The 72,089-nt window shown below is 32.9% G+C and overlaps 1 protein-coding gene across 1 annotated transcript; it reads left to right on the top strand.

Moving 5' to 3' along the window:
• The first annotated feature begins 12,413 nt into the window (after nucleotides 1–12,413).
• Nucleotides 12,414–50,688, top strand: LOC113396310 (somatostatin receptor type 2-like). Its single transcript, XM_026634208.2, has 3 exons — nucleotides 12,414–12,546; nucleotides 48,591–48,642; nucleotides 48,857–50,688. The coding sequence occupies exon 3, from the start codon at nucleotides 48,915–48,917 to the stop codon at nucleotides 50,166–50,168; it is 1,254 nt and encodes a 417-aa protein (XP_026489993.1). The 5' UTR covers nucleotides 12,414–12,546; nucleotides 48,591–48,642; nucleotides 48,857–48,914; the 3' UTR covers nucleotides 50,169–50,688.
• Nucleotides 50,689–72,089: the final 21,401 nt, after the last annotated feature.

A 72,089-nucleotide genomic window follows, 5' to 3' on the forward strand; every position in this document is an offset into this window, starting at 1 on the left:
ATCATATCACTAAACGCAATCTATGGAATACTATTCATACGCGAAGGCGCGCCCTTCCATTTTTATTAACGGCGTGCATTAGTACGAGTGATGCTCATGCTTACAAATACGTCTTATTATACGTGAGATGAATGATGTAACGTTGAAGACAGAAAAAACAAATTAGATTATATTTGTTAATGCTCGCCGATAATTCAATACGAGAGGCGCGCCTTCGTCGGTGAACAAATCTAAATTGAAATGTAATAAAGTAACGTTGCCCGACAATAGTCGACGCATAAAGATGAAAATATCCAGGCTCTATTAGTCTGATGGACCATTAAGAAATATGGCAAAAAGCCTTTCCATTCCGCTATCAGCAATCCATCCACATACAATGGTTAGGGTGGACAATATGACAAATGAGGATAGGTGGCTCCGTAATGTCCGTGAGGACTTGTAGGTCATTAGCGCCGCGCCGTCACGCAGCGGACTGTTCCACCGAACTCATCGACTAGAGTATGTTTTGATGGAAAATATTATGGAAATTATATTTATCAGATCGTAAATTTTACTTTAATAAATTTAAATACCTGCGAAACGATTCGGGTCTCATTTATTTTCCAAATTATTAAAGGTATCTTATAAAAAAACTTTGGAATTAAGATTAATTAATTTGAAAGCTACCAGCGGTTCGGAATGTAACCAGATTCTGCCGAGAAGCAAGAGAAATAACCGGCAAGACAGATAGACACGCTTTTTAATCAAACATGTTCATGTAATAATAACATATAATTCAATTAATTCCTGAACTAAAATCAACGCATACTAACGTCAAGCTCTTTTATCAACTGTACAGGATTAAATTGAATAATAGCGCCGCACTCACCACTTGATAAAAAATATTAATGATGCAATCCAACTGGTATTATATTATTTATTATTATGACACATAACGGAAACGATAAGATCATACGAGCGATCATTCCGCTTATATATAATAATATCCGCTAAAGTTACAGCAAATGCAGATATAAAATATAATTATACGAGTTTTAAATGTGAAATTTTTGAACATTAAAAACTTTTTAAAATGAAATGATTTTGGTTTTTCTTTGAATTATTTATGCGGTCGGCCGAATGTGCCACCTGCTGGTAAATGGTAAGTTTCATACAGTGATGGTCATGGTCAATTTCTTACAGCGTTGTAAGAAATGTTTATATTACAACTCAAGCCAACCCGTAAAAAAACGATATGTTATAAAAAAATAACCATTTTTATGCATATAAGTATATAACACACGATATTTAAATCAAACAAATACAATATTTAGTTTTTTATTATTATATGTAAGATTCGATTGTATAAACATATTGTTTTAAGTTTTAAGTTAGACAATCATGTTGTCATCTATAATCGTAATAAGAGAACCTATTCATATATCGACATCGCTGTGTAATAATAACCTCCGCACAAAGATGCACATAAATTGCTTTTTAGATACAAATCTCATTCAATTGTCTATTGTGCAAGGTCTGTATAGAAACCATCTAGTCATCACAAGCACAGGATCACATCTCAATGATTGGTGGCGCGTTGGCGATGTAAGGAATGATTAAAATTTCTTACGGTGGTAACCAGTTACCATCAGGTGACCATTGTGCCCGAACCAATGCTATAAAATTAAAGAAACTCACTAAAATTGAAACCGCGTGACGGGCTTATTCAATCTAGTCCCTCTCATCAATCGAATAGACGACTTTCCCATAATTGTGGGACATTGACAGACTGTTACGTTTTCCCATGACAGGAATATGAATGAAACATTTCTTCATGAAAAGCAAACACGTCTCAAAGTAATCCCATATATCCAGACGGTCTATTGTTTGCGATAAATATTAACAAACTTAATCAATTCCGTTTATTGAGCGATCTGTGTCATCTCTCTCATCTTTATTAACGTTGCCCGCTGTCTTAGTCATAATACCGAAGTGATGTTTTAAATTAATGTTTCACATGAAACAGCTTTAGTCGATCGACTGCTTAGTGAGACATTTGTAAGACCAGAATAGATTTTTAATCAAATTGACAAAACAAACTTAGATTCAAAACGAGTTTGCAACATTTTTAAATTTAATTTCTATGCTTTAAAATAAGTTAGTCATCGCGTGAGTACTCTTTGAAAGATTAGATCATTGCTTTTTCTCGCGTATTCGCGTAGTCATGTACTTGCTTTTGAGAAGCACAGTGGACGCACAGTTCTACTCCTTCTCAACGACAGAGTTGAACAATTTAATAGGTCGATATAAAAATAATCATTTTGCTTTCATTAAATTTATTAGAAAATGAGAATATAAATATAAAATTAAATTATATTAGTATCGCTAGTTAAACTGGTTATATACTCGGTATAATCTAAAGTCGTAGAAGTGCAGTAATAAAGCGGTATGGTTAAAACATGATACCCGTAGATCCTGTTTACAGAACGAGCATGCGACTCTTTTAGTTTTCGGAACAGATTAGTTCCTTTGTTTCGCTACACAGCGCATTGTCTTCTCGCAAAGTTCCGACTTCGCCGCCCGGAAAAAAGATATTAAATTTTATAAGTCTTCCAAGCAGATGTGAAACTTTACCAGATAACTACTTCCTTATTATTTTCTAATGCAAGTATATTTACTTGACCTATTGGTCATCAACAAGCAACGCTTGACATTTTAATGTTTAAATGAAATTAGAGATATTTTATACTTTGCTTCAGAAGAGTATCGATATGATATAAACGTGGTCTCGTTCGATCGCTCAGCCAAGTTTACGAGAGCGGTCAGAGCCCAGCTTTTCGTGATCTCGGAGCATTACGCTTGTGATTTTATGTTATAGTATATGTTATGTTGGATGCAACTTAGCTCAGGATTAAAATGGACGTTGGCTCTCAGCCAAGTCTAATAGCGAAGTTAAACCGATAAATGCCTCTCTATTTGGCAATGTTCAAGTCGAAAGCCTATTATAGAAGACTTCAGAATAGGTTCGCCTGAGATAGTTCTTATGTAAATTTATTTTAAGAAATATGCAAATTCAGTTTTGCTTTAATAAAATGTTTTTCTAACATTTCTTTTACTATATTTTATCGAGCAGATCCTTAATGCTCTTTAAGACTGGCAATGGGAACTGGCTTCAAGTTCAGTGTGGTGGTGGACATATCAGCGTCGGCTCCCTATCGGAAAAATATGGAGGTCCAGTTGAAAATCAGCAAAATAAAAATTTACAAATATTTTGTGATATTCTTGTTCTATTTTCGTGTTCTTAGCATTCTTAATGACTTACTAGGGGGTCTAGAGCTTTGTTATCTAAACTAAAATTTATAAAACGGACATCAAACCGTATATAATTTTGCTTATAGACAAAAACGGAAGAAGAAGTACCATAGTAGTTCCAGCTTCAGAAAAGTTACGTCATTTATGTTATTAAGTTATATTATCTTAAAATAAAAGCTATGGGGCAAGAGCATGACCAAAATATCTTTTATATATCTGGAAGGGATTAGTGTAAGCCCGTCCGGGTAGGTTCCCTTATTATACATTCTACCGCTAAACAGCTATAGTTAGTATTATTAGTATTTGTTAGGTGAGTGAGCCGTTGTAACTACAGGCACAAGGGGCATAACATCTTAGTTCCTAAGGTTGGTAGTGTATTGGGGATATAATATGTGGCTAATATTTCTTACATTAACAATTAAAGTGGCCCATTTCCTAGTCCTTACACGCATGGACCTATGCAAGAAACTAAGCATACATATGGAGATCTGGTCCCAAATATATGGGACGGGGTAAGGAATACATACGGTAGCGGTGTATGAAGGTCTACCCACAAGCCATTAATAATCTGATTTGGTTAATTAAAAATAATTAACAGATTGGTAATTCATTTACGAGCATTAAGCTTTGTTAGCAATGAAAGTAGAAGCTGACATTTTATTAGGAGTTCTCTAGGGAACTATTCTTGGAATGCGTGTCTTTAAGATGACTTCGTGTTTTATTTATAGTAAATATACCTAAGCCTACCGAGAGATTGTACACATTGGGAATGAGATGAACTGTTTCAAATAACGAAAATATGTTTATTATTATTGAAGCTAAAGCACTTGTATTATGGAAATGTAACGACGGTACCACAAACACCCAGACTCAGACCATAGAAAACTAATGGAATTTTTCTACATCGACCCGGCCGGGAATCCAACCCGGGACCTCGAAGTGGCGTTACCCATGAAAACCGGTGTACACACTACTCAACCACGGCGGTCGTCAACGTTTTCGAACTAAATTCGAATTTACTAGATATAAAATTAAAACTATCTGCTTTATAAATATTAAATGAAAGTTTGTGTATTTTCTATTTCATTTTATGTGGAAAGTTGCTGTCCCTTTGAAAAATCTATTATGTGGCTGTTCTGTTTTATAGCAAGTTGCCCGAACTGCGAAATGAGATTCTCTTGATAAAACTTTATTAATCATAAAGTATACATCAAATAGTTTGAAAACATTATATATTCCGAAACACATCTTTACATTACTTCTATCCTTAGATTTCGTCTGATAGGAATCATTTAAAGTGGATTTACAAAGTAATATTTTCAACACAAATATCGTTTTGAAATTATTTTTTTGGATTACTTTAGGAACAAAGAAATACCGTCTCTAGCGAGAAAAACCTTATCACAAAAAACATTTCCCGTCTTGTCACTTAAAATATTACGTTTGAAATTATTTATAATTATTACTGCCCAACCTTTGCCAAATAGACATCAGAATGTATATTTGATAAAACCCCTGACTACATTTGAATCTGCTCTCTCGCTTGCTGCAAATAAATCGTTTATTTACATATCTTGGAATTTCTCAAGACCTATGCAGATTGTCTCACGATATTTCATTTCTCAGTAGAGTATTGGTAAACACAAAGTAGTTTTTTAAAGTTATAGATATTTTACTGAATGTTGATTGAATGCTGGAAGATACTCTTAGCACTTAAATTTTTTGCGTTCTTTTTTAAACTTCAGGCATCATAATGAATATATAACGCAAATATTGGCAGACTACAATGGCGTGTACAAATCGATATGTTCTGTACTTTGATGAGAGTTTGGTGAAGATCTAAAATATAGCGTTTGTGTACAAGTCAAAAACTTGTAAATTAATGACGCTTACAATTTGCCACTTTGTATTTGCCGTCTGTGTAATTGGATCTCGCAAACTATCTATATTATTCTTATTATTTTAGCCAATTGTAGTCCACTGCTGAGCATATGCCTTACCTTAAGTGTGATTACACACTAGACATCAGTAACGCTCGCCTTTTAGCCTTAGAGATAGTTATTGTCGACATAGGTACTGACAATACCGGTAGCTTCGATTCCATGCGTAGAAGCAGACATTTGACATTAACATTTTAAAGCAAATGTTTAGTTTGAAATTAGTTAAAAATGTTCATTTTTTAGGGACTAGAAACGAAGCACCCAATAATTAGAACTGAATCTCAACTTTCATTATTCAATTACTGTTTTATTATACCTCACTTTGACATAAGAGTAGAAGCCGATAAAACACTAATAAACTGATCGAATTTCGATGTAATTTTGGGCTTACAGAAGAAGCTGAATAATTGTACTATTCAAGACACATCGAAGCAAGTATTGCAATAAAATTATTTTATATATAAATACTTAGTTCAGGAATTGGGCGGTAGGGTGGTGGGCACTTCTGTGAATAACTTTTTCTGAGTTTAGGTTAATGCGTTTGACTTGATTGGCCTATACAGTGTCGCCGGGCAAAGGCGAAGCCTTCATAAAATCCCACTTTGATAAAAATCAAAATACAATATGATGCTGGAGTTAGGTGTATAAAATAAATTTTAATATTAAAGATCTATTCGGAAACTGCTAGTTAGCTACAACTAGTTCTTATTGTATAATAAGAACTAGTTGTAGCCCGCGGCTTCGCTCGTACAGGCTCGTTTCATTTTATGGTGTTAGGTGTAAAAAGGTAGCACGTATCTTATTTTTATAATGTTTTCTTGGGATTTATTTGTCCTCCATTCCAAATTTCGCCAATTTCAGTGGTTTGGCCGTAAAAGTGAAAAAGACAGAGGAATAGACAGACACAGCTACTTTTGATTTTATAGTATTAGTATAGATAGCGATGCAAAATCCAAAACTCGCTGCCTCATGTAATTGTAATTATGGGTGTATAACAAACTTCTAACAGATTTATAACATAATGAGTACGAGGTCTTTGAACCTTTTAAAACAAACATTTACATAAGATGGCAATATCAAAGAAAACTCTGTTTAATTTTAGTTTACAATACTTTATTTACCAAACGTTTAACAAATGCCAAGTAACTGAGTATAAAAATTATATAAACTATTGCGCAATAAAGTATGGTGACAGTTATAGACGGTAAATGTTTCACTCCCAGGCTGAGGTGTCTTCTGTCGGGGCGAAGGTCGTATAATATTTTTAAGACTTCGTTAATCTAGAAAATGGGTTGTTGCATATTTTTGAATAGATAATTTTTATCCATATTTTTAAGCCATTTCTCGGGGACGACAGTAAATGCACGTTGAGGAGCACTTTTTTGGCGTACGATTTTTAATTCATAATTCTATTATCATATTTTCCTGGATTTCTGTTCCAGAAAATTGTTTTTCGTTACTGAAAAAGTACTAATTCCAATTGCGGTATTACTTAAAACCTAAAATGTAGGTTAACCAACAATAAATTATTACGTAATTATCCTTTATTTATGAAAATATATTTAAACCTAAAATAACCTTTTTTTAATATTTAGGATATATTGCTTAGTATAATATACTTCTGTCTTTATTTTAAATATTATATTACTATAGGATTCGTTACGTGAACACCATTTTTGGGTCTTTAAATTCAGATATGTATACATTTTTATAGTGGTTGAGCATTTTTTTTTCTTATAGAATCACACCGTATACGTAAGCACAGCAGTCATGTATATGCACTCCAGTGGGAAAATAATTCTTGTATCAAAAAGTAATAAGCCAGCATTGGAGCAACTAAGTGGAATTAGCAGCTTAATTCAAAACTGATCTTTTTAAAAACAGCGGAAAACGTTGCCCAGCAATGGAATCTTTTCAAGCAAACTTTACACCCAGAAAGGCATATCGTCCTATATTTTCCTTCTGTCTAAGCATTTATTTGAATGATCTTTCTCATAGGATGGGATCATTGATAGATCTCAAGAGTATCGTAACGCTGATGTTTAAACTAAAAATCACACATAAATTCTAGTTATTTTTAACATGAGTAATTTACACCTGTTCTCAAAACGCAAAACCAAACAACACAAAAAAAATAAATAGCAGTAACAAAAAAATGGGTCAAGCTGAAAATTTTATCTTAACGGCTTTACTGTAGGATACAAAGGGCATTCACATAAAATACGCCTAAAAATGTACACTCGACGAGATACTAAACATACGAAATTCAACAGTCAATGCTGTTATCAAACAGAAATATGCTCTTTGGATTTTACGTTTGTGTCGATTTGCTTCACCTGTAGGTTTACGAGGTGATCTGTTCGGTCGTAAAGCACTAAAAATATTTGTGATAAAACTCACACCCGGCGTATTTATAGTTGCAGAGATAAGAGAAAAATAACGGCTGAAACTTTTGTTTTCGGTCGGTTATCAATGTTGCCATTCTGCGAAAAATGTTTCGGTTTTGGGAGCTTAAAATTTATATAAAATCATTAGATTTATTTGATAAAGATGTACGTTTTAAATTATTTTTTAAGAACTCTCATATTAAAGGGATTTCTATTGGATTACCTACATATAATGTTATCTTTTTTTAATTTCTGTAGGTATGCAGAGTGACTATTAAATACACCACTTGATAGTAAGTGGTCACCACCACCGTAGACGTTCACCGTAAAAAATATTAGACATCCCTCAAATTCCCAAAGCAATGCTAACTAAGATGTTAATGAGTGAGCAGTGATTAGTTAGAGCACTAACTGTAGTAAATACAGTCACAAGTTGTCACTTATAACACTGACTCATCCTCCAAACCAAAACACAACTATATTAAATATTGCTATTTGGCGGTAAAATATGTAAGGAAAGGTGTGTTGCGTTGCGCGGTACGTTTTTCTGTACCATTTTTGTGTCTCCAACAACACGTTAAATTGTCAAAAGTCTGCAGATCACGAGATATACATTTTATTGCTATTTTTAACGATTTATTGCCAGCAGTAGACCAGAGATTGTAGCACTACACTCTCGTAGCTCGGACAACATACAAAGTCCTTGGTTCTGCCCGTTATCTCTTTCCGGCCGTATTGCCGTTCCATCGGAGTATGACAGCAATTATATACAGAGATAGCATCTGTATTTGTATACACACTCTTTCCCTACTATATATAATATCTTCGAGGCAGTAAGGTAAATGAGATTATGCCGCGGTCGGATAATAAAATTAGGTCAGGAAAATTGTACGTAGCTAGTACCTATAGATGATGTTATACAAGACACGTTTCTGTACGAGGGGCTAATTTTTTAACTTATTTAGAGTAAATATATTTGGTAGTAAATACAATTATTATTAATTAATTATGTACAGACGCTGGGTCGAGGGAAAGGTGACGGGACCGACTATAGTTGTACATGTGCTGACATATTGACCCCTTTCTATATTAGGGAAACAATGTTAAAGGCGGTGGACGATGCCGAAGCAAAAAACGACGCCAAAATGCGTCTATAAATTTTAAACATTGATGACATTTGGAATTGAAACATTTGGAATTTGGAATAAAAGTCTATCTAGAGAAGTGAATAGTAAAAATTGATCTTAAAAACATCACTCTCAATAATAGCCATGAGTGATTTGTGTCTCACGGGACAGGGAATGAGTTAAGGTTAACCACATTGAAAACTCTATAATATTTTCCCATAAAGAATCAAACATGCGATTCAACGTTGAAATGATACTTATGTAAATAAAATTTATATATATCCATGCAGTTCAGCATTTAATGTTATTAGACAGCAGGTGGCGTTTATAGCAGCAAAACACGGCTAAGCATTGTTTAAAAACATTCGATCAGCTTGACGTTCGATTACGCTAAGGAGAACTGATAAATTTGTTTATCTTAGAACAGCGTCTGAACATGACCGATGGGAATTCTTTACCCAATGGTAACGAATTATTGTTTATATTATTGTTTCATATATACATAAATACATACGTTTTCAGGTATATGGGTTATTTGGTAGGGTTATCGACTTCTAGATTAATTCTAGATTTTATTATTTGATGATTGACAATCAAACTTAAGCTCCTTTTTTAATTTTATGCAGTTTACTTGTTCATGACATCTTAAATGTCTTACTTTGTTGGACTAGTAGGTAGTTTACAAGCCCGCAGGTCTCAAGGCCTGGTCTTAACCTCGGGCTAGATCAATAAGAGATTGGGTTTTTGTGATCAAAAAATATTCAATACAGCTCGGAGTCTGGACGTCATAGACAATGGCGCTGTAAGAAATATTAACCATTCCTTACGTCGCCAATGCGCCTCCAAACTTGGGAACTAAGATGTTATGTCCCTTATGTCTTTAGTTACACTGGCTCACTCATCATTCAAACCGGAACACAACAATACTGAGTACTGTTGTTTGTCTGTGAATATCTGATGAGTGGGTGGTTCCTACCCAGACGGGTTTGCATAAAGCCCTACCACCAAGAAAATCATAAAAATATAATTGTAATCTTAATCGTTGCTATAAATAAAACTAAACAAACGAATTAAATTTAATTAAATTTTAAAATATTCAAACTACCAGGTCAAAACTTTGCATGTAATAAAGAACAGGCGTTGTAATTACGCTATTTATTTTAATTAAAAGCGTATGGCGCCTCGGATACAAACTAAAACGCGTTAATTACTCCGAAACAGTGAAACACTAGTCAGGTACCGCGTAACGTCACACGTAGACTTATTTATGACAGCAATCCTTGTTACAATAATTAGCTTTAACTTTGTCGATGTGCTCTTGAGTCAAATAGAATGAATGGTGCAACAACTCAGTGTTGATTAAATGATTGCTACCGTCAGAAACGTTTTAGTTTAAACGTTACGCTCACGTTGCACTCAAATTTGACATTGTCATTATGTCCTTAACATGTTTTTAAATTAATTTACGAAATCTTTTCATGGTTTTAATATTATGTTGTTAATAAGTGACCTAAAGAGGGAAACAAGTGTAATCTTAGATTAAAGGACGAGAAATTTGAATCAAAGGGCTCAATAGATTGTTTTTCTTTCAACAATCACTAACGAAACCAGATTAATTAAGACACTTTGATGTCCTCCCATTGATTACCGGGTTCAGTTACGACTGCCAACTAACCAACTATGCAGGAAATATAGTGCACAAATATGTGCTCAAACACAGGAGCACTCTCAATTACGTCAATCTCAATTACCGCGGGTAATGCAATTCGACAATACTGAAAAGCAATCACATGCAAGACTAGCACCTTTAAGTGTTTTCGAGGCACGGGAGAACTAACACTACCTACATTGCTTTGGTTACTAAGGAGAAGTTTTCAATATAAAAACTTAGTAGATTGATCCAAACAGGGAGCTAAGAACCTCGAAGTCTTTAGCCGTATCTATAGATGGACGAGGCAATTCGTTCGACACCCTATCCAAATATAGTTTTTAAGCGTAACGTTTTGAAAGGAAACGCATCTGGAAGAAAATACTTACACCACATACGGAATTGTATTATTAAGCTTAGAGCATGAAACCTTGCTAAGTAAAGCACTCGATCATTAAGTTGGTACAAACTTATTAAGTAGATCACTGTGATATGCTTGCGACGATTTTTGTCCAATAAAATATTAAACGCCACTGAGGGATTCGATTATTCACGTTCTACATTTATACTAATCAAATAAGCTCGAAGCTGTTACTACGTATAGTAAACAAGCGGCTTTGCTCGTGACATTATTCTCTGAATTGGTTATTATTTAACGCAAATAACTTTTATTCCGTGAAATCTATATGAAATAGATTTCATTAGCAGATTATATTAAGGATTAGTGTATTCAAATAGTTCACCTAAAACAAATACATAAACTCAGATGTATACGAGTATACACACAATAATATGCAGATACACAGCGTACGCGAAAGACTTAAACAAAATATAGAAAGTGTAATCATTTCTGGGAAATGAGTCTGTACATAGTATAAAACAATGCCACTGTCTGTACGCTTATACATTTAAAACTACGGAACAGATTTTAACGCGGTGTTCATCAACAAACATGACTCAAAAGAAAGGTTTATAGCAGAGAAAAGTCGAGAATTGAAATTAATCCAGAAAATAATTAAGAATTTTTCTTTTAATGGTTGTTCTTCAATCTAAAAGTTATATATGTACTCGTGTGAAGCTGGGTTACGAAGCTAGTCAATGTTAACATAAACATAAACCTTCCGGGATAAATTACCTAAATAAAATAAGAATAAGATGAAATCCTACGAGCAGGCGAGATACTATGGAAACGGATAGACGAGAAAAGCGATTTTGTTTAATACAAATTAAATTAATCATAAAAGCAAATTCTTATAAACTCTATTATTAGAACAAAAATACGTTTATTTTACTTTCCTTATATTTGAGGAAACGCTTTCTATTTTGATTAATTGTAGGATTTCAAATATTACATAAATTGTATACAATGGCTTTATCATTACTGAAAGAAAGTCAATATTATATCTGTGACGATCTGTGTCACATTTCGGGTGTAGATCCTGGTTTGAAAGAACGTTTGTTTTAATCTCCTTCGAAATATTAGGTACATGTTCCTTATTCGGTTTTGCTTATCATTTGTTGATTCAGAATGAGCTTAGTTTTATTGATTACTGCAAATTTTGTTTTGGTGTGTTATTTTCGAAAACAAAAGCTTATTGTATTTCTTTAAAGATGTGCTCAAATAATGATAATTGTTAAAAATTGCATGATGTTTAAAACGACCAAAACCATAATAAATAATATAATTATTATTACATTAGGAAAACTTTTACAGTATAGTATAATCGACCATTCAGTAAAACATTTAAAATAAATGTCGACGGTCACTAGTTATATAAGTTTTAGTTATATCAACAAAATATTAGGAAATTCATCAAGAATGCAACTTACAGTTACAAATTTGTTACCACCATGACAACCCAAGATGGATACCACTATCTTTTACTACGTGTCAAAGGTGACGTCACTTCCTTGACCACGTCATTCAATTTTCGTTCTAGAATAATAGTATAATAAACGCAAGAAAAACATCTAGAAACTTTCTTTCTGATTACAAATAATTATTTGCAGCGAACGGAAATCGGAGGGCTGACGGCCTGGGCGACAGGTTAAGAAATCAGCGGACTATCCTCGCCAAATCTAATAGCATCGGATTATTCATCTTGTCTGTGAACTTGTGCTGATCTGCTACGGAACCCGAGACGCCTGAGATGGTAAGCAATGTTAACCCGCATAACATTATTATTAATATGTGCTAATAAACGAGGAGACGTTTTATTTGGTAACGTCTAATTTAAAAAAAACTACTAAACCAATTAACATAACATTTATATCAGAAGATGCAACGCCTTTCGGAAGAGATTTTGGTATGTTATGGTATATAATATTATGGTACAAGCAGCTGCCAGTAGAATTACTTTACACTAGCTTTTAATTTAGAGTCTTGAAGTAAGCGGGAATGTAGAGTGATACTCTTAACAAAACAAATACAACACACCTAAACATACTCATACACATATGCATACAGTATATAAGTATATACCTACATAATGTGTTAATCAACAGCGCACGTGAAAGACTATAAACAAAAAAAGGAATTCATCTAATTGAATTTAATATTACCCGGGTACAAATTAACGGTGCAACATCTTCATATCATCGCTGTTTAATTAGGTTACTTGATAAGAAAGTGAGTTCTTTAAAAGGCCTTACAGAAGCGCAAGCATTAAAATGTTTACCTGAGACAGTAAAAGGACATTTCAAAGTTAGGGACAGTACAAGCATCAAAGACTGACGTAGGTATGTTAGAAGCGGGTCGCGTAATAAAAATGCAGTTAAATAACGTCCCGTGCTTATATAGAAACGTAACGTAGCTCTGTTTGCAATAAAATTGAAGTAAATGCACACAAATTTAAATGGTTTATGTGTAATGTGTCAGTTATAGAACTCTCACAGTGTACTCGTTTAGGAGGATGTAGAATAGAAACAATATTGCAAGAGATTGATATGCAATGATTGAATACTTTAAAGGACAATAATATTGATTCTTTTGATTGAAATAGTGAAAAAAAAAAATTAAATCTGAAGTGAGGGAAAACTAGTAATATCAAGTTACAACTGTTGGATTTGTTCAGAGTATTCTATCAGATCCTTTATCAGAATCTGCTAGGATCCTGGAATTCGATTCAATAGCTATTTATAATAAATAATGTGCAAACAAAAGGAAGAAAGGACAATGGGTCTGACGTACACGTGTAGGACAAAAGTCACAAAATTAAAAAAATAAATTAATTAAAATGATGATTTGAAACTGCTCGCCAGATACTATTTGGTAGAGTATATTTTTATTTAGATTTTCGATAGATAGAAAAGACTACAGTTACTGGTAATTGATTTTCATACGGGATACACTACCAATTGTATTCAATGAACACGCTTAATGCTTTTGTCATTTAATCAGTGTAAATTCTCGCGTGTCTTTCTCTGTATAATCTACATTATAATCTGCTCGTAAATTTATATTCAATTCAATCATATTACATGAAGAGTCTTACAAGAATACGACATATTTTAATTTCGAATATAAAGATCGAATGTAATTGTAGAACAATGTATAGGATATTTCACAGATTGTTTTCAAACCCGAATAAGCAAGAGCATCATATGAATGCTGAAATATTATAACGTGAAACGTACGTATGGACAGACTAATTCCAAACCTGTACCTGCCAATTGTAGAATATTCTAGATAGAAGGCGTCAGCCCTGTGGGAAATTATTGAACTATAACTTACACACGTGTAATAAACAATCAGAAGCGTTTCCATAGACAATGAAACAAATTGTAATGTAAATATGCCGAATAATTTAACGTTATTAATATGCATGATCTAACATTCATATAACATAATAAATAAATTATTCATACACTATTTGAAATAGCATAGATCAAATATGATACTTGTAAACAGAATACGCAGATCACAGTAACAACAAATTGCTCATGCAAGTTCACATTGACATATCGATACAACAGTGCGAGATCAACATGGATACGACAATGGATGACAATACAACAATGGATGTAAAAATATCGAATGGGAATGTGTTTTGTGATAAAGTGGGACCTTCAAGTGGGGAGCGGCATTGTAAGGCTTCATTATGCTCAGTGAAGAAAATACTCCTGTACATAATTTATGGTACGTTTCAATTCAAGAGCCGAGACGTCTCGGTAGTTGAACGCTGAGATCCGAAACGGTTCGTATTACAATGTTTGCGAAATTTAATTTAAATTAATACATATAAACTTAATCAATTATGAAATCTAAATGTAACTGTATTCAGTTTAGTTGAACTTTTTGTTTGCCAATATTGCCCCGTATTTGGAACAAAAGTTGGAACAAAACCTGAAAATTAAGTTTTAAAGAATTTAGTCTATTTGTTTATCCACTAAAACGAGAGCGAAGCCGAGGGCGACAACTAGTTATGAATTTCAAATAACTTATCTGTTATACTCATTACCTGTAATCGATTATTTAATTGCCAAAGGTATGTCATCTCATGAGCCTGAGCCTACGTCGTCTGTCTCTCTGCTTATCACATGACTGACTCTTTAAAAATGTAATAGATTTTCTGTTGAAGTTCACACTATGGTATTCGGTCGATTACAAAGTCCTAACGAATCTTTGGTACAGAGTACGAATCGGACTTGTTAATAAAATAAAAACTTATAAACACTCGTGTAATAATAATTAAGTAATTGAATTCATTTATTTATTGCCCGTAAATAATTTCGTGACTTCAACAATCCGACTTGTCCTCCATCTCACTAGACTGTGTTTTACAATCTTGTTTACGAACGAGTATTTTTTGCATTGAGAAGAAAAAAGTTACATTTTTATTTCAAACTGAAGTCGCCCCGAGTAGCGTTGAGGAAACATATGATCTTTACGGCCTGTTAGATGCTTCGACACAAATCCATAAAGTACTTAAGTCTTAATACTGTCTCGGGGAAAACTTTTTCATATTTACTTAGTAATAAGTTTTCGTCGGTAAATCTGAAGAGGAGGAGGAAGAAGTTTTGGAATTTATCCCACCATGCGTGTTGATATACATATACGTATATTTGCTTATATATATTTCGACTTGCCCAAAGCCCTTCGTCCAAGTAAACAATACTTTAAACCAACAAATCGTAAAAATAAAAAAAATAAAGTATCTAAGTAGTAGGCTAAGGCCTTTCCTGATTTTAAAATTCATTCCAAAAATTTCACGAGATTCAAAGATTAAATTTAAATTAAAACTTGTATCGCTTAAAAAAAAAGTCGGCCATTTTTGCTTCGGGTAAGTGTTTTCTGTAAATGAAATCGTATTACGTAGATGTAGAGCAGCAGCTAGTTTAAAATTTAAAGGAACTGCATTCGTTCAACGAAAATAAATATTAAAACATTTTAGACTCGAAAGTGCGCTAGAGAGCACATTGCAGATTTTCATAGATTTTCATTATTGGTCCTCAAAAATGGTTGCAGGAACCCTACTATGTTAGTATGGATTTACATCTTTGCCCATATATCATATAATATTGAAAAAATAATTAATTACAGCGCTAATCGGTTAGATTCGAGATGCCTTGTCCCAGCTAATTTAAACTTGCAGAGTGCAAGTCTTGAGTTCGCTCTCACGTTCAGCATATTAAATGTTTCTGGGTTACCGTTATTATGTCAGCTCGGAGTTCAAAAGTCATCAGCGTACTTCTCGTGCCACGGGGATAACAAAAAGCATCCTGCGTGCTCTCCGATCGTTGGGATCGCGGGCCCATAAGATTATGAGAGCGAGAAATAAAAGAGTAAGGGTATGCTATCGCGAACAGTTGTAAACTATAATATCCCCTACGTGACTCCTCATATATTTTATATTCTAAAAATATAATTCGATATAATTTAAAATGGAAGTAAATATATACTATCAAGTAGGCTCTTAATTAAAAGTACTTTTGAATCTTGTTACAAGATTCAATTGTATGTATGAACGTCTACCACCGGATCGGAAGGTCGATTCTACCGGGAAGATTCCTGGAAATAACTCAGTTATTAGGTTAGTATTAGGTACAATTTTACTTAAACGAAATATTTAGTCGATTACATAAAGGGAAAGTTATTAACTTTTTAACGAAGTCAACGCATCAAACATGCGATTTTTTATCATCTATCCTCATAAAATATGACTTCTTTTTTAATAATTTAATACGAGTATTAGTGAGATTTTGCTACAGAATATATTCTTATTTTATATACTATATAAACAGAGTATTCTCAGTATATAATAAAACTGGAAATATACTCTTACAAATATAGTAAAACATTATAAACACACGCGTTAACTAAAATAAGAATGTTAATTTGCATCGCTAACAAAAATAAGCTCCAGTAATACAGATAAACTTATGTATGATTTTATTAATAGCGTTTTGCTGAATGCTATTATTAGATCATTAAACATTCATGACGTGTTTACGTTCGTCCATTGTAACCGCGGCGAGGCTTGTGCCAGTATAAACATTGAGACGAGCTCCATATTGCTGACCACGGAATACGCACATTACTTCACTACATACTCGTATATATAATATATATACAAATATATATCACAAGTGACGCCCTGTGGTCGAATTGAACCATAATCATTTAAGATTTTTTTTTATATATATTGAGATTTTTTTTTCATAAACAATACACACAGGTAATGAACTGTTTTGATTTCGCCTATTAATAAATAGATATTCAAATAGTAAGGCATTTTGCAGGTCAGACTTGGTTAACATTTTTTAAAGGGTGAATTAAAAGGGGGTAAAAACAGCTCAATTACCTTAAGCTTTATATGTTATTAATATTCAATATTTCAAAATGTATGGTAACGAAATCTTTAAGTAACAGCCTGTAAATGTCCTACAGCTCGATAAATCCACTCCACGTACTAAGAAAGTTTGTAAGTATAAGAAATACACAAGTTCATTGACACATTTTCGTGCAGGCTCACGGTGTGTTCCTTCAATGTCGTGCAAGAGTTGAATTAGAATACTTTTAGCCCATTGTATGATCCAGGAATGTGCTAGTTATTTTGGGATTGACCACTTGGAATATAGAAGTTTAAATCGTTAATCAACAATAGGTTTGGTTTGAATGCTATTCCGAGTCGTTCGCTCGGTCAATTCGATAATCTTTTCGCTGACGGTAAAATTTACGCTTATAATGTAGGTCAAATTACATACTAATACCCGTATGCCCATGATCTGTAATCGTAGGTTATGATCAGCTTATTTGTCTACTGTGACAATTAGCTCTTTTCAACGAGATCTTGATTTATATTATTTAGTAAGATATTATCCGTTCCCCTTTAACTAATACTGCCTGATGCACTTGTTCCTTGTGTTCAGTGGTTTAATTGCCATGAGAGAACAAACAAACATAAGCATAAAGTTACTATATGATTTAACGATATATTATTGACCAATCGTAGCCACGACGGTCACTCTGAAGAGATTCAGTTGATTGACTGACGAGAAGCTTAAGACATATTATTTTGCAAAAATGTGTGCACAAACAAAGGTGCGCTTTATATTTCTTTACCCTTATAATCCAATGGAACGGCGAATTTGATACGACTGTAAATAGTTCAGTTGAAGGTACAACGACTTTAAGTGTTTTGCGAGTTAAAGTACCAAGTTCCAGACTCCGAGCTGATACTGAGAATGCCTTGATAAAAAAAACTTGATAACATTTTATCGGCCCGATCCGGTTGAGTTCTCGGGTCTACTGACTTTAAATTTAGCCTTTAAGCCAACGAGGCAATCAAGTATAGCAATAGTTACCTAAGTTAGATACCTAATACTTGCATAAATAATAAAATTTAAAAAATATCTATTTATCAATTACATTAAAAATGGGCACGGACGGTGAAAAGCACGTGCAACATACACGTGGCAGAAGAACCTTATGCTCCAGAAAACGCTTAATTTAGATAGATAGAAGTCTCATCTCGCAAAAGTTTACACTTCAAATGAATGTTTTAAAGTCTATTAAAAAAATATAACATTAGAAAATTTGTTTTCATTTAATGTGTCTACTGAATTTTTGTTTAAAGTTGGTTTTGATGTTGCAACATTAATTTAACTTCCTTTAAGATACATGTAAAAAGTTTCATGATGTTCTCTCGAGATTTAAGTACCTAATCTCAGCTGTTGACAAAAATAAATCTTAAGACTTAATGTACCTATCTGAGATGTTTGGATAGCCTGTCTCAGTCCGAAATACCTTCCGTATCTAAACTGGTTTTGATGATAAAGTCATTATTTGATGTCATCGTTATTTGTTTATGCAAGAGACACGCTTCGCTTAAAATAAAATCGCCTGCTCGTCAGATATACGAGGTAAAAGTATGCGTCGGGAACGTGAGGTATTAGCGACGCACGCCGACGGAACGCTGAGAGTAGATGACGAGCGACGATTGTTGACGATAAACTTATTTCATTGGTCAGACCTCATGGCATTTTAATTCTACGAGAATCTCAAACATTTGTTTCATGGTTGTATTTATAAAGCTCTTATGCAACAAATATTCTGTTTTATACATTAGATACGCTTGGTTTTCTAAGCATTCCTCCTTTCATGAGGATTGGAAGCTTAGCTCAGCAGGGTAATTTAAATGTTTCTTTACGCAATTTTGATATAAAATATATAGATTATTCCCATATGATTTAACTTGGTGGTAGGACTTTGAGCAAGCCCGTCTGGGTAGGTACCAGTCACTCATCAGATATTCTACCGCCAAACAGCAGTACTCAATATTTTTGTGTTCCGGTTTGTAGGGTGAGTGAGCCAGTGTAACTACAGGCACAAGGGACATAACATCTTTGTTCTAAGGTCGGTGGCATATTTACTCGTCCGCCTATCTATATAAAAAAATATGACACGACACTGTTACGCGACTGTTAAATATTTGAAACGCTTATCGCTTCGAGCATTTCAAACGCAATATATTTACAATAACATTTTTAAATCGTTAAATAACGATACGCTCACATTTTATTTTATAAAGTGTTTATTACGGGAATAATGTTATAAATATGCTAATAAAACTTTATGATGAAAATTTATAATGTTATATAGCAAAGTCGCATCTGTTTCTATCTGTATGAAATGTTTTCACTAATTGAAAGGGCGATTAATGGGGAAATATTTTCAAATTATCCATAAAACCTATATAATTTGTAAATATTTTGTACAAGCAGTTGAGTTATGACGGTGATTTAACCAAAAATCTGTTTTGGTACGCTTACATTGTTAACGCTGCCTAAACCTTAGAACATTCATCAAAACAATGTAGGTACTATATAATTGTAGTTCTCAAAATGACTCGCAAGAAAAGCCCGTGATATTGTGTCTATATTGTAAGGTACATTCATAATAGAGTTTTTGATCTGCTACAGATTAGTCGAATCATTATTAATCCTTATTCAAACCATTATTAATTATTGTATATTGAATATTGTATATTGTAATTGAAATTATTGAAACCGAGGCGGATCACTAGTAATATTTAATAATAAAAAAACACTTTTTTATATTTTATTTACGTAGAGACATGTTTAAAATGTAATTTATATAAATTGCTTTGTATTTGAGTGTGTGTTTCATAGTATTTTTAGCCAACGCTAAAATAAGTGTTGCGAAACGTAATTTCATATATTTTAAAATATTTCTTCTTTACGCGACGCCTTGCAAAAATTCATAACATAAATAGCGACACGTAAAAAGTGCTCACTTCACACAGCCGGCACTTCTGTTTTTATTAACAGAGCTACATTCTCCATTATTCTTCACGGCTTCCACCTCTGTGTACCGGAGCGGGCGCCACCGACAGCTTTAATTTTAGATTGTCCAAATATATGGTTCTCTAGTTTTTAATATTTTCAGCGAATGTCTGTGTTTAGTGGATTATAGAGCGCTTATTATATTTGATATATACGACAATGTAAGCGATTTAAATCTTGCGTGGCAGCTGTTTTTAATTCACATTGCTTTAGCGGCTTGACTCATAATATTTGTTTTTTTTTCTTCTATTACTTGTAGCGAGCGAGTTATATTTTTTGTATGATTTTACTTTTATGAATATATATAGTAGTTTTCGGCCTTCTGTTAATAGGGAGGGAGGTTGATTGTAGGTTTTAGACGTAAAAAGTAGCCATGCTTAATTGGGAATTAAGTTTAAGCCAAATTCCATCAAATTCGATTAATTATAATTAAAGAGGTTAACGTCATTACGTATATCTTATTTATTTTGCCATATTTCGATTACTAATTTATTTATTAAAATCCAAATCATCTTTATTGAAACACTTTGCTGCTGCCATCAGGATGTTCGTAGAATATACGATTAATAAGTGTTGAACGGGTTTGAACCTATGATTGAAGTTGCGTTGTCAAATCAGTAGGCCGGCTCAGATTTTTATGGCAATCTCTTACTAATATAATAAAAAAAACTATAATATGATTAGGCAAACAAACAAGATTGAGGTCATAGTAAAAAAACGATTAGGCGCGTAAAATTCTATTATTTTTTTAATTTAACAATATTACCGAACAGTTTACAAGTAACAAGTATTGGGCGTTAAACAAGAAACAATAAATTACGTTAGCGCCAGTTGATAAGGCACGGCACTACTTTTAAAGTAGATTAAATTTTCGTCGTCCAAGTTCCCGTTCTGCTGTTAATTGGCCGGTGGGGTAACAAACGATTATCGTGAATTTTATATTAGAAACGTTAACGTTTATTATAACGCAAGCGTGTATTGAGACACAGATAAAATGTTGAGATAGATAGATCGGGTAGATTTTTTTTTGTGATTAGTATTGTACTTTTTACTTTGAGCTCAAAGCGCGACAGATTTTGATAAATAAATAAATATAAATAAATATTGGACAACATCACATACATTACTCTGATCTCAATGTAAGTAGCTAAAGCACTTGTGTTATGGAAAATCAGAAGTAACGACGGTACCACAAACACCCAGACCCAAGACAACATAGAAAACTAATGATCTTTTTCTACATCGACTCGGCTGGGAATCATACCCGGGACCTTGGAGTGGCGTACCCATGAAAACCGGTGTACACACTACTCGACCAAGGAGGTCGTCAAATTTGATGATATAATCACCTTAATCTGACTGTCGATGGAACCAATAAGAAAAATCTTCCGTCTATTATTATAAAACTCATGTAGATATGTATGTCAATAAAATATAATTTATAAAAAAAAGGTTAGAAAAGATAAAATATCAATATAAAAATAAAAAAATGAATTCAAACATTACAATTATGATTCAAATAAAAATTACCCACGTAAATATTTACGTAATTTGAATCGCTATCGAATAAACGTAATATGCGTCCTAGCGATTCATTTTATATTTCAAAGGAACACGATTTGTATTATTTAAAATTTAAATATATAACGCTTTAAGAATGCAAAAAAGAATTCTCGTGCAAAATGAAAAAAATATATATTCTAGTTACGAGCGCAAAGTCATTATTTGTTTAACACCGTCCGGGAAGCGAGTCAATTCGGCAGAACAATCAGCTCGACTTAGGGCTACCAACTGTCTATTTTTCCAAAACATGTATCGTAGTAAAGACTGCTAATAATTAATTTTCTTAAGATATTACAAGATATCTTATTCGTTGGAATATTCAACGGTTGTATTACCAACGTATTGTAGTCATGTAATTCGTTTAAATAATAATAAGAACGTTACGGAGCTATATAAGAACAATATATACAAAAAAACGCAAAAGCCTTTTTTCCGCCGGAAAAACGCTCTTACACGTGCCAGCGGAGGCAATCCGTGTCTTCAGTTCAAGGCGTCCACCGAACGGTCCACCGTAAAAAACATAAAAGCCTGTGGGGCAAATAAATAATACGGAAAAAATAATAGTTTCCTATTTATTTGATATATTATACTCAATACGAAATATATAATATGCCTCTAGCTATGTGCTTACGTATCATGGATTATTAATTAATTGAGGAGCTTGAACATCTCTCTGATTAGAGAAAAGGCAATCCAAGCACGCTTACCGGTGGAGAAAAACTACAAATATAAAAATAAAACATGCTCGAATTAGGGAAAAACCTGAGCAGTTAATTTCAAAAACATACATTTAGCGTATATTTTTTTAAACGTAATACAAAACCAATATAATTTGAAAGAAGGTTCCAGAATATAACTATTTGTTATTCAAATAAATATAATGATGTCATTTTATTTTCGATGTTATGTAATTTTTTCAATATCCTAATGTTTTTAATACTCGGCGATGGCAGCCCTAGCTGGACCAAAGTAAAATTGTTCATTTAATAAATTCAGCTTTAATAAGTTGAGAATAAATTATAAAAAAGAAATTTTCGTTTGGAATGATTTCCTAACAAATTTTGGTAATCTTACATTAAATTATTATTATAATAATGCCTTCTTTGCTTGTCACTGTACGGATACGTTTATTTTGCACACATTTGTGTAGTTAATCTTTTAACACTATTACTTCGAAGACTATTTATCGAACTGATAATCAATTTGTTGATCAGATGAACAAAAAATATAACAAAATAATCACATTTTAGATATAAATGATATTAAAATCAAGACATGTATAAAAAGCCGTTGGTCTCTTAAAACGTGAACACAAAATTTAAAAGTAAAGATATATCTTTAATAACGTCTGCCAATAGAAAGTAATTAAAACTGTCGACGACGCTGTCGCTAATAAGAACATCGATATAATAAAACTTTTCTCCAACGAAGACTCCGCTTGTTTATTAGTATTAGAAAAATCAGATTATCCCTTTGTACGGAACCAGTTGGCAGCATATCGACAATAGTATCCTTCTATTGTGTTGCACTTAGTGAGGCGTGCGTGGCCGGAAGAACAAAATGGCGGTTCGTTCTTTCTAATTGCTTTGTGGAAATACTTGGGGATAGCATTTGTAGAGTGAAATGGACTTAAAATGAGTACATTTTAGTTTTATTCTTGTAATAATATTAACGTTAGTGCTTGTAAGTTTCTACTGATCATGTTATGCGAAATACAAAATGGATTTAAAGAACGGAGGCATCAATTTTCGAGAATCTCTGTAAGTAAAAAGGGTTGCGCGTCGTAGTAACCTTACTCCGGTAAACTCGACCATGCGTATTACACACGAGTTCAGCCAAAGATATAAAGTAATTATAAAACAAAAGTAGTAAATAATAATAATATTTATTTATTATAAATTAGATATAGTCACATGTTATGTATGATATAATACAATTTAAATTTTGCAATTAACGAAGCGAACAAAACAGAAAATAAAACTTGATAAATGGCACGAACGCAAAATACCGCGGAGATACAATTTTATTACGAACTAATAAAAACGTGAGCGTCGTTTGTAATAATATATGAAAAATAATTTAATCAGAATTGTGTGATGTTGATAATAAAGACACGCGAGCGGGTTAGGCGGACTCCCTAACAGTCCCAGACCACATCAAAACATCTTCTCGAGGAAAAGTTATCGAGCTGATCTACCAAGCGTCTCCAATGCATTGCTACTAAATTTTCATTGACCGCAAGTTTCCCCACTAGCCGTAGCCTAGCTGTGGTGCTCTCAGTTTACTTTCAACTGTAATTAACAGTAAAATATTAAATAAGATTAAAATAAAATTGTAATTTAATACAAAAATTTTGTATTCTTTGATAAATTTAACGTCGCTAAGTATTTCTTATAAGTCTACTAATTGACCATTGGCGGTTCTCGAATTAGCCGTCTAGACAGGTAAACGATTCCGTCCCTTGCTTATAGAATATCCCTTAGAGAATCCGATTAATATCCAACTTAATACCGATATCCTCGTACCAATCAATTTAATCTTACTTATATCACATCTGCTTCGATTCCGCCGGGATTCGAACCCGGGACCTCGGAGTGGCGTACCCATAAAAGCCGGTATACACACTACTCGACCACGGAGGTCGTCTATAATTAAAATACACAATAGTAATACTGTATTAAAATTTAACAACTAGTGCACAACAGAGCCCTTCGGGAGTGCGAAATTTGCAAGCTGTTAATATTTTTTTTGTTACTAGGTTTGTATTTTTACAAATCTCTAAGAAAATCCAACAAAAAGAGCTATAATCTCAGCCAAAGTAACTGATAAATCACGAAAGTTTAAAGTGTGCACATAAAAAGACCTATTAAAGAAAGTTAACTAATACGTTAGAACTGCTATTGCTTTGCTATAAGCATCATTAACAGTGAATATAAATGCAAACAAATGGATCAATCTTGTACCGCTATCTCTGACAACACGCTATTGAGTAAAGTCGGCGCCACACGGGAGCAAAAATTTGACAAGTTCCAATTCACTCGTTGATTTAATCCATAGCAATGGCTTTTGAATTGTTTTTATAAATTGACACAGCCACTGATGACAATCACAGGTCAAATTCGGCCTGGTCTGGCTCTGGCCTTTGCAAAAATAATGATGACGGGAATTGGAGGAAATCGCGTGAATGAATACATTATTGGTACCAGTATTTGGACTGGCATCAAAATTGTTAGCAAGAACCCATTCTCTGTGTCAACTACTCTACAAAGTTACAGCTCAATTGATTGATCCCTGATTACTTTACATATAAAGCTGTATCCATCTGCATATCATAAATATAAGGTAATCATGTATAAGATTAGACCAATGTAAAATATAACAACTAAACGAAGTAGGAAATGTCTAAAGGAGTTGGATCGCTCGTCAAGTGCAGACGCAGCTTTAGAAGCCACACCGACTCCGATGCGCAATCAATCAGTGTCCTCGGCCAGCTGCTAACTAATTTATAGTTTGTATTGAGTTTAAACAGCACCCACCGTCGTTATATTTATTAACGATCAATCGATTAATCTTTTCTTGCTCAAATTGAGATCGGTCCAGACAGTTATGGCTCTTTCAGAATACTGATCAAATATCGATATCAAAAACCTATTCAAACTTACATAATATAACCAGTGACTGAAGTGAATAGCCGGAAAACCCATACCTGTATGTTAAAACGAAAACGACAGAGATTTGTATATATAAAATTATCTTCTAGCGTTTCTTCGCATGTTACTGGCATCTCTGATTTTACTCTTTACGGTTAGAAAAACAGTTACGGTCACAAAATTCACTTAGCATTTAAACATTTTTTTTAAAGTATAAATCAAAATTAAAAACTTTATTCAACTATATTAAGTGAAGCTACCATCGGTTCGGAATGCAGATTCTCCCGAGAAGAACCGGTAAGAAAATCAGTAGATACTCTTTTTCATCATTTAAAAATATAAAGTAATGTTAGTTAAATACATATGTATATTATACCTCCCGCCTGGAACTCAACAAGTTATATATCTATATTTATATTTTATTAACGTTTTTGGAACTAAGTTCACTTGGTGGTAGGGCTTTGTGCAAGCCCGTCTGGGTAGGTACCACCCACTCATCAGATATTCTAGCGCCAAACAGCAGTACTCAGTATTGTTGTATTCCGGTTTGAAGGGTGAGTGAGCCAGTGTAACTACAGGCACAAGGGACGTAACATCTTGATTCCCAAGGTTGGTAGCGCATTGGTGATGTAAGGAATGGTTAATATTTCTTACAACGCCATTGTCTATGGGTGGTGGTGACTACTTTCCATCAGGTGGCCCATTTGCTCGTCCGCTGACCGATATCATAAAAAAAAGTTCTTTTATACGAATTACAGTAGAGTATAGATATAGAATATATGTATTTAATTAGATTGACGAGAAAAAAGAAACCCGCTGAGTTTCTTTCGCCGATTCTGCTCAGGTCAGGGTGTTTCCTTTTCCGAACCGGTGGTAGAGTTTAATTTGACTATCAATAAATAAGTGTAATGCTTCTATATTCAATAAAGGAATTTGAGATTGAATTTGAATTAAATCACAGTAATCATCACGTAAGGAAAAAAAGGTTATACACCCCCCAGGCGACCATTCCCTCTCTATCTCTTTCACCCTGTCTCTTTTGTATAGGGTTCCTTTTAATTTACTTTTTGTTATTGCTTCAATTCACATGGATTTTTTATTAATAATTTCAATTAATAATACCTTTTATTGAATACATAACAAATACCGAAAGTGCCTTCGTTCCAGCCAGGTGTCCCAGGACACCACTCGTCCTTGTTTCACTTGCCTTGCCTAAATTAATTCTGTCAAAACGAAAATTAAAAAAAAATAGGAAACAGAATTTATTCATTCTATATAATATTTACCGTTATAAGCTTAAGTAATACGTTAATCTTCAAACAATATTATGTCCAAAGAAAAATAAAGATTTTTATTTTTTTGTTGTCCGTTAAAAAGTCCGAAAAGATTTATAAACGATAGAAATACTTGCTTTGTTCAACCGAAGCTATCATACCGTTTAATCTTTATTCTGCCGAGAAACATCAATTACTACAACTTCGTAAAGTTGTCTTCGAAAGTTCAGTAAACCAGATCACTGGTTCATTAGCGGTGTATGAAATGGGAACATTTTTCTGTCAATTTTGATTTTCAAGGCTTGACATGAACACTTAAAATAAGGATGACGGATACTAGTCTATCTTTTAAGTAATTTGTTTATGGTCGAAATACATTTTCTTTCCGGATTTTGATCTAATTATCTGTTGTCTCACCTAGCAGTAAGAGTAACATAGCAATAACAATCAATTACGACATTTCACATTTTCCGTGAGTCATATGATGCTCAGTTTTTAGGGTTCCGTATCCAAATTGCAAAAAACGGAACCCTTATAGATTCGTCATGTCTGTCTGTCCGTGCGTATGTCACAGCCACTTTTTTCCGAAACTATAAGAACTATACTGTTAAAACTTGGTAAGTAGATGTATTCTGTGAAGCGCATAAATATTTTCACTTGTTTTTTCATCAAACCCATACGTGTGGGGTGTCTATGGATAGGTCTCTTAACTGAATAGTTTGCGCGAGAGACACTTCCAAAATAGTAAAATGTTTCCCCCCCCTGTAACTTCGGAAATTGGTTTGAACGAAATCTAGTACGTATTTTTTTTTAATACGTCATAAAGCATAAACCGCAATTTACCTTTCATGCAATCAACTCAAATCTAAAAATAAAAAATTGAATTTCATAAACATAAACCTTGTTACTTGCTGCTACGGAACCCTTCATGGGCGAGTCCTACTCGCGCTTGGCCGCTTTTTTTTAACTTGTTTGTTCTTTTCATTTTAATTCAGAGCTGTCTGTTGCTGTCTCACGAGATTATAGGAGTGCACTTGTGATATCTCAAACACTTGGACCCTTTAATATCTATTATCCCTGTTGTGAGCAACCACTGTGGCTAAAATTTCTCAGGACATCATCTACTATCAAACATACTAATTACATATTAAAATATATACACGAATACATATATTATAATTGAATATCGAATTTATTAGAATATGACACAATATTATGGGACTGTTTCTTAGAGTTGAATTTGTCCCATCCTTAGTATGCATTGAATTTCCATTAAACTAAAATCATGGTACCTATTTAACCATAATCACATTATGGACTATTCGATTCCAATTACCTACTTAATAAATGTTTCCGCAAGTAGGTACTAAAAGTGGCACCTCGTCAGCAAAATTCGGTTTTCGAGACTCAGCGAAAAATTTCCATACCTGAGCACCATCGTCTGTCTACGTCCAGTCAGCGGTAGACAGTATTGATTTCATGTACCTGCCATGACCTGAGGTTCCGTTATTGATTTGGAAATAAGGTGTGCGTAATTCAAAAATATATCACAGTTTTCTTTCATAACCAAGAGAAAGGTGAAAATGGAGATGTAACAGCCTGAAAATATTCGTGCTATAAATCAACTACGGGGCAGAGACCTCGTGCCTCAAGAAGGCGATTATTCCACACAATTGCTCTCATTGCGTGTTTATGGATAAAATGATGAAGGTTCAGCGATTTGTTGTTAGTAATTCTGCAGACAGAAGTTATTTTCAAAAACTCAACGATTCCGGTGTCTTTATTATGTAAGAACAACAAGTTGGAACTTGTCCATGAAAAATGCGTTTCGATGAGCAAAAACTACGTGAATTTTTAAGATTAGATTATTTTATATTAGGTGTTTATTAAAAATGAGAATTTTTAATTCGAACTAGCTAATTTAAAAATATGTTTTTTTTTAATAGTAGATATGTGCGCATGTGATTGATGTGTGTAATGTGTGAGGGAGCACTAATGGAGTGTCAAAGGAAATGTTTTTCCATGTGGTACAATTAGATCCATTCACAGATAGAAAATGTAAAAAAAGAGATGTATCATGGATACACGGACACACGGTTGGAACGAAGTTGCTTTCGTTATATAAGTATTATGTCTATTTTCAATGTTTGATCCTCAAATCCTTTAATGTCAAGAAATGAAATTGTTATTATAAATCCCGTGTGAATAACGACAGAAGCTAGATAAAATAGTTTTATATAAAACCGTGTATAATAGAAAGTCAAAGATAGAGAGACGTAGGTCACCTGGAGGGATCAAAACGCTTTTACGTTACGTAACGCTTTCTCCTCGTCGACGACACTGTACGCCCCCGGTACAAGAACTTAGATACAATAAGATAAAGTATTTAAATACATATATTTAAAATACTTAGAACTTTGCATTTCATTTGTAGTCATTCATCATAGGCAATTTTTTTTATGTAATTGGTAGGCGGAACGGCATTTGGACCACCTGATGTTAAGTGGTCACCGCCGCCCTTAGACGTTGGTGGTATTAGAAATATTAACCATCCCTTACTTCGCCAATGCCACCAACCCTGGGAACTAAGATGTTATGTCCCTTGTGCCTGTAGTTACATTGGCTCACTCACCCTTCAAACCGGGACACAACAATACCAAGTATTGCTGCTTGGCAGCAGAATATCTGACGAGTGGGTACCGCCAAGAAAATAAAGAAATATATTTAAAATATCTAAAACTTTGTATTTTTGTTTGTAGTCATTCATCATAGGCGATGTACTCATACTAGCGCTGAATGCTTTAAATGAAATGATACATGAGGCGCGATGTAATGCATTTCGTATTCCGTGAAGGAAAACATCGCGAGGAAATAGATTCGTGTCGGATGAAGTTTTGACACGCGTATCGATCACGTCAATATCGAACTCTTCTCTTTAACACGAAAGTCGGCCTTTGGCCTTTGCAGCAGTAAACACACAGATGAATATAATGTTGGTTTATTAAATACAAAAGAGACGAAGGATGTTGATTAATACATTTTCAAATATAGCTTGAACTATAATCATTTTAATCTATTAAATTAAATCAAATTCCATATAGAAGCATTACAATTACTTATTGATTGTCAAATCAAACACAACCATCGTTTCGGAAAAGAACATACCCTGACCTGAGAACAATCGGCGACATAAACTCAGCGGGTCTGTTTTTTGGAGATCAAAGAATCATTATAAGGAATCGAATATCATCACAAATATCTTTTATAATTTGTAATACAACTAGAAGTATTTGTTACAAGTGCTTTTATAATCTGTATGTATTATAAAATGGGCGTCTGTTTGTAATATCAAAATAACTGCATTTTACGAAATGCATATGTATGAATACACGGTACGGTTTTTTTATTGTTGTCTATCTGTCTGTCGGTCTGTTTGTTGAAGCTAATCTTTGAAACGGATGGACCGATTAGGACTTTCACTGGCGGATAGCCGATGTAATATGGATGGAGTAACGTAGGCTACAATAACAATTATTTTGTTAAATTCTAATGCGCACGAAGTCGCAGGCTCAACTAGTTCATTAATAATATTATGGTAACAATAATAATGAATGACAAAATAATTCAAAAGTCAAAATATTCTTCACTTCAGTAGTCTTATAGAACGTCAATAGAAAGTATATTTTTAGATTTTAGATTTATATATAGAATCAAATTAAAATGGGATATTGATATCGGATAAACAGTTTATCTCAAATATTCGGTGCAAAACTTAATTTAAGCTCGACTTTGTTTTCAGTGTTTCAGTGAGAGTATCATTAAATAAAATGAAATCTAATAACATCACAACGTCATATTTTACTAAACGAAATCTAAATATAATAGAGACTGATTTTGAAGCGAATCTTTACGACTGTACGTATTTTATATTAAGAGAAAAAATTGTCACATACATCGCATACATTGCCTATAGAGATTTCTTGTTTTCTTGATTCTCGTAACAGAAAATATTATATTATACAAAACATTGACTGTTAAGCTTAAAAGTATAATACACCTCAAATACAAAATTAACAACATTTTAATAAGTATATTTGTTTGGGCATCATTGATTATCATGTATTCAGACATGTGAGAACATCCTCGATTTGTGATTTCTTTTTAAAATGTAACAGATTCACAATTCGTTAAAATATTTGTATAATGAACAGACGTTTTCTGTCAACTGTAACTTTATTGGCTGGAAACGAAGCAATTACGAGTAGAAAGCCGACGAGTAGTTATGACCAGACAAGGTTGTTGACGTCCGAATTTCGGAGTCCTCTTCAACACCCACGGGTCTTCGAAGTTAATTTAAACGGCCCTCTTGCGACCTCTCAATATTACCCACAAATTCAGTTTGCATTTACGTCTCGAAATTATTTTTCGTATTCGTCGACAAATATATACAAAATTGGAATATTTTGAATGCAGTCAAACTATAATTTGCGTGTTAGCATTCTATGCAATTCGAACGAAATTGGGGATTGTCAGCTAAACAACGAGAATGTATTTACATAGAGTTTATATTCGAATAATACATATTCGATAGCTCGAAGTCAATTTAATATTCGAAACAGTGAACAAATCGCTTAAATTGTGTGCGTATTTTTTTAATAGCCTAATTTATTCTAATATTATAAATGTGAAAGTAGCTCTGTCTTTCCGTCTGTTGCTCTTTCACGAGCAAGTTTGAAGTCCAAGGAAGGACATTGGCTGCTTTATTATACCCAACACAGTAACTTTTTATCAGCCCGACCTGGCGTTTGAACTTAGGACCAGCGGCCGTATATCTAGACGAGCAAGGCGGTCAAAAAGTAATTAACTTGTATACAATGATAAGAATATCACATTCCACGAGAGATCAATACTTACATAATATAAAAGGTAAGTTAAAAAGAACGGCAACAAGAAAAATAAAGATTATAAACTAGAGATATAACTATAACACGAATGCCTTTTAAACGACATAAACATAGATATATTTAAAAGAATAATGTATAAAAAAAAATTCCATAAATAGATAAATATATCTCACAAACAAAAGCAGAGCAGCTCAGTGGATTAAGCTCTGAATCCTTCTCATTAACAAAGGAGACGTTTGCACAGCTGATGTTTTTGTAGAAGTGGTATTTGTTTGAGGATTTTTAAATATTTACCTTTAAAGCAAATGTCCACAAATGTATGGAGCTTATGGAATTCAAAAATAATTTTATTTCACGTTCAAAAGTAGGCTAAACTAAACAACGTCTGCATGGACCTTATTCATATGCAGGATTAAAAACTTGAAGTCCAAGGAAGGAATTTAAAAAAACCCTTCAGTTGAGGAAAATGGTTTTAATTAAATGTTTTAACGTTAGTTTTTTATTCATTTGATGAAGTTTTTTATGCGTGTAATATAAATAATACCTCGAATTTGGGAGTTTGATGTTTGATATCGACGACTTTTTTTTAATATAGATAATGAAAATCGTCTCATTGTCACCTTTAGCCGTAAGTGAGATCTCGTATGACTTAATACTATGAAAATAATTGAAATAATCACGTCAGGTCGTTTCGATATCCTTCTCACTGCCAAACTTTTCTTATAGCATAAACTGCGGAGCTGAGCCTATCCAGTGGTGACAATTGGGGGCTCAACTGGAGCTTTGATTTCAAAATTAAACCAAGAATTTGGTTAAGTTAACAATTAAGATCAATATTATTCATATTTAAATTACTTCGATCCTTAGCCACCTAACACCTATATACATATTTGTTATTTACAAATGTCTAAATAATGTATTTGGTACATTTTGAATTTATCATACTAGTTGCTGTCGTCTGCGGCTTCGCTCGCGTTTTAGGCGTTCGTTGTCATGTGTGAGGCAAAATAAGTAGCCTATGTCTTCCCATGGAGTTCATGTTTGTTTCATACCAAATTTCGTCAAATTCGGTTTATTGGTCTGACAGTGAAAGAGTAACAGACATACAGACAGACAGAGTTACTTTCACATTTATAATATTAGTATAGAAGTAAAGATAAACGTGAGAATACGAACAGAACAATATTAATATTTTAGACAGTGTTAAGTTATTAATACGCATCAATTTAGCGGCGTAACAGAACTTGTTTATATGTTGTATAAATTAAACGTGTCAAAAATATTCGATTAAGTTACGTATTTGAAGCGAAACGTAGAAAGGGGTTAATTGTGTTTTTAGTATGATTTCGCATATTTTTGTTTATAGTATTTAATACTAGCCTCAATGAGTGAGCCCAAATGAGGATAAAGTCAGATACATTATTTAAAACTATCGTACTTCTAATATCACAAATTAAACAAGACTTATCGAATCTAAAGCTTTATTATAGAAATAATCCACTTATTTTTAATTAGCACATATCTTAAACCAGACAAGGATCGATGCAAATGATTCAACAGATTTTTTGTTTGATTTTATTGCTATTTAATATGAAATTTTGTATGAAGCAAGTTTGAACCGCAAGGAAGGACAAAGATTTTATGCCTATTTTTATCCTTAACACCTGACCGACCACAAAAACGCGAGCTAAGTGTGTGTGTGTGAACTAATTGACGTCCAATTAGTTTTATAAAATACTAGCGACCCGCCCCGGCTTCGCAGAGGTGCAATGCTGCCACTGAATATACTACAGAATGCCTTTAGACAGTCTCAGTCGTTAAACAATACGAACCGCTATGCCCCTGCGTTTTAAATCTGTAATATCTTCGAAAATACTTTAGAAACCTCTAAAATCGTCAGTGTTTCTCTATATTATGCATGTGTTAAACATATAAACCTTACTATTGATTCAAGAGGAAGGTTTATATCTATTTAAAAAAACCGCATCAAAATAAGTTGTGTAATTTTAAAGATTTAAGCATACAGGACAGACAGCGGTAAGCGACTTTGTTTTATACTACGTAATGATTACTAGAGGAACTCTTTATCCCCAAGTCTTTGGTCTTATAAACTTAATTAGGACACAAACGTTTCTGAACGGTTCTTTGACCATCGATTGGTTTTATTCCCAGAAACAATAATCTTTATATTTATTTCTTTACATTAATGTGTACAAATGAATACAAGATCTACCTTAAGTCTCCGTACCACAATGAAGGTTAGTAAAAACAAGTATTTGTAGCTATATGTAGCTAGTCTATACATATAATAAAATTGGAGTGTCTGTTTGTAATATTAAAATAACCCATTTTTATTAAATGCATATGTATGTATACACGGTGCATATACCAAAATAACATTTTTTACAATTTTTGTCTGTCTGTCTGTTTGTTGCGGCTTAACCGATTTCGACGGGACTTTCACTGGCAGATAGCGGATGTAATAAGGAGTAACTTAGGCTACTTTTATTTTAGAATTATATATAGAATCAAAATAAAATCACGCTATAATATCCAAATAACTTAAATTCAAACAACGCGCACGACGTTGCGGGCACAGCTATTTATATAATATAACTATTTCTAGGTTGCCTACAAATTGATGCACATGGGATTAATTAACGCCTATTGATTCCCATCAAATACGATCTGTTGTGGAGGAGGCATCTATTGGAAATTAATTAAATTGTATTGTGTGGCGGACTTTGACGACATCTCACGAATGTCTACTTTATATAATATAGTAATATTTGAATTCTTTGTTTTTGTTTTAAGGGAATCAATGTTCGGACGGTTAAGTTGGCCACCAGATGGTAAGTGATCACCACTGCCCATGAACATTGGTATTGTAAGAAATATTAATCTTAAAGAACTATGATGTTATGTGCATTGTGCCTGTAGTTACATTGACTCACCCACCCTTTAAACCGGAACATAACAAAAAACAGCAATACTTGGTTATATTATACTACAAATCCTCCGTTAACATTTGGTGGTAGCACCAAGTTTGCTTTCAATTATTTTTATCTGAGAATAATAATTACAAATTTTGTTTAACAAAACAACAATATGAAAGAGAAATCTATAAAAAATAACACCAATTTAAAACGACAATTATTATCAGACAATTAAACTACCACTCAGCAGCTGCTGAGGCTCGATGCTAAGGCACGTCGTTGTTTTTCCAGCTTATAGCAGATTAATTTTCCAAGATTTAAAACACCAACGATAATTTGAACCAATAATACATACAAATAGCTTTTTTTATAAAAATAATACAAATATATGATAGAAGTATTGTATTAAAATAAAACAGCTTTTACTTTGAATGATTTACTATTTACTTAAGGTATCTTTATATACTATTATAATATATTAACAAACATTGTGAGTATTTTCTTTATGTAACATGGGATGGCAAGATGAAACAGTGGATGAAATAGGTCCTTAACGGAATAGCGATAGATCTAAATCCTGGCAAGTACAACTGCCTTATGATGTACTTAAATGTGTACATTATTAATCTTTTGGTCAGTAATGAGGGAAAACGTCGTGAGGTAACTTACATATGTGGAATGTTAGAGTGAAGTGGAAATATTTTTTACCAAGTCGGGGAGAAGGAATAAGCTTTTCCCTTAAATGACAAAAAAAAACCTTAGCCGAGTAGTGTTAGATTTACGCTTCTACTCTATAGCACCTTCTAAAGTTTTAACGAAGTTATTCTTAATGGAGAAACGTGGTACATCTCCACCAGTTTATACAAGTTAAAAGCGTAATATCATAATATCTGTTTACCTTAAAACTTTAGTGTAAGAGAAAAATTAAACTGTAAGTTACAGATATAATAGATTCCACTTAGAGTGGCTTTATTTGAATGAATGCTAATATTAACGTAAAACAAAAGCAACATTGTATTCTATTCAAACTTTGTTGCGGCCACAAACATACAATAGTTTACAAAATGTACTATCAAAATGAAAGTTAGTCACGCAAATAATATATTCTAGCTATTTTTGGACAATGTAAAATTGAAGCGAAATATTCTGGGATGGTGATAGTTACTGTTCTAAATTTTTATGGTAGAGTCACTTGGTGATGGTGATAACTGCCTGGCTAAGTGGCTAGCTTGATTCGTTAAAATAAAAAATGATTAAATTTTTCCCTTGAGAAATTCTCAGTAGCAACTCGAAGTTTGAAAGTTGAAGTAAAACCTGGTCTTGCGCTGAAGTCTCTCCAGTTTTAACAAATCGAAGTCCCATCGGTATGGTAGGAGAGTAGCGGGTTAATTATAATGTCACTTATGCATTTCCCCTGTCGAAATCAGCCAGGAAGACAACACCAAGAAGCGAAATTGTCTAAAGTTGAATTCATACGATGCTGTTTGTATAAAATCTACATTCACTATTTGAAATAAATATTTACACAGTTAATGAATATTATTTTCTTATTTTATTTTTATTAGTCAAACACAACAGTAGGTATAATATTACATTAAATAAAGCAATTAATTCAAAGATAAAAAGAGGTGTAAACCAAAAATATTTTCGTTCAAAAATAATAAAAAATAGAAAACAGGGCAAAGAGATAACAATATTGAATAATTATTATAATAAAATTACATTAAACAGTAAAAATAAACTCATATAATATTAGTATAAGAATCAGAAGATGTTATGGTCACTCCCGTATACTGTAGTCGAAAAGTTTGATAAGCATAATATTCGCTATATTAGACAAACGTATGGTTCCATTTTCATAATACTATTTATAACAAAGTCATATCAACGGATGAAGCTCACTTACACTCTATGGCCCATCGACATGCTTCCTATCTTATAGAATCAACCGAAAAAGACCATCAACTGTTAGAAAGGATGGGATCCAAAGGAAAAAAAATCTTCAAGATTACCAAATAAGGCGCTTTGTTAAAATATCCGTAGTAAAACTTTTCATAGTCTCACATGACGTATGAGGTTTTCCGATGTAACCATTTGTAAGCGGTCATTGTTAGCAGACAAAGCACCGGCCAGGCCGATCCCTGTTAAATCTACCAGAACAGTATAAAGGAAATGTAAGGCGATAAACATCCGGACAATCATGAGACTGTATCTGGGAATTACACGAACTCTTGGTTCTGAGACTTACGTAAGATTAAGAATTTATGAAGCGGAAACTCAGTTTTGATTTTAAAGCTTACATTCGATATAGCGGACTTGTATTTGAAGAAATATAAGCCATCCCCGACATCACGGATACCTTAACAAACTTAAAACGATGATGTTAGGTCTCTTGTGTCTGTACAAGTGCTTGTAAAAGCCTACTCGAATAAAGCATATTTTGATTTGATTTTCACAATTTGACAATAATAAATATATGACGAGACGGTGGGTCCAACCCAGATGTGTTTGCATAAAACCTTACCACGAAAACACATCATATTTGAAAACATATTATTAGGATATCCAAAAATTATAATGTGATATCATTGTATTGTATTGTCAGTTTTTAATAGATTTTATAGACTAAGTTCCTTCAGCGGTCCATCACAAGAATGAGCTTATTAGTGCATAAGTTTTTTCCGCCACTTTCAATCAAATACAATTATTATTGGCTTAATATTAGGACATGGATCTAGGTAATTTCAAACGTTCATAATGGTCAATACATAGTGCAGCTGAAATAGTTTTACAAATCGAAATCAGGTACGAAATTTAATACAAACAGTCAAAGTTTTAAAGTATCCAAAATCGCTCGCGCAATATTCTCGCATCGTAAAGTTTGATCGGGACATTTTTCATTTTATCAACATTTGTCTCAGAAATTCAAGTGGCAACGAATTCTTTCAATCGAAACGCGCGATCGGCTCCATCATTCAATAAGCACACGAGTTCGTCACAGCCAATATTCCTATTACGAGAGAAATTTTATTGAAAACGTAACCGGTGTGGTACGAAAGTTTTGTGATATTCACTTTTAAAAAACATTAATTTAAGGTTGAGATTTTGGAAGCGAGTAAACCGAAAATCTGTGTCGTTGTAAAGTCAACTTTAATAGGATTAATTTAAAGTTGATTATAAATTAGCGAGGGTAAGCGTGGATCAGTGCTCGGTATCAAGTGATTTGCAACAAGTTAAATAATCAGTCTGTCTCTAAGCGCACGCTTGGGGTCGCCAACCGCCTATGACGCCCTTTAGTCGCTGTTTTGGCAAACTAATAAAAAAAGGTTTATGGTCTATTTAGTAGGGACGAACACAAAGATTGTTTTAATAATTCTGTTTAGAAATAGCATGTTTTTTAAATAAAAGTATTTTACGGTTTATATCGCAAAACATTGCTTTTAATATACGTTATCTTTAGTAAAACATATACAAATAAACTAAAGCAATTACTAAGAGGATTTTCAAACTGGAATACTCATATATAATAAATAAAAATGTGTTTGTTTTCCAATATTGTTTCTTACAAACATTAGAACGTTGATATAATAAATGACCCGAGATGGCCCAGTGGTTAGAACGCGTGCATCTTAACCGATGATTTCGGGTTCAAACCCAGGCAAGCACCACTGAATTTTCATGTGCTTAATTTATGTTTATAATTCATCTCGTGCTCGGCGGTGAAGGAAAACATCGTGAGGAAACCTGCATGTGTCTAATTTCAAGGAAATTCTGCCACATGTGTATTAGCGACTCCGGGTTATGCCGATAAAAAATAAAGGATGTAGGTTATATATATTAGAAATAGGAACATTTAAGCAGAACTTTCTTTAATAATAAATGAATATAAATATATATAAAATCTAAATAAACTTCATTCAAGTTTATAGAAAACATCATAAAACAAGTTTAATCAATTTATTATTAAGGCACCTGTTAATAATTATGAAAATATTTTGCAGTTACAAATACTGTCATCCGTGAGCTCGCGAACTTTCGTACTTGCTCTCACCACTAAAGCGTTCATCTGTGTAGACACACGCGTCCTGATTAGATGAGACGACTTTTTGAAACTGACTTAATTGGATATCATTTTCTCTGATTCTAGTGATCGTATTTTTTTTATTTATATAATAATATATTGCGTTATTTATTCAATGTCTCAATACTTGCTGTAATAGTCGGAATTCATAGTTATCTCATAAAATACAAACGATCAAGTAGCATGTCGTAGTAATTATTTATTGCCGGTGATAAGACTACGTTCAGGCCCGTCTTGCGCCCCGGTAAGACGACGTTAAGTGTACCCCTAACGTGTCTTTCTTCCGCCAAACAACAATAACTTGTATCGTTCTGTTCCAGTACGTGCGTCAGTGTTACAGGCACAAGAGACAAAATCCAAAATCCCTTAGCTTATATTTTTATAGCTGTTATACTTAAGTTTAAATTAGTACATTAAATTTACTACAGGAGGATCCGTATAAAAGTGGAAGAATATATTATTCAAACTAGGTCCAAACTGATATCACAGCGATATGTTTTACAGTAACAAATATTTATTTGTAAGCTTTAACTATTAATTGCATTCAGAGCATTAAACTAACAGACTATAAAGTTTTTATATAATTTACAAATAGCTATTTAAATATTTTTTTGTCGCTTGTATCAATGGTCGAAATACATTTTATTTGAAACAGACGCTGAAGAAAGCCACCGCAAAGTTGCGGGTATTGCTCGCATTACATATTTATACGAAAATACCTCACATTCTGCATCAAGGATTCCAGGAACAATATGAAATAGTTGGGATGATCAAGTTTAAAAACAACACAAAGTTGCAGCTCAACGCGAGGAAAATTTCCGACAAAAGCTTCCGATATCACATGAAAACGTATCTTCTGAAATATATATTTAACAATCTTGTCAAAAAAGAAAAAAAATATTCTAGAAGAATTGCAAACAAAGATATCATCAATAATTTTAGTCATGACGTATTGATCGATTTCGGTTGAACAAGTTGCACTCTCAAAACCTGATACGGAAATACGATAATACTTATTCTACTTCTATTCGTTGTAAAGATTTGTGCTATCCTGATATTCTATCGCCAAACAACAATACTTAGTACATTGTGTTCCGGTTTGTGGGAATGAACTCTTAATAAGAAAAAAGGTAGAATCTAAGAAGCTATCATAACACAAATACCTGTATTTCTTAATTCTGTATTATAAATTAATCTAAGATAGAAAAATTCCGAATAAAATCCCTCCATAATCATATATATCATATACGTCTTATATATGACACGATGATGAGATTACTTTCAGAGGAGTGCGGTGAAGCTGTTTATCCATTAAAAATTAATATTTAAAGGGACATGTCCGGCATGAAGTTTCAATGCTGTAATATTATCACAGCTACTTAAATAGTCTCACTCAACTCACGATATTCGTCCTATTGTTGGTTCAATTGTCAAAAACCTTATACATTTACTCAGTGAACTATCATCAAAATTATTCTTACAAATTTTAAAACAATACCTCTTAGCTAAAATCAATACATCAGACCGATATGGGTTTTAAAAATAATTCATTGCACCACACGTAATAGCTTCTTTGGCAAAAGTCTGTCCTATTGTTATCCATAAAGGTGGTATGAGAAGGCAGCCACTGTTTTATAACTCTGATCAATGAGCCGAATTATGTGGTATGCTACCGGTACGCTTCGGGGTAGCGCATCGTCGATGTAAAGAATGATTAAAATTACGCACAGTGTCAGTCTATGGGTGATTACCTCTTGCCCTCACCATTTTCACAAACAACTCTTTTAATTACGCAGAAGAAAGATCAGATTCAAGACTTTACTTGCATCCTGAGACAGGAACATACACCATTCCAAATTTATTAATCATCACAATCGACATCCTTGTAATTTATCAATTATTTCAGGAGCAACAACCCTGATATCAATTTTCAATCTGATGATTGAAAGTTTAACTATATGAATGTCACGTTAATTATTGTATAGCGACGACGAGGGCTTGTCATGACATGATTACATATGTCAGCATCATCCACGTCAAGCGGCAATTAACAAGCCAGTTGACGAATGACTATATTAGTGCTCGCTGTAGCTACATGTCTTAGAATATTTAAGATATTAAATATATAACATCAATAATTGATAAAATATTCACAAACTATTTAGGAATACTTTCAAAAATATATTATTTTGTTATTTATTCCTACAAATGTATATTTGTTTTGCATGTATAACAGTTAGCTGCTGAACCAATTTTAATTATTGTTTATTTGTGTATTCGAGTGGGTTGGCTGGCTGAAATTGGACACAGAATGTGTAAAAAAAGAATAAAATACAAAAAAAATATATTTCACCCGTAAGAATACGTGTCGGGTAGTTAATAATAATCTATAAAATACGTTTATAGCCCACGATCATGTTTTACCAAAGTAAAGTTGTTTTCCCATGGTTGGCGTAAAACCTTTTGAGGTAAAAGTTTGAAACTTCCACCATGCTGCTCCAATGCGACTTATTACTTAAGATCGTGCCCGTGCTGCACGTGAAATGTATACTGGTCGTTTTGATTTCATATCGACCCTTTAAGGGTTTTGTTTAAAAATGCTGGCCGTTACGTATTATTATACCATCGATATTTAACTAATTATGCTCGTAAATTGTACTAACTTTTGGTAATTAACCGCTATGGAAAGTTTTATTAAGTATGAGTACTTGTTTAACTGTGTTTAGTATTCATATTAGCTACTTATAATAAATAATATTATTCATTTATAAATTTAGGTACAGTAGTTTGTAGGGTGTACTATAACATATGATATTATTAATAAACGTGGTTACTTTAACTTAGTCTTGGTTGATTTTCATGTGACATTATGTCGGTTATTATGTAGAAATTTTGTCAAAAAGTAAAAAGTAGGTTTAATTGTTTGGAAATCACTATTATTGCAAAGACAGACAATGTTTGTAATAATTAATTAGATTTTTTTTATTATACAATGAACCTCATTTATATTTTTTCTCATATTTTTACAAAATAATATCACGAATCTGGACGAAAATAAGAATAAGAATTCTAAAATTCCTACGACATATCCTTCGTATTATTTTTTCATATATTTAACATTCAAATTTTTACGTTGCATGATATATTCGATTTGGCCGAACTGGCACATTTTAATACGCGAGGCAAGTCCCGGGAGACGCAAATGATAAGACGTATTACGTCACGTACGATTTAGGCATTTGATGTTCGTGTCGACTTCATATCGACCTTTAGAGGTTTTGCATGGAATTTAAATAATATTACAATCTGATTTTAAGATACAATTTATTTTAGTTTGAATATTCTAACTTTAGATCATTAAACCAGACACTGAGAAAACTTGTCGAAGACTGATTAAAACTGACCAATCCACGTGGCTTTGAGTAATATATCCGGTCGTGTCGGATTGTCATCCCATCGAGATTTGAGAATTAAGTGACAAGATATAAGTATATTAACACGCACACTGCTGCATTATAATGTTTGAAGTGCTGGAAGCTGGTGTCCGTTGATAATTGCCCACAGTCACGTGATGGTAATTGGGATTCAGGACCTCGGGGCGCGTAAATGGCTATTGAATTGAACATCGGTCACAAATATCGAAGAGACATTCCTTCCTTGCTTTTTCTCGTGTGCATGAGAAATGAGGTTGCAAAATGCTTCGTACGAAAGGCTGGGACATCGATGATATTATAGGTAGCGCTTTGCTATCCGGTATTGGAACGGTGAAGGTCATGTGAGACACACAAGTACTGTGTTGTTTTGCACACTCACTGAAAAAAAAAATTGAAGTGTCTTTAACAAAAACTGTTAAATTAAAGCAATGCATTTAAAAGGACTAGGTTTACCAAATATAGAAGCTAATTCAACATAATTACTTTTTTTGGAATTGGTGTCAGTCAAAATAAAGGCAAGGCAAAGACTTGTAACTAACACTTTGAAATATTTCAAAACATTCCTATGACAAACCAACGCCGATTTAACCAATTTAGATGTTAACGCGGCTTGGAAATCAAACAATAGCTTCGTAAAACAAAAATTTTTAAAAATTATAATTGCTAGAAACAAAATAAAACTAAAGGACATCTTTTTGAATCTGTTACGATTATTATAAATATCTATTTTAATGTTTTCCGCCTAATATAACAAAATTGGTAAGGAAAATGTATTATTCGACAAGAAATTATTACAAAACCGGCTTTCAGACAAGTATCTCTTATTTCGTGAAATATCAAACTATACAAACGTAAATAAGTAAATATAAGGGTCAATATAAAATAATCGTTCCGGGCCCACACAAAGTCGACACTAAAGTAAAAAAGGATGACTCATAAAAAGTCCCAAACAATACGCCGTTCACTCCTAGGTTACCCGTTCGCTTTTAGAGTATTAGGGCATAAAAAAGTTATGTCCCTTTGACAATGGACACGAAAACTGAATTTATTTTCGGCCGAGTTGCCTGTTCCGTGATTTACCTATCTGTAATAAATCTTTGACAAGACCGTCTTTGTAAATGGAATATATTTTGAAGATGGTGAGTAGGGCACGTGAATCATAACTAACGGTTTCAGCGGATTTCAATCTAGAAAAAAGAAGAAAGAAAAATGTATAGTTCATAAAATTATTTGATAAATGTATTTCCACCAATCGGTGAAGCCGCTTGTGAAAGATCCAAACATATTAAATGGAAGACCAATGAAACAAGATGAAAAAAGATCAATGAACAATAGAAAGGCAGGAAAAGCACGGATCATATGACTGTGGTAATTTGTTTATTGTATCTCGCCGTCTATATGAATTAATATTAATGAAACTTCACATGGTAATATCAAAGCGACATTTACATATTAGATAAAGTTGGACTATGGCTGAGCAAATATGTCCCGGGTCTGTCCTGCGAGCTGCGTCACATGGAAATTAAAATATTTGCGGTTGATTATTAACATAATAATATTTAGATTTTCACTTTATTGACTTCTGTGAGTCTGAGCTCCTTATCTGATATTAGCTTTCTACAGTCACATTTATGCGACTAGTAATTGATCTCTATTTAAACGACTGCCAAAAAATGAAATGTAATGTCTTTAAGGATCTATGAACGTATGTAATTATTTATTCGATCATAACTTTTAAATGCCTAAACATTTTTTGAATCGTGATTAGGACGTATAGGGTATCGTATAAATTAATTAAGTAATTACTGTAGGTCGCGTATGTTTTTTCAATTTTATTAAAAAAAATGTTATACTTAACATATTACTTACCCTCACTTCTGCACTATACATATTAATGGATGAAGTGCAGTACAATTGGACTCTCCTTGTCTTCAGTCTCATAGTCTGTTGATACAACAATACGATAACACCGTAGCGAGTCCAGGCCCAGAGCCCTTTACAGGCTTTTCGGGGCACGTTAATTTAAACGATCCAATTTCCGGCGGTCTGCCATCAACGTAGTAATTATTAAAAAAAAAACCTTTGTACCAATCTGTCTGGTAATTCGAAATCGAAAATAAGAGCTTAGGAACCGAAACTTAATTATAAGTTAGCCGGATAGCTAACGTACATTTCACTATAATAAAACTAATATAGAGCTTTGGAAGTTAATACTCCTGTACCGATAATATACAGTTATTACTGTATAACGTATCCTCTTACAATCCTATCCAATCTAATGGAGAACTTTCGCAACTAATTTGTTTGAAGGATTTGTTAATTAATTCCCTAGTTAAGAGTATTATCATCACCCATTTCAGGGAACATCAGGTAATGGAAACCTTGATTTTAATATAATATAATATATGTGTTATAATACCAAATTCGAGGAAACCAAATCAAATATCACGGTATATATTCATATGTATGTTCGACCTGCATAACTAATTGGCTTTCTAAAAACCTGTATGATTTCTAACTATCGACGTTTCAAATGAGCGATGTCATTCATTGATTGTTATTGCGTTCGCAACCGCGAAGCCTTTATTTCCCACTAGACTTACAATAATAGTCTGTATTAACTGTTGAATGGGGTTTGTTTTATGTATAATAACTTATTAAAATCATTCCTTAGCAGTTATCGGCCAAATCTAAACCACATTTGTTTTTGGTGATATTATAATCTAGCTGAGTTTTAGTATATATAATAAATGTAAGCAAGTTTTTTTTTATAGTTAGAATGACTTTTGTACATCTGCGTTAATCGTAATTATTCAAATATCCACACTGTTTAGTTCTCGTATTAAAATGCTTATATTTTATTGTTCACATTGTTGACGATAGGTTTTCCATTGTTTTTTCTATAATTGTATTAAAACACTACAATACACACTACTTGAAATACACTTTCTATCATAATTAAGGCATTGTAGTTACGAATGGGTCTGAGCATGTTATAGTAGATTTCTCCAGCTTCGGTTTTCGCTTCCCAGCTCTCCACACCGCCTTTATATCATTTCCGCGTTGTCCTGCCATGAGTTTCAGCTGAGCATGAATACGCCTGAGATGGCTCAACTCAACATGAAAACAGGATTTTTATTATTCAACAATTCTCTTCCCTTTCATAGTCCAGTATCCAAGCGGGATATGGCTCCAACTCTAGAGACTGTAATCCTGTACTGTGACAGTGTAACTTACTCGCTGTAAATATGATATCAAAATTTACAATCTATTTATACCCTGTTCATGAAAACAGTCAGAAAATAACCGTTTAGTTTATATGTTTATATGAATATCTATTTGAATTCTATACTATGTTACATTGAGAATACGCAAGCGTAGCCCACTCGCTACAATATATTTATTACCATAACCGTAATAACAAATAATACTTCCGTACAAACATAAACAAACGGTTTGTTGCTCTACACGTACGCCGTGCTTAAGATTATGAAAAGTGATGCGCGCACGTACTGCGTACTCTAGCGAGTCAAATTACCGTATTCATAAAATCAAAAATATTAATCATAATATACTTCATTCAAATTAGCTATTTTTAACATTTTATAAAATAACATTAAATGATAAGATTTCTGTTCGAAATGTACAAAACATGTTACAGAGCAACGTAAACCAACGAATTGGATTTTACTAAGCTCGATGTCGGGGATGACACGTCAACGATGGTCTTCATAACTGACATATGCCTGAAGTAGATATTAGATAATAATGATAGTAATGATAAATTATATTATGGCTAACATATTGGCTATATTTTAGCCCTAAGTTTACAGTTTGCCATAAACTAACTTTAGGACAGTTACACTAAGCATGAGATAATTTGATTACACCAATTTAGTACTTTGAAGTTCCGTTGGACTGGCTCCGATTGAATTCACGTCCTTTAGTCAAATTGATATATTTTATTCGCTGGTGTATCTCGTCCAGTTAAAGGATTATTCCAGAGATTTCTAGTAAAATCGAAACTGAGCTCAACCTTTAAAATCTACTTAGCATAATCGGGTCGATAGATTTAACATAATCCTGTATGTAATATGTAAAGAAATACATCCGTTGAATTCTAATATCTTCCGTAATATTCCGTGACAGTAAAAATTGAGAATAAGAGTCATAAAATTTTCAAAGAATTTAACCAAAACAACTTTGTTTAAGACAAATACAGTATATACACAATGTGGACACTAAATATTAGTAGCATTAAAACTAAAAAAAAACATAAAAAACATTACTAATGTCTACAAGAAAAGAAAAACTATGTAGCCATGTATAAAAAAACTGCACAAATGCAATAAACAAAATGAAGTATATTCAACGTCTGCAATCGTGATCTGTCCCAAATGAAACAGCCAACACTGATTTACGACGCTTCGCCGTGACCGGTCGGGAGAAAGTATCTTACTGGAGTAGTTCCATACAAAATTTGATTATAAATAATAATAATATTAACCATCACCAAGCAGCAGCAGAAGCAGTATCACCGCGAGAGCTAGTAACGGGATGACGTGAGCGCGTGTATATTTAGTAATAATAAAATAAAGGGAGACCCTTTATTTTATTATTTTATAAAAATAAGTACAAAAAAAACACGCATACATCCTGCATGTGCTGGAAATTTCAAATAAAAAATGGAATTAAGACAATATTGTCTTGAGTAATCTGTGCACTGAGTCTTCCTAACTAGTATAGTAAATAAACAATACGTTTTATTCGCACTCATCGTGTTGCGTCACTGCGCTCGCTGACACTAGGGTATGGATGGTGTTTATAAAATGTACTGTATGTACTTTGGCAGCTAATCTTAAATAAATTGTTAGATATATCGTAAGAAATTAAATAACTAAATTATGGTTAAAATTACCATATTGTTTTGTTAACCGACTTCAGAATTAATAAACAATTCAACTGCTTTTGATGTTACAAAGGATTTGAGGATTTGGCGGACGCTGTACGTAACAACCATTGTCATTATAAACTTTATTTCGACGTCATTAAAATGTTATTAAAAATTGCTAAGAATAATTTAACAGTACTACTCTTAGCTTACAAAGTAATAAAATATCTGTTAGTATTCGTCGAATTGTTTAGCGGGGATACCTTAATTTTTATATTTATCAAATTTGAGTGTTTGGTCGACCTCGTGACTTAAAATGTGCCAGGCGATTTCGCGAGGCTTTGTCTGTTGTCGTTTTAAAATAACGCTACCTAATAATGTTGCCAATATCCTTGTTACTGATTTTGGTCATGTTAACCATTATAGAGACCACACAGCGGCGAGAGACATTATTGCGCCAAGCTGTGTGCGCAAGCACAGAGACATTCTCATAATCCGATGAGACTATAGTTCAGGCGTCGGACGAACGGATTTACATGATTTTCATGGCATTACTACTCAGATCTATTCGACAAAATAATCCAATAAATTAATTAGTCCGATCTGCAGTTTAAGCCTAAGACTAACCTTAAAATCGTTTAGTCTCATGAGATAGCAAATGGAGGAAAACACAAAACGAAATAGTACAGAGTCTAAATCCGTTACAAAAATAACACGAACCATGTGACGTTAATTGAAGACAAAATTCTGTTCTATTTGCCGGCGCCCACCCATCATCTCTACGTAAACACGACGACTGCGAATACTATTAGCATTAGTGTTGTATCTGTTCCTTGTCAGCGGCCTTTTAAAGTAACTAATATCCGTGTGTGAAATTCAATAATGGTTTTGTAATGTGAAATAATTGTATCCCTATTTATTAAATCCATCGCCATGTTTACATATTTATTTTCGCTAATCTCTACGAATTCCATATAAATCTGTGTATTAAGTGTATTAATATTCAGTCATAGACAAATTGATTCGCGAGGATTATTGATACCATTTATGAATATTTTTTACTAATTAGTTAAATCCATTGTGAGTTTCTACGTACACGCAGGTAACTTTGTAGTTACAGTGAAACTAATATACAGTGGAAATATTCCTCTAAAAATATTCTAGATAAAATTCCGTGTCACTACGTGTCACACAAATGTCTGTCTACACAGTATTACCCTTGGAAAGCCGGATAAAGCATAGTTGACTGAATTTGCCACTGTTTTAAAAAGATGCACACATTAACGTAATTATTATATAGCATTGCAGTAATGTGGGGGGGGGTATATCTATTTGAGAATAGAAGACTTGGACAACGCTTTATTGATCCTTGTAGCCTTATAAATTGGCAAATAGAAAGCAATTTTTTCATGGAAAAAACTTATTATCTACATTGTTGTACTGTTGTTAGTTTATCTTTTGATAAGCTAATGAATGAGCACATAAAACTTCTTAACAGTTCGAATAATTCTATATCGTATTATAACTAGTTACGTAAAATAGAAAATTATTTTCACATACTAGAAAAATATATTTAAACTGTGTAAAGTTTAAATTTTCGCTGAGACTGTCTTAGTTGTTTGGTGATATTAAAGTTTTGTTTTCTCCTTTGTTTCAGATACAACAGTAAGATGTCGGAGCTGTCGTGGCTGTAATTGCTTAAGCAATATGTAAGTTTCAATTTTATTTTAAATAGCCAGTAGCGCTCAAATAATAGTAAAAGTTTATAAAAATCAACCGATACTCAAAGTTTTTTTACGAAATGAAAACAAACTATGTTTGGATGACTAGTGTTTTATGTTCAATAAAAAATATTATGAAAATATTATGATCGCTTACGCCAATTTATTAAAAACTAACGATTTTTTATCGTTATATTTACAGGTAAATCTTTGCTCGTGGACAAGATTGTTTTCGTCGAAGAAAAAAGTTGATATTAGCCATGGAGCTGGAAGACGTGGAAATGTATGGGCACGACAATTATTCCTTCGACCACAACGGAACTTTAAACGGCACGTATGAAAATTGTCCCAACATCAACCTCCCCGTCGTGTATGTCGTCACACAGATCCTCTACGCTATAGTGTGCGTCGTCGGCCTACTTGGGAATACGCTCGTCATTTATGTCGTCCTTCGATACTCAAAAATGCAAACAGTGACTAACATGTATATTGTAAACTTGGCAATCGCCGATGAATGCTTTCTCATAGGAATACCATTCCTGATCGTCACGATGTCACTACGAGCTTGGCCATTCGGAAGATTCATGTGCAAGGCGTATATGATATCCACTGGGATAAACCAATTTACGAGCAGTATATTCCTTTGCATCATGAGTGCTGATCGATATATAGCGGTGTGTCACCCCATAGCGGCGCCCCGACTAAGGACACCTTTTGTCTCACGAATAGTTTCAGCAGCGGCCTGGACGGCTTCAGCATTGGTTATGACGCCCATTTTCATGTATACCACACTGATACAAACTGAAAATGGACTATCGTGTAATATCGTGTGGCCAGAAAGAGAATTCAATAAAGGACAGGCCTCGTTCACGCTGTACTCTTTTGCACTTGGCTTTGCATCGCCTCTAACCCTTATCTTTGTCTTCTATTGTCTCGTGATAAGAAAGTTAAAGACGGTCGGTCCTAAGAACAAATCGAAAGAAAAGAAGCGCTCCCACAGGAAAGTGACTAAATTAGTACTTACGGTCATAGCTGTATATGTGCTCTGCTGGCTGCCATATTGGGCTTTTCAAGTTGCTTTGATATATTCACCACCAACAGAGTGCGCCAGTCGCATTACAATTACGGTGTTCCTTGTGGCAGCCTGTTTCAGTTATAGTAACTCAGCGATGAATCCTATTCTTTACGCCTTCCTATCGGACAATTTTAAGAAGAGTTTCTTAAAGGCTTGTACTTGTGCAGCAGGAAAGGACGTCAATGCTACGTTGCATGTTGAGAATAGCGTCATACCCCGAAAGAAGGGAGGAAGTGCAGCGCGTGCTCAATCTCGTGCTCTAGCGGAAGCTCGTGGTCTCACAGGTCCACGAGAAGGTGCTTGTGGATCTAGGTCTGAGGCATCTACAGCAATAACTTCGAGGTCCATTGCTGCCAGCGAAGCTCTTCACATGGAAACAAGACCATCTACCTTGGCACCACTTATAGCACCAAATGGTGTTTCGCATTCGCGTCTTTGAGTGCGGGCCTCGCGCCGGTGTCGCGAGGCCTCAGCTACACTGCTAGAGGAGGACACTTTAATTGTTTCTATAGATTAGGGTTATAAAGACTGGAATAATTGTGTGATTGTGTCTGACAGCTGCGTGAGACACGAGCCCTGTCTCCTCACTTGTCGGAATTACTAAGTTTAGAATAAGGTTTAATTCTTAATGGTTTATATTCTACGAAAATAAATGTAATGTGTGGACCTGCGTATACGAGTACAAGTTTCTGGTAGGAAATTGTTTATAAGTGATTGTCTCAAATTGTATCTTGTAAAGTGTTCGATGGATGGATAAAACGATGTTATTTGGCCTAGGGTTGTAACGAAGAATTTATTAATATTTAGGTAGTTTATCGCAAGGCGAATAGTTAATTTGTATACCATTAATATTGTTTATTGTATAAATGTACATATCGTGTAAATATTCACACAATTGTCACAATTTCACAGTTATAATAAAAAATTGAATTCGTGATGAATAAATTTTCTTATTTGAATACCCTGATTTTTATTGTGGTTCATAAAGTTGAGAATAGGCACGGTCGAAAAATATTAGCTCTCATAAAGAGTATCAATCACGTGAGGCGACATGTAGTTGGGGGGGTCAGGAGGCGAGGAGGCGAGGAAGGCAGAGGCGGAGACACGAGGAGGCCAGGCGACGTGGATGGATACGCAAATACAGGCAAATAAGCTGAATAGAGTCGAGCCCGGCGGGGTCGCAGCCGACCACTAAGCCATAGTAATACAATTCCATCAGAATATTGCGGTGAAGGGAGCCTTTGTGTCCTATATTACAAGTATTTTCATATATTAACTTCATAACCCTCAATTTAACAACGTATCTGAATAATTTGCATACTTTACAATTTTCTTTGGTCAAACGTTTTACTGGGACAAATGTCGAAAGGATATCAATATTTCACTGTATAATATATTTTATATTTGAATGTATATATGAGCCAGTAGTTAGAACACTTAAATAACTCACATGTATACGCACACATAGACCAAGAAGAAAATTATAACCCTTTAGTTAAAAAAAAACACGTTACGAACTTGTAAGTATTCAGTTCCCAATTAATCGTGATTGAGAGCACTTGTTCATTAAAATGAAACATTTCGTTATGTCCCTCGACTCTGATGTCAGTTAAAAACTTCGACGGTAAAAATCTAAATATTTAGAATTGTCGTGTTACAAAACAGTTTTATTTCCGATACATGAATATAACGAAAGTGAGGGCGCAATTATTAAAAATCTCCTCTATAATTAAATGATGTTAATATAATAATTATAATTAACATAGATTTTTATCGAAAATTAAGTTTTTTAAACGCTTTAATTATTGATTGATTATCTTAGAAGAACATAATTTCTAGTAACATAATAAAAGGCGCAATGATAAAAATTGATTGTTTGTTTTGGTCACGGTGGCTATTCTTATCGAAGACTAGGTAACCCAGGGATATATATTGTGTGTTATTATGATCTATACTATATCTATACAGCAAATTTCGTCAACTTTTCGAATCACAAGATTGTCAACCCTGCCAATTGCCAAATCACAGTCTACTGTTGAGAATTACTGATTTCTAATAGCTGGCAGTAACGAATTGAATAACATTTTGGCATCGACTATCGATACAGGTTAGACATAATTTAAGTAAATACTAACTACTATAATTAGACACATATTCTGAGTCAATGAAGAAGTCTTCGTAGAGTCCCATGGTAACTTGTGTTTGCATTTGAATTCTGTATGATCACCAATAATGCTAAAATTTAGATTGTGATGCTGCCTGAAAATAAAATAATACAAACATATGAATGTAACGTAAACACAAATTTTAGAAAAGATAAATCAGTTGCAATAGTCGCATATGAAATTTAACATCTGACCTTGTTAACGAGAATATTAATATTATATCGTCTCGAAAAATGGGTTGATGATATCCGACGGCCAACTGTAGCATCGACTGCGCAATGTTACACATTTTCATCCCTTTTCACGAAGTCTCCTACAAATTACAAGAAAGTGTCAGGAAAGAGGTTACACATAAATAAACAATACTCCGACTGAAACTACTTTACAGTTACCAAACCACAAATTATCGCATGAAGGCTGATTAAAAAAAAGTTTGTTGTTCGATTGTGAGAGACTGAAATCAATTAATCAAGCTAATCGAATTGGTATCATAAATAGAACATAATGAGAAAACGAATTAAGGCTTTCGTGTAACCGACAGCTCGCAATATTCAAGTTATAAGCATTTCCACTCCAATGAGTGGTTATCACACTACTTGTGGGGCGAATTGAAATCGCAGGAAAACTTTTAATTGGCTAAATTCGTAAAACGCGACTTGCTTTTAATTCAATTTTGTAAACGTCTGTATGATCTTGGTATTTCGTTTAATTCTGTAGGTTATTTTAGCTGCAAGACTACTCTCTGTGGTAATAGTGTTAGGGTTATACATTTTTTTATGATAGTCACGTTAAGTTGTTAGTTTGTTGTAACGAATCTGATTAATATTACACAATCATACCCCTCTCTCCAACTATTATTTTAAATGAAATATTGTGTTAAAACCCGGAGGAATATACAGGAACAAATCGATATTTAGTGGCTCAAAACAAAACTTCTATAATATAATAGTATATTATGCTCCACTACTGGGCAAGGGTGCAAAGTGGCGACTTTCTTGTTAATATAATATGTAAAGTAAAAGCAACAGCCTATATTTGTTCCCATTGCTTAGGTAACCCTCCAAGAATGTCAAATTTTTATTGGACTAATACAGGCTGCCAATAACTATTAAAATTTTGAAAAGCGTAAAGTATATCAATAATGGGTGAATGTGTATGAACGCAATAGTCATGATATATTTTCCGCAGAGTACTGCACCAACAGATTAAATGTTGTAAATTTAAATTTAATAAAAGTAAAAAGTAAAATAACATACTGTTAACATCGTGGGATGTTGCTCAAAGAACTTCTTTCCGTTTACAGAAGAACTGTTCGCCTAAAACTGTACAGGGCGCAAATTCTCACATGGAATATTGACTTAAACTGATCTCAGCTTCTTCTATTTGACCGTATCCAAAAGCAGAGCGGCTCGATTATCGACGATCAAGGCCTCCTTGATCCTTTAACTTTGCGTAGAGATCACTCTGCACCTTCTACCGCATTTTTCACGGGGAATGTTCCGAGGAATTGTTTGGATTAATCCCGAATGCTGAATTTCAATTTCGGACATCGCATAAAAATTCCAAGTTACATCCGCACCACGTAGATCCACAACAGCGAAATTTTTAAGGCATTTTCTGCCTCGCACAACCACTTTATGGAACCAGCGTTCGTCAGCGGTTTTTCCGAACCGATACGACTTGGGAACCTTCAAGAAAAGAGGTTACACATTTCTTAAAGGCCAGCAACGCTCCTGAATCACAAATGAGGGGGTCACCCAGAAGAGTTGCATGATGTTAATTACATTAGATCTAAAATAAATTAATAATCATTAATATCATTTAAAATTTATTAAAAACGTCATTTGAAATAATTTACGCAAAGACAAACAACAAGAAGAAAAAGACTACACCGATTTTAAGAACAAAATTAGTTAAAGCACATCCAATTATATTAATTATTTCAATTAAATAGATTGAAAAGAAATATCTCCTTCGTTTTCTCAGTCTTTGAATATAAATTAACGCTTAGGAATTAAAATTGTGTCGGACAGTCGAACAAGATGGTTCATTTATTTTCGGAATAATTCATACAAATTGGAATTCTCATTTATTAATAGATTGGAACAGTCGCGTCACGGAAGTCAATTGAGATATAATTGAGTCAAATATTTTGCGATAAGGAAAAATATATTGTCATAGTGTAATAGTTAGGCGTACCGGCAAATGGGCCATGAAGTTAAGTGGTCACCTCCACCCATAGATTGGCGCTGTTAGAAATATTAACCATCCTTTACTTCGCCAAAGCGCGAACAATCTTGGGAACTAAGATGTTATGTCCCTTGTACCTGTAATACACTGGCTCACTCACCATTCAAACACAACCATTTGAACACAACAATACCAAGTATTGCTAGTTGGCGGCAGAATCTATATCTATATCTGATGAGTGGATGGTACCTACCCAGATAAGCCCATCTACCCCACAAAGCCCTACCACCAAGTGAAATTGTAAATATAACAATAATTATTATGTAGGAAGGTAAGCACTCTAACAGACCAATTGATGGCAATAACTTAATTTCGTCTTTTTTTTCCGCTGGAAAAAAGCATCTGCGCGTAAACCAACGGTATATACTTATCCCTTTCTACAGGGAACGTCATTGGATCGCACGCGCATGCTACCATAAAGTCTTTGGCCGACATTGCGAAATAGACGTTCCTTGTGCGGTGTGCCTGTAACTACACTGACTCACTCACTCATCAAAATGAAATATAAGGTAGTGCGAATAATCTTGGAGAGAACGATACACCCACAGATATGCTCACACAACCAGTGAAGATGACAGAGTAAAAGGGAAAAACTAAAAATAAAAAAAGAATTAATAACTACTACACTACAAATATAGAAGGTCAAGTTTTGAAGTGTTATAGTTTTATATTCGTTAGTTTGTATGTGTGTCGGTGTGCTTATCAGCCAACTATCTTTATAATACTTAAGTTCGAATAAATTGTATCGATGAAAAAAATAATCCTGGAAATAGACAACCAGACGAACCTATTAATCAGAATTCTTCCCCTCTAACGGAAACCGAAAGTTTTCCAAAAACGTAAATAATCCACAAGTACACCAGCATTCAATTAATCCTGATGAACGCTTACAGAATAAAGATTATAAAAATCAAACTTCTATGAGGAATATATGAAAGAATCCATTTTTTTCAAGTTCTAGAATGCAGAATTTCATCGATACAATAAAATAATTTCAATGTTCGCTGATTAGAATTTAAGATCAAATGTTGTATTTTGTTTTAAGAAATGGATTTTCCTTAACCTTCTTTGTAGGTACATTTTTCAATTTACTCAGGGGAACTAAAATGCCCGCGGCAGGTTTATGATTAAATCGGGCTATAAGCCAAAATAAATAAAAATGTATTAAGATCAAGTCATTCAAACATCGAGCAAATAATATTAGATTTTTAGGCCAGTGCTGCTTGAATATAATTTTAATAAACAGTATAACTTTGTTACATATGTACGCAGGTATAAAGCAGGAAAAACAATAATGAAATAACTTCTACTTAATTTTATTTTAGCCATAAATATCGAAGTAGCGATAATAGCCCTAAAATTTTATTTTCCTTTGTTTTCCTAGCGAGACTAAAAAACACAGTTGAACCCGCAATTATCCGTTAAAATCCACGTGTTCTAACCACTAGAGCATTGGTCTTTCTCAGCTCGTAAGCCAGCATAAATTAATTACTTGACTGCCATCTATCTCTTAATATTTTAAATCCCCAGCTCGGTACCACAGAATGTGTCTGCTTCAACCATAAGTTTGAGCTCGCAGCTAATCTGTCCGAGTACCCTTTTGAATATGTAAGTACTTTATATATAGCGTATTACCTAACTTAACTTTGCTCAACTAAGTTTGTTGTGGTTTCAACACATGCAGTTTATATTTAATCAAATATATATACATACTTGTATATGTATTATAATGATTGTCACATTGCGAAGGTGTGAAGTGATGTTTCGTATACTCATGACCACGATTAAAGTACTAATGAAAAAAAAATAAAAAAATCATAATTAAGACGACTTCCTGTTGGGCAATATCCTCCTCCTGACGAGAAGGGTAGGCTCGGGTTTGCACCTGCAATACTCGGTTAAGAGTCGTATTCTACTCACTGAGCCACCCTGCCTCATTTTGTTTATAATTGAATTATAATCTTATATATTAAGCTGATTTTTCTCCCAGTGACTATGGGATGATAACTGCACATAAAAATCAGTTATAGTCTCATTTTGAAGAGCTCCAGCCGTAGCTGTGCCGAAAAATAAAGAGGATTCTTCATGAAAAAAGTTACTGGTCACGTAGAGAGCGGCACTATAGTTGTATAAAAAAAAAAACAAAAGTAAATCGTGCGAACAGACGTCGTCAATTTACAATGAAATTAAATAAAAAAAACCTGTCATAGGTTTCGAAGTTCGTAAAAATATGTTGTTCGTAAAAATAAACGAGAAGTTTCACTTGTCATTAAATGAAAGATGAAATAGTATTTACATTTAAACCTGTTGTAGTTATAATTAATAAATATATAATTACAGGCATAAGGGTATCACATCTTTCATCCCATATTTAATGTGCATAAGCCCACGCTAAGGTGCTGCTTATATTTTACGTAGTGTCAGTATCTATGGAGTACATTTGCCCGAAAAAGCTACAAAAAAAAAGAAAACATCCTACAATTAGATGTGAAATAAGTTTTAGCGTGCGTTGGACATCGTATGACATATTCGAATGCCTCGCGGTAAGCGGCAATATACCGGTTACCCTCTTATGCCATCATGCCCGTAATGTGCGTGACGCGTTTTATTGAAATCGAAATTTTATTAGCGGCTTACAGCAGAGGGTGCTCTGTTTTTCTTTATGTCTCTTTTTTGCTGGCGAAACTTCAAATTATAAATACTTTCAACGGCCATTAATTTCGGTGTGTCACATCTGCCATTAGTTCCCACTTTTTTTCTTATTAACGTTGTTTCATTGTTCTTGTTAACTATGAATATATATATTCATTAGGCTTTCATAAATTCAAAGTAGAGTAAAACATTAAATTTACCTGTTAAACTGTCGTATTTTGTTGAATTATGTGCTTTAAAAGTTGGCTCGCGTTGGCACCGTAACATCTGGCCGGTACGATTCAGGAACACAGCAAAAGTTACTAACATACCAGTTACGTACTCCTGGTCATCTCCAAATGAAATTGAAGTTAACTCTTCTGCAAATTGAGTTGGAAAATAAAATATTGTGTGGCTTTGTTGTTTTCAACGAGTTCATGGTCCAGAGTTTACAAATAAGTTCAGACGGTAACCTAAAGCTCTTTAAAATCAGTTCCCAAGAAAAATATTAATTAACTTAAGAAAAAAAATTAAATTGAACTTAGAACAATATTTTATTGTCAATTCAAATTTATTTTGTTTGAACGACAATATTTTTACATTTAACATAATTAATATTAATTTATCGGAATCAAAGAATTCCATCATATTGAATAATTCGCGATCACAGCTTTTCATTGTAAGTCAGCACGTGACCACGAAAAATGCAATTAGCGAAACGTCGGTTAAAGTTAAATACTGCAATTGCAACATTTAAAACCGGAACAAAGAGTAATATTAAAATACAAAACTTGAATCATTTAAAGTTGTTCGTATTCGATATCGCTCGCTGTTGGAGGAATTTTCTTATGCGATAAAAGAAAACGATCACGTCTAACAAACAAAGAAGAAGTGTTGAGAAAGAAGGACACAAGATAAATATTTATAATGGAAATATTGATGTTGTTCTACATAATACACATCAACAAGAATCATTAAAGAAAATCATGGCTGTACTTTAAAGACGTAAAAAAATACTAGTATTTTTATATGATTTTATGAATAATATCTTATTATTTTAATATTTATTAAACTACTAATTTTGAATTGTAGGTAAATAGTTTGTACAGTTTTATTGTGATGTTATCAGTAAGAGCAGCTTTCAAGAAACCATAAAATATAATGGATGTTTGAATATGTCTGCGATTTATTACTATTAAACCTCTAAAGTAATAAATAATGTCAGATATACTTTAAAATCAAATCAAATGAATTATTTTTAATACATATTGTGCAATATGATAGTGTATGATAAGACTACCTAGGTAACTTAACTTTTGCTTTTGCCTAGATCAGATCATTTTGAAATGTATTTTTTTTTATTTTGATGAAATTTTGTATCTAATCTTGGTTGTCCTAATGAAAATAAATAAATCAAATCAATTTTATTCAAGTAAAGTTTACAAAGAAACGTTTTTGAGTCGTCACTATTTAAACACTACCACCGTTTCGGAAAGCAGCCGAAGCGAGAAGAAACAGCAAGAAACTCGCATAGTTGCTCTTTTCAAAAAAACAGATTTACATTGCTGTTTTTCACAATAATTAGTGTCCTGTGATGGAACCCGAGCCTAATCCAAGCGCTTTTTTTCTAAAAAGTATTCTTTTAATGAATAATAAGATTTATTGATTAATTTAGTCTTAATAAACCTTTAAAATTTGTAAATGGTAAATTTATTATATATTACGGTAACTTTTTATATATTCGTATACAATTGCCCAAAAACGTTCCCTGTAACTTTTATATCAAACTAGAAACCCGTTCCCGAAACCCGGCTTCTAAGGGTTGCAATATATTAATAAAGAAAATGAGAAGTGTGCTTACATTGGCAAGAATGTATTAATTCTATTATTACACCCACTTATCCAACCACCCGCATCATTTAAACCTAAAAAAATCTATAGATTTGATCATAGATTTGAGCATGACTAGCAAATTACGACTTGCGTTTAAAAAATAACCAGAAGAATGGACGAAAAACTTACTTATAGCAAGTAGCACTATCATGTTCTTAAAGTAACCAATAATTGATCCCTGTAGAACACCTACGATCCCGGATATTTTTCCCGTTCAACTCTCTAAATTCGGTCTTTTTGGTTGAAAACGTAAAAAGTCACGACATATTGACTTAAATAAAGGTCCTAATACTTTTCAGTCCCCACACAGATCCCTGAGATAGAAGACGGATCAACCGTTTCCGAATTAAAGGTGTTTTCTTTTTGCTTTAAATATATTTCTGCCAAAAGTTAAGTTTAAAATTTCATCTTTGACTTTTCCCGTTTCGCTACGTTTTAACTTTAGGGTGCTCTTTTAATTACAATATAAATACAAGTCATTCTGGCTATTGAAATTCTCGTTGACACTGAAAATAACACGAATAAATTAATTTAACCATGACGAAGATGCTCTGAATTTATCAACTCTCGAATTTAAAATATTTACTTAAAATATAGATTTTTCCCTTCAGATACATTTATTTTGCAGCATTATTTTTCCTCTCTGTTAAGTATTCTCGAAACGTATGTTTCTAAGGACATCAAAGAATACCTTTTTCCTCATCGCCTAAATAATAAACTGTTTAATAATATTGGTAAAAACTCTTGTGATTTAAAGAGGCTCGGAGGAGTTCGGCTATAACTTGATGGAAAAGTCCTTTATTTTTTCGGGTGACCTATTTCCTACTTCAAAATAAGTTAAGCGTTCCAATTCTTCCTCCTAAACAGGAATAATAATGCTTAAAAGATATCGACTATAAAAATAATTCGATTATATAATTATGAATGAAAATCTATTATTATACTAAGTTGTTTATCGTTGAATTTTTTTTGTTCGTATTTAAACGCTATTCAGTTCTAGTTTAGTAGATATTTTTAAACGATTTAAAGTTAGCAATTTCGATAAAGAATTCACATGCAATTCACTTACAAGTAACTCCCCTAATAGCTTTCACGTGTTCAATATTGACTGTCTGTAACATCGAAAGCGAACTCAGCCGTCAATATTTAAATATGTATCATAACCTGTTTATAGAAATATTCATTCGTTCGTATCGATAATTTAATTCACCGAATTTCCATTCTTTCAGGGCACCGTACCGCCTAGTTCACATATGATATAATTCACTAGTTATTACCGCCGGTTCACTTGGCAACAAGGATCAACGAAATTCAATAAATTAATTTAGTCCCAATTAACAGCCTATAAGCATCTACAGGCAATTGCGCGACGATCGGTCCTAGTCTTAAACCAATAAGTTTAGTAGTTTTGATGTAACGAACTCAGTAGTTCGTCATAGGTCCGCACAGCTTAAAAGATTAGTTTCAAGACAGAAAAGCCACTGGAAAACTAGTTTTCCAATAAAATGATAGATGGTTATAGTTTTATGGTAAACATTGGCGAAGTTCGTAAATGTTTACGGGATTAATGGATTGAAACCGATAGAATACAACTTTGTTACTATAAGAGAACATTCCGATATGATAACGAAATATCTCTAGTTTTCCTTATTACCAGTACCAATAAATAATACTAATTAAGTATTTCCAGATATATTAAAGAGTTATCTTTACGATAAATTTTATTAATTCGTAAACTTACGTAATACAAATTTGAGTACAGTATCCTTCTAGAAATAACTAGAATATTAATATTTTACATAAATTCAAATTATTCGTTTAAAAAAAGCAATAATAAATAAAGTATATTAAATCTACACAAGATTATATAAATGATAAATAAGGTTGAAGCTAATACTCATAATTATTGACATTGAGATAGGAGATTTTATATATAATTGTATTTATCTGACATAACTTAAAGAGTAACTACCGAGCTTCTTGCCGGTTCTTCTCGGTTGTATCAACATATATACATATATAAACAAAAACAATATGTAACACAGAAAGGCAATAACGCCAGAGTCTTTGGAGCATGGAATAGAAACTAATTTTTATATAATATACACACATACATATATGTTTAAGTTCATATGTAAAACCAACATCACGTTACTCAAGGAGTGTTTGTCCTTCGTTCCTTTTATTACCTTTAGTTGTGTCTTGAATTACTTAAAATCAATAAATCAAAAATCTTTTTTATTTTATCACAAATGGCCTTATGTTTTTTTTTATGGTATAGGTTGGCGGACGAGCATACGGGCCACATGATGGTAAGTGGTCACCACCGGCCATAGACAATGACCCGGTAAGGAATATTGACCATTCCTTACATCGCCAATGCGCCAACCAATACCATACCAACCTTGGGAACTAAGATGTTCACACTGGCTCACTCACCCTTCAAATCGGAACACAACAATTTTGAGTACAGTTGTTTGGCGGTAGAATTTCCGATGAGTGGGTGGTGCTTACCCAGACGGGTTTGCACAAAGCCCTACCACCAAGAAACTTATCTGAAGCCTTACGTATAAGAATTGTAATGAATTTTGAAAAAAATATCTAGCCGTGTTTTTTTAGATCAATACACTCCATTTCACAGAGAATATTATTTTAAGAAAAATAATTTAAAAAAAAAACAGTTTGAAATTATTTATTATAAAGTTACTTGTATAGTACTTAATACATCGAAATTATAAAAATCGATATTTCAAATAAAATATAAATCAATTTATATTTAAACAACAGACATGAAATTTACTTCGTTTTAATTAAGATTTTCTCGTCGGAAAAGTCCAGTACTCAAAAACATCGGCATCTACAACTCGTTAAGATGGCTACTAGACCAGCGAGACAATAAAAACTAAACACAATTGAATTAAAACTACAACACACGGAATCGTCCCCATCCTTAATTCTATTATAACTTTTCCAAGGAAATAGTTCAACAATTCCAAAAAGTGACTTGTATGCCAACGATCATAAGGTATTGAGTTACATTTATGAACATTTTCAGCAAATATTTTTGTTACTTGGAACTTCATGATTAAGATTATTTAATATTATTTTTAAATCATTAATATTAACTGGAACATAATTAATGAATGATCATTATCAGGGATTTAAGAGATTAATCCCACGTGATGCTACATTTCCTAGAAAATAGTATCATTAGCCATCGTATAAATCAAGCGAATTTAGTACATCGTTTGCAATAAACACATCAGCACTGTAATATTAGTAAATCAACGCGTCATGTAATGTTAAATTACATTTTTAGATTCGTTATATTATTTTCCGGTGGTCTTATCGTTGTATTAAAATAGCATTGATTTATTTTTTCTAAATACGTAGGTATTTGAATACGACGTCGAATCATGTGTTAATGAGTGCGGGTAAATTACTTTTAAGAGAAACGCTTCAAATCACAATTGCGTACTTAATACAAATTTAAAATGAATAAAGAGCCAAAAGTATATCGAGATTTCGGGCTTGTTAAGTTATTAAAATCAATTATTCCTCTTTGAAATGTGGAAATATATGTTCATTTTTATCTTTATAATAAAAGGACAGTTGGTGAAGCGACTCCGAAAATCCACCACTAATCCAATACAAAAAAGAAGTTCATACTTTTTAAGTTAACATATGTATATCGAAATAAAAAATCGTTCTTTGAGGGGAGATGTTAATTAGTATGGAAGTACGTCATTCTTAAGTTAGAAAGACAGAAATGGGTCTTAAGTATTTTATTTAGTGTATTAGTAATGTCACCCTGATGGGGTGAATTTGGTTGTGAAAGTTAAGACATTCGTCGTTACACAGTTAATGCACCGGCGATCGAGGTAAAGTCGGGGTAGAGCATAGAAGTAATCAAAAAACTCTCATAGTAAAGAGCATTCGGTTGAATTTTTTATGATGTTGATGGGAAATTCCATCGGGATCCTATCCTTAGTTCTAATATAATTTTAACTATTCAAGCAGAGCATCATAATTATCTGAAGAAGCTCAGTGACATAATTTCCGACTAAATCGATAAAATAATGATCTGCAAATCGTATTTTATCTTAATTATTTTCCATTTTAATTTTTTTAAGGAGTCACTTAAAATATTTTAACTGGATTGATGTTTTACGCATTAAAAGCGTTTGAAAAATATAGTAATTTTAAAATATATAATAATAATTATGATTACATTATATAATGATCTTGTCTTCAGATGTGTTTCATTTCCATGTAAAACATATTCAACGGTAATAACTGAAGAAAGTAGTTGTATAAGTTTTACCATAGTATAATATCTAAGGCGGAAAGCGATAAAGTTCACTTGTGAGCCAGAGTTCGTTGAATTTGTTACCAAATATATGAATCACTTAAGAACTTTGTCAAAATAAGTTATCCCACTTAGTCTATTTGTAGGAATATGTATAAATTACATCGTCAAAGTATATTCAGAACAATAAAATTTAACATCTCGTTAAAAAGACAATAGGTACAATATTCAGTTTTATTCTAATTATATAAAAGATAACTTTATTTTATTTTATTTATTATTTTTGTAAAAGTAAATTAATATAATATAAAAAAAAACTGTAAACGAAACTCAGTAAAGATTCGAGATTTTGATATTTAAATTGCATCGGAGACAATTCATTTATATTTATTATAATTTTTAAAGTTTTGCTAAAATCCTATAATTCCGAGGAAAGTGTTTGACGTTTGACTTGAATTTAATTAAAAATTATAATTTCTTAAAAATAATCTTAAAGGCTGGCAAGCAGCATGAGCATCCTGATCATTTGCCACCTATAAAATGAAAAAAGTTAAAAAAACAACCTTTACTGTTTTAATTTAAGCGATTCAACTGTTTAATTTAATGTTTTTTTCTCGTTAGATAGGTTTTACTCATTGTTTATTCAGAGACCAATATTATGGCGAATTTTAGCTGCCATATTTGCTATGCAAAAAGTACACTTTGAATGGAACCATTGATTCCTTTTTCTGTTTAGATCTACTTTACGATCCTAAGATCTCCTCTAAATGATACGTTACTAAGTCATATTTTTAAATTACTGTTGATTACAGATAGCTTAATTTTAGTCAGACAGGAGTTTTTATTTTATTTACCTTAAATATATATAATTACTAAGTTAATGCATCTTTATTTTATATGACATAATACTCAGATATCATCATAAGGACATTTATGAATAAAATACAACTACAGAATTCTAAATATGAATCTTTATGTTGAAATGAAACGAAGAAGCTTCAAGATAATATTTTTCCTAAAACTTCGTGTAGGGTTAGAAATATGAGCTTCGTTTAAGAAATATTATCGTATTATTAAAATAACATTTATATTGTTATTTTACTTCGATTTATTTTCATTGCAAATGGTTATAGTAATTTTCGACATTTATATATAAATAGCAGAACAGTTGTATAAATTCATTTTAAGTCTATCCTTCCCAATTTTACAGCCTTCATCGAATCTACGGACGAATAAATATGCAATTGTGTATTCATACTGTTATAGGGATTTGGTGTTAAAACTTTTTAAAAAAGTAAATGAAATTGATTTTTCTTAAGACTACCGTCGAATATGGAAATTGGAATAAGACTGACTGGCTACCGGTTAGGCTATGGGATCGTTAAGACAATGATAGTGATGAGTAGGTATTAAAGGGTGCAAGGGATTCTTGTAACATTACCAATTAAATAAAATACCTAACATGAAAATTCGATTTCGAAATCTATAAAAGTAAATGAGAAGGCGTTTTTTTGTAAACTACTAAACTAATATACATCAAACTTATACCAGAAGATGAAGCGCCTTTCGGAAAAGGTTTTACTATATAATACTAATATATAAGTAGCTGATTTATTAAATATATTTACGAAAATCTCCGATAACTTCACATTTAATTTAATATTGAAAAATTACCGTTTAAAATTAACAGCCAATTTGAATAAAATATATAATATGATAATTCAATATAGTATATCATATATTTGTTTTAACGAACCTATCGAGTACCTATTAGTAACCCTACTAAAGGTTAAAAGTTATAATAAGGCCTAATTGCTTATATAAGAACTAAAAAATAAACTTCGATGTTAAGTGGTACCACAATCGGTATTGTAAGCCATGTAGTGCTGCTAGACGAAGGATTGCTAGGCGGTGAAAAAGCTGATGGTACCTATCCTGAGAAGCTTGAACACACCCATACCATCAGTGAAATATACATACAAATATAATGCCTTAAAAATAGTTTAATCTTCTTAAAACTATAAGGAGAATAAGACAGATGTCAACAAAACATTAAAATAATATTTGGTGAAGAATTTAAATCCGTAACTCACGAGTTAAATCACCGTTTTCAATCTACTAAACTATAGAATATGTCAAAGATATTACCATAAAAAAGCAATACGCGACCGATGTACTTTTATATTCGAAGGTCGTTTAAAATTCTGACAATCGAATTCGCTCGTCAGTAGTTTTGAAGATTTAAAACGCTGTCTTTTGTCTGCTCCGGGAGTACGTGCTCTTGTGTTACTTCCGTTCCAATACTCTGAAATAACAAGCTCATGTCAACGTCTCAAGCACTAGAGACTGTAGATCTGAGTAAGTTTAATGAATTATTTGGTATTTATTAGTATTAAGTTAAAATCCACTATCTATATTAATAATTTCGCGCAGGTCTACAATAGACCCGATCGAAACTTATCCACAATAATAGATAGAGAAAATAATTATTTTTTTGGTCGATAACATATAGGTATGTATATATCCGCAAAATTCGTATAATCGATATATTTCGACATCAAATCCATGAAATTCAATGATATGACAGTTTGTCGTTTACGGGTGCGTTCAGAATGCGTTTTCCAAATAATGATTTCGTTCAGAGGTACGGTAGTTAGTATATTGATATTTGTTAAGATTTCTTTATTTTACCCGAGCGAAGCCGTGTTTTCGTCTATTATGATATAAATCGATGATTATAGAGAAATATCGCTCAAGAACGACGCGTCCCCGACGACGCGGTCCCTTAAGATCATTTACAACGTGTAAAATGCGGTTATTAAAAAACCAAACGAATGTGATGTAACAAATTTTCCAAGACCAAAATAAACTATATTCTCATTCTCATCACTGAGTCAATCATAATCTACTGCTTTAAGGAGAGGTCCCAACGAGCGCCAAGTCAGTTCTCCACCCTCCACTCCCAATCGATTTCAGTCACCGTCTTGGTCTTGTGTTATTAGAAAATTCTAATCGATTCAAGCTAGAGAAAAAATCGAGTTTCCTTAAATGAGAGTAGTATTTCTTTAAGTTTATTTACACTTAAGTGACAGTTCGTAAATGTCCCAAGTGTGTGTACTTTAATGTTACTATTTTAAACTTATTTTAATAGCTTTAAATTTAATTTAAATTAGTCTTTACCGATTTCGGCCACTGCGGGTAATCTCATAGGAGACCAGCCAACTACGCAGGACATATTGCAGTGCATGAGTGTGTGCACAAACACAGGAGCACTCTCTATTCCTTCGTTACTGAGATTTTTCGACAGAAAAGCCCAACATCTCTTTATCGGACCGACCTGGGGTTTGAAACTACAACCTGGGAATCTGCGACCAGACCAACGAGACCAACAAGGCATTCGAAATTTAAATATTGTAATAGTTTCGGCGTTCCGAGGGTCTATCTGTTATTATGATCTCGACCCAGTCAGCGGATTTATTCACAGCGATTTTCATCTCACCTCCGCGTCCCTTACAAGCAACGCGTTGAATTATAATATCTTACCTTGATCTAAGGTTACTGTCAGATAACCATCGAGGCGAATAGTCAACGTAATTTGAATAAAACATTACAACACAACACAACAGCGCCTCGTACTTTTATCCTGCTAATGTAATAAAGAGTTATGTTTCGTTTGTTTGTTTTTATTAACTTTATATAATAAGTAATAGAGGCGATGGACGATCACGAAACATAAATTAATTTAGACTAATTAAAGTTACAATAATTATTTATATTTGATTGTAAATTTAGAGTAGTGAAAAGATGGGGCCACTGCTTTCCACGATAAATCCAACGTCACGTGTGCCTGGTCAACGCCTCGTGACACGGATTGTGTAGAGATGAGATCGGGGCCGATGAAAGAGTAGTCTACACGAGTCACATTTGAGTATGGTATAAAGTGATGACAGCGCAGCAGCTTTCATGCCTTATTTTTGTGTAAAAAGTTCGTTATTTATCATTTATTTTTGGTTTTATATATTATGTTCATGCTAAAAAAAGGTGTTTTTCATCTTCCGCAAAGATTCATTCTCGAAGTCGTCTCCCTTTACATAAAATTTCGGCATTTCTAATTAATAGTAATTAATGCTGTCCTTGTAAGTCTCACGCTCACTAAGACATCTTATAAGTACGAGCAACACTCACACATATTAATGCACTTCGATAAAATGTATCGTGTGGGTTGCTTTCGTGAGTGAATAGATCTTTGACGAATTTGTTTTTATATTAAAGAACACTCCTGGAACAGGTATAGTATCAATAAAGACCGGTAAAGTATAGAAATTACGCGAAAATTGTTAAATAAATATTTTTTACTTAATAAAATAACACAATTTACTAATCCCATTAAATATCCTAAAATAAAATATAATGTATATAAGAATACTTTTACCCCACTAGCACAACTATTGAGGATATTCTTCAAAATGTGTGTTATGATAATAAATATATAAATGTGTGAAGCGATTTTAATACACATCTAAAAGAAACAACCTTGAACCTTCGGCTCATCATCATGTTTAAGGCATTTAATTTAACTCACAGATTCAATGATCCGACTCGAATAAACAATGAGACTTCTACTTGTGTTAATAATATGTTATGTAATAAACAAATAAATAAATAGAGATCTGATGTTTGATTATAATTCAACATCAGACCACTGTAGCCTGCGTGTAACAGCATTCCTTGGAAGATGATAAAAAACAAATTAACTGTATAATTTATCTTAAATATATATTTTAGATTAATAATGCTCGGCTTACTTTAGAATTAGTATTATTAATATAATTTAAATGAAAAAAAAAATTATTTCTTATATAAAGATAAATTATAATGAGTTTCATATTCCTTGATAGATTCCCCATACAAACTTTTGTCCCCCTTTTCATATCCTTAATTGATGATTCCGTGATAAAAACTATGTTCTTTCCTGGGACTCAAACTACCTCCGTAGCAATTGTGTATGTATTTTAGTGATTTAATTGTGAATAGATGACAGACAAAGCTACTTTTGCGTATTAATATGGGTATGGATTTTAAAATAAAGTTTTTGGACATATTAAAGCTATATGGTATCTTTATTATGTCGTGCATTCATGAAGTTATGTAAGCATTATATTAAAGAATACTCTCGAAAATTTTAAATAATTCATACAAAGATCAGGCGAACGCTTTCTGAACTATGTATGTATCATTTGGCAATCTCTTAAATGTCAACAGAAAAGTCAAAATACGTCAATCTCTTCTAGATTGGCTCAGTAAACATTTTAATGGTAATAGACGTAAAAAACAAACGAACGCTTTTTATCAAAATCAAAATATACTTTATTCGAGTAAGTTTTTATAAGCTCTTTTGAATCGGCAAGAAACGCAGTAGTTACTCTTTTTCAACATCTAACAATACAGTCATGTTATTTAAATACAATTATACTAGTTAAATTAAATTGGAGCAATAAGGTTCTATAAATATATTGTTTTTTACACTTCTCAATTCAAACCAATAGTTTTACAAGATATATAAACATTCAACAATCAGTCGATCACAATCCACTACTGGACATAGGCCTCTAAGATGCAACATCTCCTAAGATCCCGCCACCTTATTCAGGTCACGGATCCTCTTTTGATAAGCGCGTAAATAAATACTCGGGCCGTGTTGTCTGATGCTCTGGTGCTACACGGGCGAATATATCGGATGAAAATATGGCGAATACTTATATCACATTGGTTAAATAGCTCTGAATGAAATTTTACCTTATATTTTTCCTTTTTTCGGACATTTCGGTTAGCTTTTTGGCTTTATTATACGCCGAGGTGTAATATATCACACAGAGATAAAATATATGTAACAAAAATATGACAAAACGGTCTTATCGCTTAAAGAGCGATCTCATGCCGTGGGGAGTGATACCTTTTTGGGTAGACTTGAAGTTGAATAAAGCGGTAAAGTTATTATCAAATGTTAATTTAATTTATATGAAATACATAAATTAGACATAGTCATGCATATAACAGAATATTTATATTTATATCTTAATATATATCTACATATATTATATAACCTTGGGCCGAAATACAACGAAATGGGTGGTTTTGCGTTGCGTTTGGCGAAATGAGTCTGAATCCTTCTAGAAAGATTGTTATTGTATTACTTAAAAATAAGGAGTTCTGAAAAGGAACTAGAAGTCTTTGTTTTAAAGAGTGGAGAACACCAGGAAAATAAAAAAAAATAGACAGCGTATTTATATAATTATTGTTACAAATTATTCCGAAGCAGGAATAGGTCGCAGTTAAATCGATTCTTAATTAAATAACAAACTGCATCATCCGACTCACAAATCCAAGTAAACATAAGAGTGAGCACAATAGACGTTAATACGATTTGCATCCCGAGATTGCAGGTGAATAGTCCCATCTTACGTGCTCCGACTACGCCGGCATTGTCTGGTGTGGCCACGAGTTCTGCTTTTTGCATTTCCAAAGACTGACCGTATAATGTTACAAAACAATATTTTAAGCGTCAACAGCGTAATGGTTTACCGCCTAGCCATGTAAAAAGTCGCAGGATCGATCCTGACCCCTTGGGCTATTGTCGTCCCCACTCATAACATAAGTGATAAGCTTAAAAGGAGGGGTAAATAGAAATATTAGTAATTTCTTAATTAATTTGGGGCATTGCATTCATTAAAAAACAAAATTTTGGAGGGACGTGATTTTTTTTTTATATATATAAAATATTAATATTACAATTATTTAAATGCGAACTGATTAGCGAATATTGTCTTTTATTGTATGATGTCTTCATTAAAATCGCTGGTTTAATGGTCACTTGAATTAGAAAATATAACTGAATACAGCGAATGCCGTTTCAGATGTATTGTTATCTCTAAAGAATTTTTATGATTTAATCGAAATAAGTGAAAAGATGAATTGAATTTTGAACGAATTGTTTTAGTATTATAACGAAGTTCCCTTCGTTATAATACTAAAACAATTCGTTTAGAATCTTATGCTATGATATTGAAGTTATAAAATTATCGTTTCTTTACATACTTGTCAAGTATATTTTATAAAACAGTCGGTAACTGCCACGTTGGTCTAGTGCACAGTTTGCGAATACGCCTAATAAAAGAAATATTTTAGTTTATTTGCTTAGAATTTAAAAGAAAGTGTTAGTTTTTCCTTCTCTCCTTAGGAAAGCATCAGCCAAAGCAGTCTTGTGCAGTTATCTCAAATTGTTGTTCATTCAGATTATGATATTAGTATCATAATCACTTTAAGCTCACAGTGCACTGTGTGTGGCCTCCGTGACTGAAAACGGTCAGAATTACCTCATGATCATCTTCATAAACAGGTCTTGTGATAAATATAATCTTAAGTTAATCCAAGAAGAAAGAAAATAAGACTAAAGGAATTAAGGTTTTAATTTATTATTACGGATTAGTTAGAGATTGATCGAGTATGGTTGGGAAATGTGCAAAATTTGAGCCAATTTATCTTGAAATGCTGCTTAAGAGCGGGATTAGTTGCGGGCGCTTTCAATTAATGAGACTCATTGTTTTATTTCGATGTGATTGGGAATTGCTGCATTGGTATTGACTGCATCGCACGAGTAGTAGTAGTGTGTAATAGTAATAATATTTATTTGTATAGGAGTGGCACGAATGGGAACTGACGACGAATAAGCCGCTTAAATCCATATAAGTAACAGTAAATTCTCGTGCTCGGCAGTAAAAAAAAACCCCCTCGTAGTTGAGCAACATTATGGGGTAAACTTCAAACCCTCTGTTTAAGATTAGAAGGTTTATTCCTGAATCTTATGATATATCTTTAGCTTTAATAAACAGATAAAACGTTTATGACTTTTTACTTTTGGCAACGGCGTCAGGCATATTTTCAGCTGTAGATTGATCCGCATTGAGGTTTAGGTCACAGCACAGCACCGAGGTTGACAAACGATTCTACAAAGACCAATATATCAGTAATGTAAGAGGTATGTTTAGAACTCGATATTTTTTGATTATGATAATGCTGCGTCTTTTCCACTCCATCGCTTAAACACATTTATCAAAACAGCAAATAAAACGAAATATCTTTTTCTGGAACGCACTTAAGGAATTTATGATCTTATTTCTGGTTTCTAACTCTACAATCGAATCACAGCAGATGGCTTTTATAAATAGTTATTCTTAGTTTACAAGCAAAGAATAATCATTTATTAGAATCATCACAGCAATAAATTATTAATAAATAAAAGTATGAAAGCGTAATGAAAAGAAATCTATATTGATTCAGCAAATAAAATTCATGGAATCGTTTGCCCGAAATATATCGTCAATTTCTTTTAACGTATTCAATTTGGCCTGTCACTTATATGTGTGAACAGAAATTGATTCTTAACAGTTTCTGAAAGTCAAATTTATGCAAAGTACTTTCATTTAATATTAATATTCACATTTTATCGTTAGTGGAGATGAAATTAGCCGTTTTTATGCACTTAAACTGCAGAATATCTTACAAATTATACCAGATTTCAATTTCTTATTCAAGTAGACTCTTATGAGCACTTTTAAATAGTCGTTTTACAAGATTATATTGAATTTTAAATTACCAAAAAAGATCATTAAAAAATCCAGCAATAATCACCCTTTACGACAGTTAAATTACATAAAATTATAATTAAATAAAGTTGATATATTATTTCCCTGCACGGAAATCAATGACCATTCACAGGCTTTTAATTTACTTTAATTATTGTAGATCTGTTTTTAAGCTTTCCAATACAACAATTTGTAGTATTATTTTTAAATAACAGTTAATATAATTTTAGTCTTTCAGTTTTATAATTGAGTCAATTAAGTACAAGAATAAAATTATTGCTTTATATATAATTGTTATATGCTTACTTAACAAATATATTTTATATAATAATAAATATGTAACGGTGACATACAATAATAATATATTTTACAAAAAAGGAAACAAAATGACAGACTCCAAGGCTGTGGAGAAAGAAATAAATATATAAAAATACGTACATTTATTTAGGCATCAAACAATCAAAACATAA

The sequence above is a fragment of the Vanessa tameamea genome, chromosome 8, assembly GCF_037043105.1.
Source record: "Vanessa tameamea isolate UH-Manoa-2023 chromosome 8, ilVanTame1 primary haplotype, whole genome shotgun sequence".
Lineage (NCBI taxonomy): Eukaryota > Metazoa > Arthropoda > Insecta > Lepidoptera > Nymphalidae > Vanessa > Vanessa tameamea.

Excerpts from the sequence above, each read along its gene's own strand:
- LOC113396310 (XM_026634208.2), top strand. The coding sequence starts at position 48,915 with ATGGAGCTGGAAGACGTGGAAATGTATGGGCACGACAATTATTCCTTC.